This window comes from Arachis ipaensis, chromosome B9, assembly GCF_059453495.1.
Source record: "Arachis ipaensis isolate K30076 ecotype BB chromosome B9, ASM5945349v1, whole genome shotgun sequence".
In the NCBI taxonomy this organism is placed as follows: Eukaryota; Viridiplantae; Streptophyta; class Magnoliopsida; order Fabales; family Fabaceae; genus Arachis; species Arachis ipaensis.
The window spans coordinates 125,218,897-125,282,674 of NC_142444.1; the positions used below are offsets into that span (position 1 = coordinate 125,218,897).

The following is a 63,778-nucleotide window of genomic DNA, read 5'->3' on the forward strand; positions in this document are numbered from 1 at the left end:
CTGAATTAAACTATCAAAAGATAGAAAAGTTTGCCTATGCCTTTATACTCACTTCCCGATGCCTCCGACCATACTTTCAAGCTCACACCATCAGAGTATGGACCAACCAACCCATAAAGGGGATCTAACAGAAAACAGAATTAGCTGGAAGAATCCTACAATGGGCAGTCGAGATGTCCGAATTCGACATCAAATATGAAGCTCAGACAACTATTAAATCCCAGTACCTGGCCGACTTTATCGTAGAGTATACTGACACCCCGGGTACCCCCCCAAATTGGAGCCTTTATGTAGATGGCTCCTCAAACAAAACCAGGAGTGGCGCAGGCGTCATTTTAGAAAGCGATCAGGGAACCCAAATCGATCTCTCCTTAAAGTTTGAGTTTTCTGCCTCGAATAATCAAGCTGAATATGAAGCACTACTGGCTAGTTTAAGGCTAGCTAGGGATGTGGGAGCTCAAAGACTTACCATCTTTAGCGACTCCCAAGTAGTCACTTCACAAATAGAAGGGAGCTATCAAGCTAAGGATCCCACAATGAGAAAATACCTTGACAAAACCAAAGAATAGCTCGGACAATTTAAAGGATATGAGGTCTGACACAAACCCCGGAAACAAAATGCCTGAGCTGATGCCCTTTCAAAACTAGCTAGCACCAAACCAGGGGGCAACAATAGAAGCCTCATCCAAGAAACTCTCCAAAATCCATCAACCTTGGAGGAAGAAAAAATCCTAGCCATATCAAGACAGGATCAAGGTTGGGTGACTGCCAAAATCAACTACCTCAAGTCAGAAACACTCCCAGCAGACAAAAAGGAGCCAAAGAGGCTAGTACGAGAAGCTCAATACTACACCATAATACAAGACGTCCTATATAAGAGAGGATTCTCTACACCTCTCTTAAAATGCATCCCGACCTCCGCTACAAAGGAAGTTCTCGAAGAAGTTCATAGTGGCATGTGCGGCAATCACCTCGGGGCACGAGCCCTTGCTAAAAAGGTACTCCGAGTTGGTTTCTACTGGCCGACCTTGCAAAGGGAAGCAACAGAGTTTCTCAAAACATGCCCACCATGCCAGAAGCACACCAACTTCCATATAGCCCCGCCTGAGGAGCTCATCTGCGTTACTTCACCCTGGCCATTTGCAAAGTGGGGGCTCGACCTCCTTGGACCTTTTTCCCAGGGGTCTAGACAAGTCAAGTTTCTCATTGTAGGCATAGACTACTTCACAAAGTGGATTGAGGCAGAGCCATTAGCTAATGCCACAGTCCAAAGAAGTCAGAAATTTCTATGCAGAAACATTATCACAAGGTTTGGGGTCCCATACTCCATCACCACAGATAATGGTACTCAATTCACTGACACAGGCTTCAGAAATCTGGTAGCTGATCTAAAAATCAAGCACCAGTTCACCTCTGTAGAGAACCCACAAGCCAATGGACAAGCGAAAGCTGCCAACAAAGTCATACTGACCGGGTTAAAATGGAGGTTACAGGACGCCAAGGGAGCTTGGGCTGAAGAGCTCCCGCAAGTCCTATGGGCATATCGGACAACACCACACTCAACTACTGAAGAATCACCATACCAACTTGCTTACGGAATGGAGGCAATGATTCCCTAGAGATAGAAGAACGATCTCCTAGAATGATCCTCTATAATGAAGATACCAACTCCCAGGCTCAAAGAGAAGAGCTCGACCTACTTCCAAAAATCCGAGAAAGAGTTTGGATTAAAGAAGAAGCCTTAAAGCGTCGAATGGCTCTAAGGTATAATCGAAAGGTAATCCAGCGAAGCTTCACCACCAATGATCTCATCTTAATCTTAAATGATATCGGAGCAGGTCGGTTAGGAGAAGGGAAGCTAGCAGCTAACTGGAAAGGACCATACCGAGTAACAGAAGTACTGGGAAAAGGTTACTACAAGGTATCTGACCTCGAGGGACGAGAGCTACCCAGGTCATGGCATGCTTGTAACCTAAGAAGGTACTATAGTTAGAAAACAATAAGAGATCTTAGGTCAAGGTGTACTCTTTTTCCTGAAAAGGTTTTTTAATGAGGCACCAGGCCGAGATCTAAAAGGGTAAGCACTCATATGTATATATTCTTGTTCATATTTCTATTTTTTATTATCATTTGAATAAAATTTTTAGATTCCCTAAAAAGTTTCCTACCAAGACGCATTAATCTAAAATGCAAAAATTCATCGTCCGACTACAAAGAGGTCGGCAAGGTGAAAACCAAATTCATCGTCCGATTACGAAGAAGTCGGCAAGGTGATAACCAAATTCATCGTCTGATTACAAAGAGGTCGGCAAGGTGAGAACAAATTCATCTACCGATTACACAAAGTCGGCAAGGTGAAAGCGATAGAAGCGGATTAATGCAAGAAATTATAAAATGTAACCCATAAAAAGTGAACTGGCGAGGTCTGACTAAAAATAGATTTCTAAAATTAACTTAATAAGGCCCGACCGAGAAGTCGGACCAACGAAAGGATCACTAAAAAGGGACAAAGGCACCTTCAAAAGGTTCGAGCTGCTTAGCTATAAAGGTACAAAGTCTTGCAAAAAGACATTACCTAAAAAGCAAAAGCACAAGTCAAGACGGCGCTAAAAAGTTATCCAAACAAACTATAAAAAAAAAGGTTCCTTATCGGAACACTACCTAAAAAGTTGTTGGAATGTGACTAAAAAGCCCGGGTATCAAAGTCCTACAGGTCGACGTCAGCTAAAAAGGTTCTATAAAGGTCGATGACTAAAAAGGTTCTATAAGAACACTAGAAAGTCATCGGACAAGTTAGCCTGGACACCAAGAGATCACTTCGCCTCAACAGAAAACAGACAAAATAAAGAGGTCGGACAGAAAAGTATCCACCATCCATAAAAATCCAAAGGTTGCAAAGGTATGATCAACATATCAGCAAAACATATTCATCACAATAAAACTTTAAAGACTCAAAGGCTACTTAAAAAGGCAGCCCAGGAGTTTAAAGCATTTTTTTTTTGCAAAATAAAAGTTGCCAAGAAGCAACCAAAGTATCAGAAAAATCACCCACATGAAGAGATACAAAAAATAAAAGTTTAAAAGTCCACAAGCCGGACTATGCAAATATATAGAAATCATAAGGGGTCCAAATTCTCCCCAGTAGTAGCATCCTTGGCTGAAGGTGGAGGAACAGTTGAGATTGGAGTAGCATCCACAGTCCCATCCTTCCGATTCAGGATTTGGACATCAGGCTCAAGCTCGGGGTGGTCGACCTCAGCTGAAGGAGTTGAAGAAGTCGAGGCTGCAGAAGCTTTGGCTGGTGGCACAGAAGGAGGACCTTCATCTTCATCATCAGGGGCTGGCACAATCTTGCCATCCACCACTATATTGTCCATACTGAACAAGGAAAAGTCGGCCTCAGGAGCAATAACTCGAACCTGAGCCTTCAGGATCTCGAACATGTCAGTCATGCTAGTCACCATGTGACCCTGAAGCTCGGCATAATCATCATAGGCCGATTGAAGCCTCTCCTTGGTTTCCAGCAGCTCGCCATAGGTCCGAGTATAGCTCTCCTTATACTACTTGGCAGCTTCATCAGACAAGTTGGCAGCAGCCTCCGCCCTAGTAGCCCGCTTCTTTTCCTTCTCCACATCAATCTCCAGCTTTGCAACCTGGCCATCAAGCTCATCCTTCAAGCCCATAACCTTGTCATATTCAGACTTCGCCTCCTCTATAAAAGCCCTGGTGGCATGAATAGAAGACTCTTTAATGATTCGGAAAAGGGCCGCACCGATGTTAGCAACCCGGATACTACTACCGACAATAAAGTCTACATGGTGGAGAAGGGACACATCGTCCAGAGGAATTTGACCGTGAGGGGCAATCAGCTCATCAGTAAACCCCACAGCGTCAAAATCTTTACTATTCAGATCAAAAGAACCCACAGTTTTTCGTCTTTTTGGGAGAGGACCAGCGGCAGTAGGAGAGGAGGCAGCACCAGAAGATGGTTGAACTGGGTCAGAAGGAACAGTCCAAACTTGAGGAGTCGGAATGATCTTCATCGGCCCAGAAGCATCTGAGGTCAGCATCTTCGGAGGCAGTTAGGAAGACCCCTCCCCAGAAGTCTTCGCTGCAGATTCTGTGCAGCGGTCGCCTTCTTTGCCCTATAGAAGGCCTTCATGGAGTCCGTAGACTTCACCATTTCTGAAAAAGAAACCAACAAAATCCAGTTACAGGTAAGAAAGGCATAAATCAGCAAACAAATAAAAAAAGGAAAGCTAGAAAGAAGTTGGCCACTACCCAGCTCTGCACGAAGGAAGGAAGGATTTCCCAGAAACTTTTTTGTATCTAGGTGAGGAGGCTCCCCCCAGTTCTCCTCTAAAATGCCAACAACATCTTGTTCTAACTCACTCAAGCTCTCCCAAGAATACTTAACGACTATTGGATCTTTTTGCCATGACAACGGAAAGGTGGGTTCATTATTTTCATCTAAAAAGAAGGGCCAAGCTCCCTCAATAGCTCGGACCTTGAAGTAATAATTCTTGAAGTCGCGAAAGGACTCATCATACATAGAAAAAACTTTCTTCCCTTGAATAGCTCAGAAAGAAATCCAAGAGGCTTTCTTCTTAGCTATCCCAGGCTTTGTCAACACAAAAAGATAAAGAGAGAGTTTGGGTAGGTCGGACACCCAATTCCTAACACAACAGTTGGAAATTTTTTATGAAACCCCATGAGTTCGGATGGAGATGAGAAGGGGCTACATTGCAAGACCACAACATGTCGGTCTCGAAGGTGGTAAAAGGGATGGTGATATTCAACTGACTAAAAAAGTACTCATAAGCATAGAAGAATGGTCGTTCCCCCTGAGTCAAGGGAGGTAAACTAACCCTCTCCTCAGGGTCAGGCGACACCAACTCATAATTCTTCTCCTCGTCCCTATCACTACAAATCCTATGGAACCTCCTAAGTCTCACACAGTACTCGGGGTCAGCCACGGTAACACACATTAAGACTATGGAGTCCAGCCAGTCAGACATGTCGTCAGGGATCTTAGTAGACATCTCAACAATATTTTTTCGGGAAGACATAGGCCAACTATCCCTACAGAAAGAAAAAGAAGAAATGGATTACTACCAAACAACTCGGGCAAATAAGGAAACAACTTTGACAATAAAAATTAATCAGCAAGTGTCAGATATGGCAGTAAAAGAGAAACCCCAGGACTCATGCTAAAGTCCAGGGGCACCCTTTGGAGGCAAAAACAAGGCAAGAATTCAAAAAATGGAAAGTCGACAGTCTATGCCCTAACACCTCTCAATAGAAAATACAAAGAGATCAATTCTTTTCTGGTAACGTCACTCCATACAAACAGCAAGAAAGCTATCATCATCAACAGACCACGCAAAAATCATCAAAAGCTACAACCTTTTTCTACCAACGGTTCATTATCAAAGCTACAACCTTTCTCTACCAACAGTTCAAACAAAAGCTTTGCACAAAGATAGGGTTATGCAACCATGAAAAGAAACAGAAGCGGCAACGAGCAAAAAAGCTCCGCAAAAGCAAAACTACCAGAAAACGGGGATCACCACAATAAACAGGCACAAAGATGCAATCTTTTGCAGGAAAGACTCAAACTTTTCAAAATCAAACTCAAGCAAAAATCAAAACTTTGCAAAAATGCACGACAATGAAAGCATGCAAGAAGAACGACTGACGAAAGTAAAAAGAGGAAAAACCAACCTGTAGAGGAGAAAAACGGTAACTGCTCAAAAGAACGACGAAATCCGCGCCAAATAATTGCTTTCACGCAAAAAAAAAAGTGGAAGGCTTGAGAACGCGAAGACAGAGGAAGCAGACGAATGGAGCACCTCAGCAAATAACCAGCAAGGAACAAAGAGAAAGGAGAAGAGAAACTGAAAAGTGATTCTTTAAAATTCAAAATGAAAGGCGAAAGAGGGAGAGAAGGAAACGGCAAAGGGGAATTAATGAGCTTTTAAACCCTCGCCATTCCCAAGAAAGCACAACACGTGCCATAATTAAAAAGAAAAAATGGAAAGCATTCAAGGAGTCCCAGCAAAATGCTTGAGCTCGACTTCTTCAAAGGGGTCGAAGTCTGAAGACACAACCTTAAGAGTAAAGATCGAGCTCAAGCAGGGGCACTGTTCATACCCCGGGTCGAGCTATGCAACCCAGGTCGACTGAAGACAAGAGCGACCGACCTCTTCAGGTTGAGTCGCACCCGACCTCTCCTTAAAAGAGTTCGGCCAAATCGCCATAGAGGAAAAACCTATTCTGAAGGTGGCAAAACCTAGAAAGATAAGGCGGTCTCCCCAACAGCAGATCTCCTCCAAGATCGACCTTCAGTTTCAGGTAACCCTCGGAACACTTTTGCTTTGGCAAAGTTATCCTTGCGGCTTGGGGTCTGAGAGTTTAGTGACTTATCCGATAACTTTTTAGTGTTCTTCACATAGAACCTTTTTAGTTTTGAATGACCTTTGTAGCCCTGTTTTGAAATCGTGCCTTCTCTGGGCTGAGTTGTTCCCTTTTTAGCTTAGCATTTTTTACCCTTAAGTTGTTTTCAATCTTTTTGGCTTTCGACTTATTCTTTTCTCAAGGTCGTGTTTGCGCTTCTTCTTAGCTGGCGTCGACCCGTACGATTTTGTTTACCCGGGCTTTTTAGTCATGTTCCATCAACTTTTTAGGTAGTGTTCCGATGAGGAACCTTTTCTTTATAGTTTGTTTGGATGACTTTTTAGCGCTGTTTCAAATTGTGATTTTAGCTTTTTAAGTAGCATCTTTTTTGCAAGACTTGTACCTTTCAGCGAAGCATTTCTGGCCTTGATTTTTTAACCCTTCTTTGGCCTTTGCAAAGTGTTTTTTGTTCCTTTTTAGTGATCCTTTCACTGGTCTGACTTCTCTGTCAAGCCTTTCCAAGTTATTTTTAATAATTCCATTTTAGTTAGACTCGTCAGGCCACTTTTTCTGGGTTACTTTTTATAACTTCTTGCATTCTCTTGCTTCTATCGCTTCACCTTGCCGACCTTTTTTTTAATCGGGCGATGACTTTTGTGTTTTATGAGCTTAGAGTAATACGTCTTGGTAGGAAAATTTTTAGGGATTTGACGACTTTCATTCAAATAATAATGAGATAAAAACATAAATAAGAATGTACATGAGAGTGCTTACCCTTCTAGGTCGGGCAGCTTCTTAGATCTTGGCCTGGCGCCTCATTAAAAAACATTTTTAGGAAAAAGAGTGCGCCTTGACCTAAGATCTTTACTATATTCTAGCTATAGTACCTTCTTAGGTTACAGGCATGCCATGACCTTAGTAGCTCTCACCCTTCGAAGTCGGACACCTTGTAGTAACCTTTCCCCAATACTTCTGTAACTCGGTATGATTCTTTCTAGTTGGCTGTTAGCTTCCCTTCTCCTGACCGACTTACTCCGATATCATTTCGGATTAAGATGAGATCGTTGGTGGTGAAGCTTCACTGAATTACCTCATACTAGCCTTTTCGCCTCCTATCTGTCTGCGGGAAGTATTTCTGACTTGAGATAGCTGACTATAGGAGTCATCCACCATTGGTCCTGGTCTGATATGTGATGAGCGGATAATTTATACGCTTTTTGGCATTGTTTTTAGTATGTTTTTAGTAGGATCTAGTTACTTTTAGGGATGTTTTCATTAGTTTTTATGTTAAATTCACATTTCTGGACTTTACTATGAGTTTGTGTGTTTTTCTGTGATTTCAGGTATTTTCTAGCTGAAATTGAGGGACTTGAGCAGAAATCAGATTCAGAGGTTGAAAAAGGACTGCTGATGCTGTTGGATTCTGACCTCCCTGCACTCAAAGTAGCTTTTCTAGAGCTACAGAACTCGAAATGGCGCGCTTCCAATTGCGTTGGAAAGTAGACATCTAGGGCTTTCCAGAAATATATAATAGTTCATACTTTGGTCAAGAATTGACGACGTAAACTGGCGTTCAAAGCCAGCCTTCTGCCCAAATCTGGCGTCCAGCGCCAGAAAAGGATCCAAAACCAGAGTTGAACGCCCAAACTGGCACAGAAACTGGCGTTCAACTCCACAAATGGCCTCTGCACGTGGAACACTTAAGCTCAGCCCAAACACACACCAAGTGGGCCCCGGAAGTGGATTTATACATCAAATACTTACTCATGTAAACCCTAGTAGCTAGTTTATTATAAATAGGACCTCTTACTATTGTATGAGGCATCTTTGGTCTCAGTTTTATTCCATTGTTCATCTTTGGATTACCTTATGATCCTTTGATCACGTTTTAGGGGGCTGGCCATCTCGGCCATGCCTGGACCTTCACTTATGTATTTTTTACGGTAGAGTTTCTACACTCCATAGATTAAGGTGTGGAGCTCTGCTGTTCCTCAAAGATTAATGCAAAGTACTATTGTTTTCTATTCAATTCTTCTTATTTCGCTTCTAAGATATCCATTCGCACCCAAGAACGTGATGAAGGTGATGATTATGTGTGACGCTCATCATCCTTCTCCCTTATGAACGCGTGCCTGACAAACACTTCTGTTCTACATGAAATAAGCTAGAATGAGTATCTCTTAGATCTCCTAACCAGAATCTTCGTGGCGTAAGCTAGAATGATGGCGGCATTCAAGAGAATCCGGAAGGTCTAAACCTTGTCTGTGGTATTCTGAGTAGGATTCAATGATTGAATGACTGTGACGAGCTTCAAACTCGCGAGTGCTGGGCGTTAGTGACAGACGCAAAAGGAGGGTGAATCCTATTCCAGCATGATCGAGAACCGACAGATGAATAGCCGTGCCGTGACAGGGTGCGTGAGCATATTATTCACTGAGAGGAGGGGATGTAGCCACTGACAACGGTGATGCCCTTGCATAAAGCCAGCCATGGAAAGGAGTAAGATTGATTGGATGAAGATAGCAGGAAAGCAGAGGTTCAGAGGAACAAAAAGCATCTCCATTCGCTTATCTGAAATTCCTACCAATGAATTACATAAGTATCTCTATCCCTATTTTAATATTAATTTCGAAAACTCCATAACTGTTTTATATCTGCCTGACTGAGATTTACAAGGTGACCATAGCTTGCTTCATACCAACAATCTCCGTGGGATTCGACCCTTACTCACGTAAGGTATTACTTGGACGACCCAGTGCACTTGCTGGTTAGTTGTATCGAAGTTGTGACAATTATGAATTAAGATCAGAGCACCAAGCTTTGGAGCCATTACCAGGATTTGTTCGAGCCTGGAGATCACAATTTCGTGCACCAAGTTTTTGGCGCCGTTGCCGGGGATTGTTTGAGTTTTCGGCAAGCTTTTGGTCCGGTAACATCAGTGCCAAGTTTAATCCGGCAACAGCACCAAGTTTTTGGCGCCGTTGCCGGGGATTGTTTGAGTTTGGACAACTGACGGCTCATCTTGTTGCTCAGATTAGGTAATTTTCTTTTTGTTTTCTTTTCAAAAATTTTTCAAAAATATTTCTAAAATTTTCTCATCTGTTTTCGAAAAAATTAAAAATGTTTTCAAAAATAAATTATTCTATGGCTTCAGAATTTTTAAGAATGAATTCTAGTGTTTCATGAAGCATGCCAAAGCCTGGCTGGCTGTAAAGCCATGTCTAAATTCTTTTGGACTAAGGTTTTGGATTAAAATTGAATGAATTACATTCATATGTTTGCTGAAGCTTGGCTGGCCATTGGCCATGTCTAGTGTTTTGGACTGGAGCTTTCTTTGAAAGCTTGGCTGGCTAGTGAGCCATGTCTAATTCCTGGACTGAAGCTTTAGACTAACAATGCAAGATTCCTGGAATTCATATTAAAAATTTTAGAATCCTTATTTTTCTTTTTCATATTAATTTTCGAAAAAAAAAAAGAATCCAAAAAAAAATTAGAAAATCATAAAAATCAAAAATATTTTTGTGTTCTTGTTTGAGTCTTGAGTCATATCATAAGTTTGGTGTCACTTGCATATGCATCTTGCATTTTTCGAAAATATCATGCATTCATAGTGTTCTTCATGATCTTCAAGTTGTTCTTGGTAAGTCTTCTTGTTTGATCTTGATGATTTTTTGTTTTGTGTCTTTTCATGTTTATCATATGCATTCTTGAATTCTTAGTGCCTAAGCATTAAAGAATTCTAAGTTTGGTGTCTTGCATGTTTTCTTTGCATTAAAAATTTTTCAAAAATATGTTCTTGATGTTCATCATGACATTCATAGTGTTCTTGGTGTTCATCTTGACATTCATAGCATTCTTGCATGCATTCATTGTTTTGATCTAAAAATTTCATGCATTGCATAATTTTCATGTTTTTCATAAAAATTCAAAAATCAAAAAAATATCTTTCCCTTTTTCTCTCATCAAATTCGAAAATTTGGATTGACTTTTTCAAAAATTTTTAAAATCAAGTTGTTTCTTATGAGTCAAATCAAATTTTCAATTTGAAAATCTTATCTTTTTCAAAATCTTTTTCAAAAATCAAATCTTTTTCAAAATTCTTAGTTATTTTCGAAAATTCAAAAAAATATTTTTCAAAAATCTTTTTCTTAATTTTTTTCATAAATTTTCGAAAATAACATAACAATTAATGTTTTGATTCAAAAATTTGAAGTTTGTTACTTGCTTGTTAAGAAAGATTCAAACTTTAAGTTCTAGAATCATATCTTGGGATTTCTTATGAATCAAGTCATTAATTGTGATTTTAAAATTCAAATCTTTTTCAAAACTAATTTCAATCATATCTTTTCAAAAATATCTTCTCATCTTATCTTTTTCAAAAATATCTTTTCAAAATATCTTTTCTAACTTCCTAACTTCTTATCTTTTTCAAAATTTGTTTGAACTAACTAACTAACTTTTTGTTTGTTTCTTAACTTTTTCAAAACTACCTAACTAACTCTCTCTCCCTAATTTTCGAAAATATCTCCCCCTTTTTCAAAAATTTCTTTTTAATTAACTAATTATTTTTATTTTTAATTTCAAAAATTTTCGAAAAAGAAAATTTCGAAAAAAATACTAAACTTTTTCAAAAACTATTTTCAAAAATCACTAACTCTTTTTCAAAATAATTTTCGAAAATTATTCCTCCCCCATCTCATTCTAATTATTCATTCATATCCTAACATCTCATCTCACATCTCTTCCATTCGTACAGTTGTGTTTCTTCCTTTACATCACATTCTTTGTCTCCCCCTCTTTTCTTCCACTCACAAAGGGATCCCTATACTGTGGTATAAAGGATCTCTATTATTATTATTATTATTTTTCTGTGCCTTCTTCTTTGTCATATGAGCAGGAGCAAGGATAAGAACATTCTTGTGGAAGCAGATCCAGAACCTGAAAGGACTCTGAAGAGAAAATTAAGAGAAGCTAAAATACAACAATCCAGGGATAACCTTTCAGAAATTTTCGAACAGGCAGAGGAGATGGCAGCCAAAAATAATGATAATACAAGGAAGATGCTTGGTGACTTTACTGCACCTAATTCCAATTTACATGGAAGAAGCATCTCCATTCCTGCCATTGGAGCAAACAACTTTGAGCTGAAACCTCAATTAGTTTCTCTGATGCAGCAGAACTGCAAGTTTCATGGACTTCCATCTGAAGATCCTTTTCAGTTCTTAACTAAATTCTTGCAGATATGTGATACTGTTAAGACTAATGGAGTAGATCCTGAAGTCTACAGGCTCATGCTTTTCCCTTTTGCTGTAAGAGACAGAGCTAGATTATGGTTGGATTCTCAACCTAAAGACAGCCTGAACTATTGGGATAAGCTGGTCACGGCTTTCTTAGCCAAGTACTTTCCTCCTCAAAAGCTGAGCAAGCTTAGAGCTGATGTTCAAACCTTCAGACAGAAAGAAGGTGAATCTCTCTATGAAGCTTGGGAAAGATACAAACAGTTGACCAAAAAGTGTCCTTCTGACATGCTTTCAGAATGGACCATCCTGGATATATTCTATGATGGTTTATCTGAGCTATCAAAGATGTCACTGGACACTTCTACAGGTGGATCCATTCACCTAAAGAAAACGCCTGCAGAAGCTCAAGAACTCATTGACATGGTTGCTAATAACCAGTTCATGTACACTTCTGAAAGGAATCCTGTGAGTAATGGGACGCCTATAAAGAAGGGAGTTCTTGAGGTTGATACTCTGAATGCCATATTGGCTCAGAACAAAATATTGACTCAGCAAGTCAATATGATTTCTCAGAGTCTGCATGGAATGCAAGCTGCATCCAACAGTACTCAAGAGGCATCTTCTGAAGAAGAAGCTTATGATCCTGAGAACCCTGCAATAGCAGAGGTAAATTACTTAGGTGAACCTTATGGAAACACCTATAACTCAACATGGAGAAATCATCCAAATTTCTCATGGAAGGATCAAAAGCCCCAACAAGGCTTTAATAATGGTGGAAGAAACAGGTTTAGCAATAGCAAGCCTTTTCCATCATCAACTCAGCAACAGACAGAGAACTCTAAACAAAATGCTTCTAATTTAGCAAATCTAGTCTCTGATCTATCTAAGGCCACTGTAAGTTTCATGAATGAAACAAGGTCTTCCATTAGAAATCTGGAAGCACAAGTGGGCCAGCTGAGTAAAAGGATCACTGAAATCCCTCCTAGTACTCTCCCAAGCAATACAGAAGAGAACCCAAAAGGAGAGTGCAAGGCCATTGACATAAGCGCCATGGCCGAACCTGTAAGGGAAGGAGAGGACGTGAATCCCAAGGAGGAAGACCTCCTGGGACGTCCAGTGATCAATAAGGGGCTTCCCTCTGAGGAACCAAAGGACTCTGAGGCTCATCTAGAGACCATAGAGATTCCATTGAACCTCCTTATGCCCTTCATGAGCTCTGATGAATATTCCTCTTCTGAAGAGAACGAGGATGTTACTGAAGAGCAAACTGCCAAGTTTCTTGGTGCAATCATGAAGCTAAATGCCAAATTATTTGGCATTGATACTTGGGAAGTTGAACCTCCCTTGTTCATCAATGAACTAAGTGATCTGGATCAACTGACATTGCCTCAGAAGAGACAGGATCCTGGAAAGTTCATAATACCCTGTACCATAGGCACCATGATCTTTAAGGCTCTGTGTGACCTTGGTTCAGGAATAAACCTCATGCCCCTCTCTGTAATAGAGAAACTGGGAATCTATGGGGTGCAAGCTGCTAAAATCTCATTAGAGATGGCAGACAGCTCTAGAAAACAGGCTTATGGACAAGTAGAGGACGTATTAGTAAAGGTTGAAGGCCTTTACATCCCTGCTGATCTCATAGTCCTGGATACTGGAAAGGAAGAGGATGAATCCATCATCCTAGGAAGACCTTTCCTGGCCACAGCAAGAGCTGTGATTGATGTTGACAGAGGTGAAATAGTCCTTCAATGGAATGAGAACTCCCTTGTATTCAAAACTCAAGGATCTCCCTCTGCAACCATGGAGAGGAAGCTTGAAAAGCTTCTCTCAAAGCAGAGTCAACCATAGCCCCCACAGTCAAACTCTAAGTTTGGTGTTGGGAGGCCACAACCAAACTCTAAGTTTGGTGTTGAACTCCCATATCCAAACTCTAAGTTTGGTGTTGGAGAGTCTCAACAAAGCTCTGCACATCTGTAAGGCTCCATGAGAGCCCACTGTCAAGCTATTGACATTAAAGAAGCGCTTGTTGGGAGGCAACCCAATGTTTATCTAACTTTTATTTTCATTGTTTTTCATGTTTTCTTAGGTTCATGATCATGTGGAGTCACAAAATAAATAGAAAAATTGAAAACGGAATCAAAAACAGCAGAAGAAAAATCACACCCTGGAGGAGCATCTGTCTGGCGTTCAAACGCCAGAACAGAGCATAGTTCTGGCGCTGAATGCCCAGAATGGGAGCATCCTGGCGCTGAACGCCCAGAACAAGCATGGTTCTGGCGTTCAATGCCAGAAATGGCAGCAAAGGGGCGTTGAACGCCCAAAATGGGCACCAACCTGGCGCTGAACGCCCAGAGTTGTGTGCAAGGGCATTTTACATGCCTAAATTGGTGCAGGGATGTGAATGCCTTGACACCTCAGGATCTGTGGACCCCACAGGATCCCCACCTACCTCATCATCTCTCTTTCCATTCATGATCATCCCTTCTGTTTTCCATTTATCACTCACATCCATACAACCACTACCTTCAAAATTCAACATCTCTCTCCCACCCAATCCCACCCATATGGCCGAATACACACCTCCATCCATCTCCTCCATATCCTCTTCTCCTTCTTCTATTCTTTCTTCTTTTGCTCGAGGGCGAGCAACATTCTAAGTTTGGTGTGGTAAAAGCATAGCTTTTTTGTTTTTTCCATAACCATTGATGGCACCTAATGCCAGAGAAACCTCTAGAAAGAGGAAAGGGAAGACAAAAGCTTCCATCAAGGGTCTATAGCTCAGTGGTAGAACATTTGACTGCAAATCAAGAGATCCCTGAGATACCTCAGGGGATACATTTTCTTCCACACAATTATTGGAAGCAACTAAGGGTGGAACATCAAGAGCACTCCATCATCCTTCATGAAATCAGAGAAGATCTAAAAGCAATGAAGGAGGAGCAGCCAAGGCAAGGAAGAGACATAGAAGAGCTCAAGGATATCACTAAGGTGGACTCATTCCTTGTTCTTACTTTCTCTGTTTTTCATTTTCTATGTTATGTACTTATCTATGTTTGTGTCTTCATTACATGATCATTAGTAGTTAGTAACTCTGTCTTAAAGTTATAAATGTCCTATGAATCCATCACCTCTCTTAAAATAAAAACTGTTTTAATTCAAAAGAACAAGAAGTACATGAGTTTTGAATTTATCCTTGAACTTAGTTTAATTATATTGATGTGGTGACAATGCTTCTTGTTTTCTGAATGTATGCTTGAACAGTGCATATGTCTTTTGAAGTTGCTGTTTAAGAATGTTAAATATGTTGGCTCTTGAAAGAATGATGACTAGGAGACATGTTATTTGATAATCTGAAAAATCATAAAAATGATTCTTGAAGCAAGAAAAAGCAGCAAATAACAAAGCTTGCAGAAAAAAAAAAAGAAAAAAAAAGTAGGCGAAAAAAAAAATATATAGAAAAAAAAAGAAGAAAAAGAAAAAGCAAGCAGAAAAAGCCAATAACCTTTAAAACCAAAAAGCAAGGGCAAATAAAAAGGATCCCAAGGCTTTGAGCATCAGTGGATAGGAGGGCCTAAAGGAATAAAATCCTGGTCTAAGCGGCTAAACCAAGCTGTCCCTAACCATGTGCTTGTGGCGTGTAGGTGTCAAGTGAAAGCTTGAGACTGAGCGGTTAAAGTCAAGGTCCAAAGCAAAAAAAAAAGAGTGTGCTTAAGAACCCTGGACACCTCTAATTGGGGACTTTAGCAAAGCTGAGTCACAATCTGAAAAGGTTCACCCAATTATGTGTCTGTGGCATTTATGTATCCGGTGGTAATACTGGAAAACAAAGTGCTTAGGGCCACGGCCAAGACTCATAAAGAAGTTGTGTTCAAGAATCATCATACTGAACTAGGAGAGTCAATAACACTATTCGAAATCTGAAGTTCCTATAGATGCCAATCATTCTGAACCTCAATGGATAAAGTGAGATGCCAAAACTATTCAAGAGGCAAAAAGCTATAAGTCCCGCTCATATGATTGAAGCTCTGTTTCATTGATAGTTTGGAATTTATAGTATATTCTCGTCTTTTTATCCTATTTGATTTTCAGTTGCTTGGGGACAAGCAACAATTTAAGTTTGGTGTTGTGATGAGCGGATAATTTATACGCTTTTTGGCATTGTTTTTAGTATGTTTTTAGTAGGATCTAGTTACTTTTAGGGATGTTTTCATTAGTTTTTATGTTAAATTCACATTTCTGGACTTTACTATGAGTTTGTGTGTTTTTCTGTGATTTTAGGTATTTTCTGGCTGAAATTGAGGGACTTGAGCAGAAATCAGATTCAGAGGTTGAAAAAGGACTGCTGATGCTGTTGGATTCTGACCTTTCTGCACTCAAAGTGGATTTTCTGGAGCTACAGAACTCGAAATGGTGCGCTTCCAATTGCGTTGGAAAGTAGACATCCAGGGCTTTCCAGAAATATATAATCGTCCATACTTTGGCCAAGAATTGACGACGTAAACTGGCGTTCAACGCCAGCCTTCTGCCCAAATCTGGCGTCCAGCGCCAGAAAAGGATCCAAAACCAGAGTTGAACGCCCAAACTGGCACAGAAACTGGCGTTCAACTCCACAAATGGCCTCTGCACGTGGAACACTTAAGCTCAGCCCAAACACACACCAAGTGGGCCCCGGAAGTGGATTTATACATCAAATACTTACTCATGTAAACCCTAGTAGCTAGTTTATTATAAATAGGACCTCTTACTATTGTATGAGGCATCTTTGGTCTCAGTTTTATTCCATTGTTCATCTTTGGATTACCTTATGATCCTTTGATCACGTTTTAGGGGGCTGGCCATCTCGGCCATGCCTGGACCTTCACTTATGTATTTTTTACGGTAGAGTTTCTACACTCCATAGATTAAGGTGTGGAGCTCTGCTGTTCCTCAAAGATTAATGCAAAGTACTACTGTTTTCTATTCAATTCTTCTTATTTCGCTTCTAAGATATCCATTCGCACCCAAGAACGTGATGAAGGTGATGATTATGTGTGACGCTCATCATCCTTCTCCCTTATGAACGCGTGCCTGACAAACACTTCTGTTCTACATGAAATAAGCTAGAATGAGTATCTCTTAGATCTCCTAACCAGAATCTTCGTGGCGTAAGCTAGAATGATGGCGGCATTCAAGAGAATCCGGAAGGTCTAAACCTTGTCTGTGGTATTCTGAGTAGGATTCAATGATTGAATGACTGTGACGAGCTTCAAACTCGCGAGTGCTGGGCGTTAGTGACAGACGCAAAAGGAGGGTGAATCCTATTCCAGCATGATCGAGAACTGACAGATGAATAGCCGTGCCGTGACAGGGTGCGTGAGCATATTATTCACTGAGAGGAGGGGATGTAGCCACTGACAACAGTGATGCCCTTGCATAAAGCCAGCCATGGAAAGGAGTAAGATTGATTGGATGAAGATAGCAGGAAAGCAGAGGTTCAGAGGAACAAAAAGCATCTCCATTCGCTTATCTGAAATTCCTACCAATGAATTACATAAGTATCTCTATCCCTATTTTAATATTAATTTCGAAAACTCCATAACTGTTTTATATCTGCCTGACTGAGATTTACAAGGTGACCATAGCTTGCTTCATACCAACAATCTCCGTGGGATTCGACCCTTACTCACGTAAGGTATTACTTGGACGACCCAGTGCACTTGCTGGTTAGTTGTATCGAAGTTGTGACAATTATGAATTAAGATCAGAGCACCAAGCTTTAGAGCCATTACCAGGAATTGTTCGAGCCTGGAGATCACAATTTCGTGCACCAATATGCTTAGGACCTTTTTCTCTTTCGTGGTTGACGGATTTTACAGTGTTTCTTGGAAGAGGCTTCTATTATTGCCCCCTGGTTTGGTGTTGGCTAGTTTCGAAAGTGCATCAGCTCGGACATTTTATTCTCTGGGTATATGTCGGATCTCATATCCCATGAATTGTCCGAGTTATTCTCTGGTCTTGTCTAAGTACTTCCTCATAGTGGGATCCTTGGCCTGGTAGCTCCCTTCTATTTGCGAGGTGACTATTTGTGTGTTGCTAAAGATGGTAAGCCTTTGAGCTCCCACTTCCCTAGCCAGTTTCAAACTAGCCAACAGAGCTTCGTACTCGGCTTAGTTATTTGAAGTAGGGAATTCGAACTTTAAGGAGAGTTCGAGTTGAGTTCCTTGATCACTTTCTAAGATCACACCTGCTCCACTCCCGGCTTTGTTTGAGGAGTCGTCAACGTAAAGGTTCCACTCTATGGGGGTACCCGGGGAGTCAGTATATTCTATGATGAAGTCGGATAGATACTATGACTTAATAGCTGTCCGAGCTTCATATTTGAGGTCGAATTCTGATAACTCGACTGCCCATTGTAGGATTCTTCTAGCTAAATCTGTTTTCTATAAAATACCTTCTATGGGCTGATTAGTCCATACTCTGATGGTGTGTACTTGGAAGTATGAGTGAAGTCGTCGAGAAGTGAATATGAGGGCGTAGGCGAACTTTTCTATCTTTTGATAGTTTAGTTCAGCCCCTTGTAGAGCCTTACTGATGAAGTAGATGGGTTGTTGCCCACTTTTGGCTTCTCTGACTAGTGCTGAAGCTATTGCCCGACTTCCTACGGCGATGTATAGCATGAGTTCTTCGCCTTCCCGAGGACGAGTAAGGATGGATGGTTGCCCCAGAAATTTCTTGAAATCTTAGAAGGCTTGTTTGCATTTTGAGGTCCACTCAAACCTCTTTCCTTTCCTTAATGTTGCATAGAAGGGGAGAGATCTTAAGGCTGATCCAGCAAGGAACCTAGACAGAGCCGCTAGTCTTCCATTGAGCTGTTGGACCTCTTTGACATAGGTCGGACTTTTCATGCGAAGTATGGCCTAGCACTTATCTGGGTTTGCTTCGATTCCTCTTTGGGTGAGCATGAAGCCCAAGAATTTGCCAGCTTCTACCACAAAAGTGCATTTTGCGGGATTAAGTCTCATCCCATGCTTTCTTATGGTATTGAACACTTCAGTGAGGTTGGATAGCAACGTTTCCTCCCTTTGCGTCTTTACCAACATGTCATTGACATAAACTTCCATTAGCTTCCCAATGTGCTTGGCGAAGACTTTGTTCATCAGTCTTTGGTATGTAGCCCCTGCGTTCTTGAGTCCGAAGGGCATGACTATGTAGCAATAGTTTGCTTTTGGGGTTAAGAATGATGTTTTGTCTTGTGTGTCTCCAATTTGAAGTTCTTGTCTCACCTTCCGGTTGAGGGCAGAGTTCCTCGTGAGCTCGGATTGCCCCGAGTTCTATAGTATTAGTTTCCTTTCCTCTAGGGTCGCCTTTAAAGTTAAGGCTTTCGTTGTAATAGCGTCGCGCGAGTTTTTGGTTCCCCTTTATGGTAGCAATCCCTTCTGTAGTTGGGAACTTCATACATAGGTGTGGAGTGGAGACCATCGCGGCGAGCTGATTTAATGTCGTCCGACCTATAAGGGCATTGTATGCTGAGTTCACGTCGACTATAATGTAGTCTATGCTTAACATTCTAGACCGTGTTCCTTTTCCAAATATTGTGTGCAGTGGGATGTACCCAAGTGGCTGGATTGGAGCATCTCCGAGCTCGAATGAACTATTTGAATATGCTCTGAGCTCTTTTTCTTGTAGGCCGAGCTTGTCGAAGGCGGATTTGAACAGAATATCTGTGGAGCTTCCTTGGTCTACCAATGTTCGGTGGAGATTAGCATTGGCTAGTATGATGGTAATGACTACGGGGTCATCATGCCCTAGGATGATGCCTGCAGCATCTTCTTGAGTGAAGGTAATAGTGGGGAGGTCGGGTGATGTAACGACCCAATTTTCAATATGTCTAGATCATACCGGAAACTGAGCACTACCAATTTGTCTTCCTAATTATTATCTATTATTTATCATATGAGCCTGATTCGTTGTTAAACGCGTAGTTAATTTGTGAGGTGTATTTTTTTTGAAAACATTTGGATTAATAGACGGAATCACTCAAAATCAATTCACAAGTAATAACAGATAAAACAGCTATAAACAACCACACATAAATACATCACGAGTAGCTAGCAACATTCAGTTATCTAGCTTTTATTAGAGTATAGACCTTTAGTTAGAACACCCCTAGATATAGCTAGATAATAACTTTATACATATACATACATACAACATCCCAGGTCCTGACCTGTTCAAAGGTCTCTAAGCTGGCACCTAGGCTAGCCTAGACTCTATACTCACCTAGTCCCTCTAAACTACTAAAGCGAGGGAAAGTACGTTCTAGGTCTTCAAAACTCAAGTCAGGTGGAACGTCATCAGAAGATAGAACATCATCTGCTACTCCTCTGCATGATCAGACTTTTCCACAGGACGTCTCTCTGGTACCTCATAAAGTAGCTACACAATAGGAATCTCGTACACCGGATTTAGGTTAAAGTGCACATACGAACGGGGGTGCAGACGTTGGCTGGTCTCACAGTTATACATATAATCAGAGAACGATATTCACCCTAGACTCAGAAGACTGCCTAGAGCGGAATCCCTTTTTGCGTACAATCGTCAGCGAACTACGGAAAGGAACTCTTACTTCCATCTGAAGGGGAAAGAGAGAGAGAAGGGGTAAGAACTGGGGAGTCCTTAGTAGGGTCGGGGTTATTAGTTACGTTCATTTATTTGGGGTCGATTAGCAGACGAATAATAGAATATAGCGAAGCAGTAAACAAAAGATAAAGACAGAAAGAGAAAGTAGAGACAATAGAAAGCAGAACACAAACAAAAGAATACAAGAAAATAAAACATAAAAATAGCATACAAGCAGACAAACACAAAGAAATAGATCACACACAGAAAGGAATGCAACAGAGAATGATGCGCAGACAAGAATGATGCATGTCTAGCCCTAGCGCAGGCCATGAGCTCATGTGTCGGTTGGCTACCCGCAATCCCGACATTTATCCGGTCACGAGTAATCCCGATTTCCCGAATACGATTTTCCGTTCCTAAATAAATGCGCATATAATAATAGCCGCTCATTTGAGACAGCCTCTGCTTACTGCAGGAAAATATATATACTCTGCTCTGCTCTGGGGAAGCGGAAAATAGCTGTAGGTAACTTAGTTTCCCTACAGAAGCTCTGGGTTGCATTAAGCAACTAATATATATTAAATATAGCTCTGGGTTGCATCAAGCAACTAATATATATATAAATATAGCTCTGGGTTGCATCAAGCAACTAATATATATATATATATATATATATATATATATATATATATATATAAATATAGCTCTTTATATTATATTACTCTTCTCTTTATATCTCTTTACTCTGTTCTGGTTTCTCTTTTCTCTGTATCTCTTTACTCTGTTTTAATTACTCTGTTCTCTGTATCTCTTTTCTCTTCTCTGATTACTTTGCTTAACGTATGTATTTAAAGTTTATGTAAATTTCGGTATGAATAGTTCGCCTGTCCCAAGTATAGGTTCATTAAGTCTATACTGAAACAGTTTAACTTTTCATATAATACCTAACCCTAGTCGTAACTCAAGGACTAACTATGTTGCCCTAGTTCGTTCACTAATTTCTGTCTGTTTTTCTGTTATTAAAACCTTACAGACTTTTCTTTAGTTTTTATCTTTTCTTCAACTTTTTATCTTTCTTTTATCTTTGCCTCACTAATATGTTCTTACCACTCCCTAAGTATTTTATGAGGGTAATTATGAGATTCTGCGCTTAAAGTTGTCTTTCTAAAACTTTTACAGAAAACTGCCTTTTCCGCATTATTTTATTATTTTTATTAAAATATTATTTTAAATTAAATATTATTATTTAATATTTTATTATTATTTATTATTTTATTATTAAATTTTCGAAAATTACCTTGCCTTTACCTTTTAACCTTTAAAATTAACTTTTTACCCCGGTAACTTTTAATATTTCTACTTTAACCACCCTAACTTTCAGAAATTACAAAATAACCCCTCAAACACCAAAATATTTACTTCCTTGCCCTTTCTAAGATCTAAAAGGTGTTCTTCGATGTTCTTCACCACACTCAAAGTGTTCTTCGTGTTCTTCGTATATTCTTCAGATTCTTTCTCTGTTTTTACCCGTTTTTCAGTCTTTTCAGCAACCGATTTTTACCATAATTCAAAATAAATTTCCAGCCACTAAAACCCCATATTTTCTACATGATTTTAACACAAATTGAACCTCAATTTAAGCTCTAGGGTTTCGTTTTCCAGCAGCCACAAGAACACACATTCATAGCTTGAATTTCATCAAATTTCATCAAATTTTCACCAAAATTTCAACAAGAATTACTCATACAAACAATCAATTTCAAGCACAGCCAAACCATATCATAATCACACAACTCAAACACAATCAATCAAGATTAAATTCGTCAATCCCTACCTGGTTTTGCTGCTCCTAATTCGGTTAAACTTTCAGGTGGTCCTTAAGCACTTTTTCCTCTTAAATCACATCAAGAACAACTTTAAACCCAAAAACTCTCAACTGACCAAATCTCACTCAGTATGTTAGGAAGAGATATCTCACCTTAGACTTGCTGGAAATTCACGTTTCTTGGCCCTCAAGTCAAGTTAAGCATGATTCCTAAGGAAGAACAACAAGAAAACACATGTTTTGCATGATTTTCCTTGAAAACCGAATTGAAATGGGAGGGAGACAGCCATCTCACCTTATTTCCAGCCTTGATATGTTATATGGTTATGTAGAGGAAGAAGAGAGGATCATTTTGGTGAAATCGGAGTTTTGATTTGAGTTTTAGTTAAGAAGAAATCAAGCTTTGAAGATTAAGTGTTCATGAAAGTTTCTCTCTTTTCTCTCTTGTTATTTTCGGCCAAAATGATGAAATGAGACAGCCTTTGAGGTCTTGGGGGTGTAAGGTGAGTTGTGATTGGTTGGCTTGGAGGTGGATTAAAATAATATTAAAATATCTCTGGTGTACAACTACTAAAACTAGGTGTATCGGAACACTCGTAAAAACATCTCTAAAAATTATTTTCTGAGCTACTAGCATAAATGACACTAGTAACATATTTATTATGAGAATAGAACATGTATAATGAGGCCTTAGCATTGCTAAAGTCATCAGAGAGTGCTGGTGCTAAGCTATACCAGTAAACCGTAAACCCGGTTAAACCGATTTTCTGTTTTTAACAAAAACAGACCAGGTAACCTTATAATATCATTCAAGCATTTTCTAATACTAATATAATGATAATATTATACTATTATCTCTCTCCTCTCATGAATCGAGTCCGGTTTGTCAAACAGAGACTATTTACGAAAATCAGAATCAAAACTGCCAACCGATACGGTTCAAAAACTAGGTTCTTCGCGATTGCATTATCGAGCTTGCCTCAGAGGAGGTTCTAGCTTAAGGATGATATAATGATAATGAGGATTGAGATACTTGATGATATAGCAGAGGTGTTCCCTTTACTGATCTTCCGGAGAAATCCGTACTTTCAGAAAAGATCTCATGTACTCGAAAATCAGGGTTGTTACAGGTGACCTGTCCCCTTCTCCGACATGGTACACCTCTTTAAGGTGTCTTTTGCAGGATGACTTAGAGATCCCTCCTCCTACGAATCCACCATTTATCATGTAGATATGTCTCTCAGGGGTGTGAGGGGGACGTTCAGGTCGTTCGACCTTTTCATCCCTTCTTCTTTTTTTTGTTTCATCAGCTCTGTTGGCTAAGAATCGATCTAATCTCCCTTCTCGTGCCAATTTCTCTATGACATTCTTTAGGTCATAGCACTCATTGGTAGAATGCCCATAAACTCGGTGGTATTCGCAATACTCGGTCTGACTTCCTCCTCTCTTGTGTTTAATTGGGCGAGGTGGTGAAATCTTCTCAGTGTTGCATATCTCTCGGTAAACGTCCACAAGAGACACCCGAAGAGGGGTGTAGTTGTGGTATTTTCTAGGTTTCTCAGTGGGTTGGTCTTCCTTTTTTCTGGAATCTTTATCCTTGCCCCGAGATGGGTAGGAGAATCTAGTCTTTGAGGCTTCTCCTAATCGGGAGTTCTCCTCCATATTGATGTATTTTTCCACCCGTTCTTGTACTTCATTCAGAGATGTCGGGTGTTTTTTGGATATGGAGTGGCTAAAGGGTCCTTCTCGCAGACCATTGATAAGTCCCTTAATTGTTGCTTCTGTTGGGAGATTTTGTATGTCCAGGCATGCTTTATTGAATCTCTCCATGTAACTAGGGAGGCTTTCCCGATCTCTTTGCTTATTTCCCAATAGGCTTGGAGCATGCTTGGCTTTATTCTTCTGGATGGAGAACCTAGCCAGGAACTTCTTGGCAAGGTCATCAAAGCTTGCAATCGATCTTGGCAGCAAGCTGTCGAACCACTTTATTGCTGTTTTGGTCAAGGTAGTCGGGAAGGCTTTACAACGAATTGCATCTGAGGCATCCGTAAGATACCTCCAACTTCTAAGGTTGCTGAGATGATGACTTGGGTCGGACGTACCATCTTTGGAAGTCGTATCAGGGGCTTTGAAGTCTTTTGGGACTTTAGCTTTCATGATTTCCTTTGTGAATGGATCTTGGTCCTTGCTATCTTTGCGATTAGGCCGAGTAGCTTTTGTTTTGAAGTCGGCCTCGAGTTTGAGGAGCTTATCTTCTAGCTCTCGAAGCCTCTTGGTTTCTCTTCATAAATCTCGCTCAACCTCCCTCTGCCGGTCGGCTTCTTGTTCTAGCTGTTTAAGGCGATTCTGTTGTTCACGGATGGCCTCCAAAATTTCAGTATTTGGGGGTTTTTTGTCTCCTTTGTTTTGAGGTGTATCCTTCGGTGTGGTATTTGATGAGTGGACTATTGTCGATCTAGAATTAATCAAAATACATATTGATGAGCGGAGAATTTATACGCTTTTTGGCACTGTTTTTAGTATGTTTTTAGTAGAATCTGGTTACTTTTAGGGATGTTTTCATTAGTTTTTATGTTAAATTTATATTTCTGGACTTTACTATGAGTTTGTGTGTTTTTCTGTGATTTCAGGTATTTTCTGGCTGAAATTGAGGGACTTGAGCAAAAATCAGATTCAGAGGTTGAAGAAGGACTGCTGATGCTGTTGGATTCTGATCTCCCTGCACTCAAAGTGGATTTTCTGGAGCTACATAACTCAAAATGGTGCGCTTCCAATTGCGTTGGAAAGTAGACATCCAGGACTTTCCAGAAATATATAATAGTCCATACTTTGGCCGAGTTTAGACGACGTAAAAGGGCGTTGAACACCAGTTCTACGCTGCTGTCTGTAGTTAAACGCCAGAAACACGTCACAAGCCAGAGTTGAACGCCAGAAATATGTTACAAACTGGCGTTCAACTCCAAGATTGACCTCTACACGTGTAACATTCAAGCTCAGCCCAAGCACACACCAAGTGGGCCCCAGAAGTGGATTTATGCATCAATTACTTACTTCTGTAAACCCTAGTAACTAGTTTATTATAAATAGGACTTTTTACTATTGTATTAGACATCTTTGATCAGTTTTATGCTATCTTAGACTTTCATGGGGGCTGGCCATTCGGCCATGCCTGAACCATTATCACTTATGTATTTTCATATGGTAGAGTTTCTGCACTCCATAGATTAAGGTGTGGAGCTCTGCTATTCCTCAAAGATTAATGCAAAGTACTACTGTTTTTCTATTCAATTCAACTTATTCCGCTTCTAAGATATTCATTCGCACTTCAACCTGAATGTGATGAACGTGACAATCATCATCATTCCCCCACGAACGCGTGCCTGACAACCACTTCCGTTCCACCATAGATTGAATGAGTATCTCTTGGATCTCTTAATCAGAATCTTTGTGGTATAAGCTAGATTGATGGCGGCATTCATGAGAGTCTGAAAAGTCTAAACCTTGTCTGTGGTATTCCGAGTAGGACTCTGGGATTGAATGACTATGACGAACTTCAAACTCGCAAGTGCTGGGCGTAGTGACAGACGCAAAAGGAGGGTGAATCCTATTCCAGTATGATCGAGAACCTCAGATGATTAGCCGTGCTGTGACAGAGCATTTGGACCATTTTCACAAGAGGATGGGATGTAGCCATTGACAAGGGTGATGCCTCCAGACGATTAGCCATGCAGTGATAGCGCATCGGACCATTTTCCAGAGAGGATAAAAAGTAGCCATTGACAACGGTGATGTCCTTACATAAAGCCAGCCATGGAAAGGAGTAAGACTGATTGGATGAAGACAGCAGGAAAGCAAAGGTTCAGAGGAACAAAAGCATCTCTATACACTTATCTGAAATTCTCACCAATGATATACATAAGTGTTTCTATCCTTATTTTCCATCTATTTATTATTTATGTTCGAAAACTCCATAACTATTTTATATCCGCCTGACTGAGATTTACAAGGTGACCATAGCTTGCTTCATACCAACAATCTCCGTGGGATCGACCCTTACTCATGTAAGGTTTATTACTTGGACGACCCAGTGCACTTGCTGGTTAGTTGTATCGAAGTTGTGAATGAAAAATGATTTATTAAGATGTGCGTACAGAGTTTTTGGCGCCGTTGCCTGAGATCACAATTTCGTGCACCAAGTTTTTGGCACCGTTGCCGGGAATTGTTCGAGTTTGAACAACTGACGGTTCATCTTGTTGCTCAGATTAGGTAATTTTCTTTTTGTTTTATTTTCAAAAATTTTTCAAAAACCTTTCAAAAATTTCTCATCTGTTTTCGAAAAAAAAAATAAATCTTTTCAAAAATATATTTTTCTTCAGAATTTTTAAGAATGAATTCTAGAGTTTCATGAAGCATGTTGAAGCCTGGCTGGCTGTAAAGCCATGTCTAATTCTTTTGGATAGGGGCTTCCAACCATCAGCATAGAGGCAAGTTAATTGGAATGTCAGCCGTGGCATGTCTGAGTTACATACTAAAGCTTGGCTGGCTATTAAGCCATGCCTAACCCTCGGATTGGAGCTTTAGACTAAGAATACAAGATTCCTGGAATTCATATTAAAAAAATTTTGAAATCCTTATTTTCTTTTTCCTATATGTTTTTTCGAAAAAAAATATACAAAAATCCAAAAAAATAAAAAAATCATAAAAATAAAAAATATTTCATATTTCTTGTTTGAGTCTTGAGTCAAGTTGAAAGTTTGGTGTCAATTGCATATTCATCTTGCATTTTTCAAAAAATTCATGCATTCATAGTGTTCTTCATGATCTTCAAGTTGTTCTTGGTAAGTCTTCTTGTTTGATCTTGATGTCTTCATGTTTTGTGTCTTTTCTTGTTTTTCATATGCATTCTTGCATTCATAGTGTCTATACATGAAAAATTTTTAAGTTTGGTGTCTTGCATGTTTTCTTTGCATTAAAAATTTTTCAAAAATATGTTCTTGATGTTCATCTTGACATTCAAAGTGTTCTTGGTGTTCATCTTGACATTCATAGTGTTCTTGCATTCATCACATACTTTGATCCAAAATTTTCATGCATTGAGTCTTTTTCATGTTTTTCCCTCTCATCATTAAAAATTCAAAAATAAAAAAAATATATCTTTCCCTTTTTCACTCATAAATTTCGAAAATTTGAGTTGACTTTTTCAAAACTTTTTAAAATCTAGTTGTTTTTATGAGTCAAATCAAATTTTCAATTTAAAAATCTTATCTTTTTCAAAATCTTTTTCAAAAATCAAATCTTTTTCATTTTTCTTATTTATTTTCGAAAATTTTAAAAATATTTTTCAAAAATATTTTTCTTATCTTTATCTCCTAATTTTCGAAAATAACATCATCAATTAATGTTTTGATTCAAAAATTTCAAGTTTGTTACTTACTTGTTAAGAAAGATTCAAACTTTAAGTTCTAGAATCATATTTTGTGATTTCTTGTGAATCAAGTCATTAATTGTGATTTTAAAAATCAAATCTTTTTCAAAACTAATTTCAATCATATCTTTTCAAAAATATCTTTCTATCTTATCTTTTTCAAAATCATATCTTTTTCAAAAATTTGATTTTAAAATATCTTTTCTAACTTCTTATCTTCTTATCTTTTCAAAATTGATTTTCAAATTTGTTTCAACTAACTAACTAACTTTTTGTTTGTTTCTTATCTTTTTCAAAACTACCTAACTAACTCCCTCTCTCTCTAATTTTCGAAAATATCTTCCCTCTTTTTCAAAATTTCTTTTTAATTAACTAATTATTTTAATTTTTGATTTTAATTCTCGAAAATTACTAACCTTTTTCAAAAACTATTTTCGAAAATCACTAACTCTTTTTCAAAAATTATTTTCGAAAATTCTCTCTCTCTTTTATCTCCTTCTATTTATTTATTCATCTACTAACACTTCATCTCACCCAAATTCGAACCCCCTCTTCCATCTGTGTTCGAATTTTTTCTTCTTCTTTTCTTCTACTCACACAGGGACCTCAATACTGTGGTAAAAAGGGCCCCTATTATTATTATTTTTCTATCCCTCTTTTTTATATGAGCAGGAGCAAGGACAAGAATATTCTTGTTGAAGCAGATCCAGAACCTGAAAGGACTCTAAAGAGGAAACTAAGAAGCTAAATTACAACAATCCAGCAAGCACCTTTCAGAAATTTTCGAACAAGAAGAGGAGATGGCAACCGAAAATAATAATAATGCAAGGAGGATGCTTGGTGACTTTACTGCACCTAATTCCAATATACATGGAAGAAGCATCTCTATTCCTGCCATTGGAGCAAACAATTTTGAGCTTAAACCTCAATTAGTTTCTCTGATGCAGCAGAACTGCAAGTTTCATGGACTTCCATCTGAAGATCCTTTTCAGTTCTTAACTGAATTCTTGCAGATATGTGATACTGTTAAGACTAATGGAGTAGATCCTGAAGTCTACAGGCTCATGCTTTTCCCTTTTGCTGTAAGAGACAGAGCTAGAGTATGGTTGGACTCTCAACCTAAGGATAGCCTGAACTCTTGGGATAAGCTGGTCAAGGCTTTCTTAGCCAAGTTCTTTCCTCCTCAAAAGCTGAGTAAGCTTAGAGTGGATGTTCAGACCTTCAGATAGAAAGAAGGTGAATCCCTCTATGAAGCTTGGGAGAGATACAAAGGACTGACCAAAAAGTGTCCTTCTGACATGCTTTCAGAATGGACCATCCTGGATATATTCTATGATGGTCTGTCTGAATTAGCTAAGATGTCATTGGATACTTCTGTAGGTGGATCCATTCACCTAAAGAAAATGCCTGCAGAAGCTCAAGAACTCATTGACATGGTTGCTAATAACCAGTTCATGTACACTTCTGAGAGGAATCCTGTGAGCAATGGGACGCCTCAGAAGAAGGGAGTTCTTGAAATTAATACTTTGAATGCCATACTGGCTCAGAATAAAATATTGACTCAGCAAGTCAATATGATTTCTCAGAGTCTGAATGGAATGCAAGCTGCATCCAACAGTACTCAAGAGGCATCTTCTGAAGAAGAAGCTTATGATCCTGAAAACCCTGCAATAGCAGAGGTGAATTACATGGGTGAACCATATGGAAATACCTATAACCCCTCATGGAGAAATCACCCAAATCTCTCATGGAAGGATCAACAAAAGCCTCAACAAGGCTTTAATAATGGTGGAAGAAACAGGTTTAGCAATAGCAAGCCTTTTCCATCATCCACTTAGCAACAGACAGAGAACTCTGAACAAAATACCTCTAATTTAGCAAACTTAGTCTCTGATCTATCTAAGGCCACTGTGAGTTTCATGAATGAAACAAGGTCTTCCATTAGAAATTTGGGAGCACAAGTGGGCCAGTTGAGTAAAAGGATCACTGAAATCCCTCCTAGTACTCTCCCAAGCAATACAGAAGAAAATCCAAAAGGAGAGTGCAATGCCATTGATATAACCATCATGGCCGAATCCAAAGAGGAAGGGGAGGACGTGAATCCCAAGGAGGAAGACCTCTTGAGACGTCCAATGATCAATAAGGAGTTTTCCTCTGAGGAACCAAAGGACTCTGAGGCTCATCTAGAGGCCGTAGAGATTCCATTGAACCTCCTTACGCCCTTCATGAGCTCTGATGAGTATTCTTCTTCTGAAGAGAATGAGGATGCTACTGAAGAGCAAGTTGCCAAGTTCTTTGGTGCAATTATGAAGCTGAATGCCAATTTATTTGGTAATGAGACTTGGGGAGATGAACCTCCCCTGTTCACCAATGAACTAAATGCATTGGATCAACTGAGATTGCCTCAGAAGAAACAGGATCCTAGAAAGTTCCTAATACCTTGTACCATAGGCACCATAACCTTTGAGAAGGCTCTATGTGATCTTGGGTCAGGAATAAACCTCATGCCACTATCTGTAATGGAGAAACTAGGAATCTTTGAGGTATAAGCTGCTAAAATCTCATTAGAGATGGCAGACAATTCCAGAAAACAGGCTTATGGACAAGTAGAGAACATGTTAGTAAAGGTTGAAGGCCTTTACATCCCTGCTGATTTCATAATCCTAGATACTGGGAAGGATGAGGATGAATCCATCATCCTTGGAAGACCCTTCCTAGCCACAGCAAGAGCTGTGATTGATGTTGACAGAGGTGAACTAGTCCTTCAATTGAATGAGGACTCCCTTGAGTTTAAAACTCAAGGACATCCTTCTGTAAACATGGAAAAGAGGCACAGTAAGCTTCTCCCACTACAGAGTCAACCAGAGCCCCCATAGTCAAACTCTAAGTTTGGTGTTGGGAGGCCACAACCAAACTCTAAGTTTGGTGTTGAACTCCCATATCCAAACTCTAAGTTTGGTGTTGGGGAGCCTCAATAATGCTCTGAACATCTGTGAGGCTCCATGAGAGCCCACTGTCAAGCTATTGACATTAAAGAAGCGCTTGTTGGGAGGCAACCCAATTTTTATTTATCTAATTTTAATTTATTTTAATTGTTCTTTCATGTTTTATTAGGTTCATGATCATGTGGAGTCACAAAATAAATATAAAAATTAAAAACGGAATAAAAAACAGCAAAAGAAAAATCACACCCTGGAGGAAGACCTTACTGGCGTTTAAACGCCAGTAAGAAGCATTTGGCTGGCGTTCAACACCAGAACAGAGCATGGTTTTGGCGCTGAACGCCCAAAATGGGCAGCATCTGGGCGTTTGAACGCCAGAATTGCACCCTGGAGAAGAGCTGGTGCTGAACACCCAGAACAAGCATGGTTCTGGCGTTCAACGCCAGAAATGGGCAACAAATGGGCGTTCAACGCCCTTTACAAGCACCAATCTGGCGCTGAACGCCCAGAGTTGTGTGCAAGGGCATTTTGCATGCCTAATTTGGTGCAAGGTTGTAAATCCTTGAACACCTCAGGATCTGTAGACCCCACAGGATCACTTCAGGATCTGTGGACCCCACAGGATCCCCACCTACCTCCACTCACTTCTTCTCACCCCTCTTTCACATAATCCCATAAACACTCTTCCCCAAAACTCTTCACCAATCACCTCAATCTCTCTTCCCTATAACCACTTCACCACTCACATCCATCCACTCTTCCCCATAAACCTACCTCATAAACCCCACCTACCTTTAAAATTCAAAATCAATTTTCCATCCAAAACCCACCCTTATGGCCGAACCTTACCCCCCCTCCCTTCCCTATATAAAGCCCTCCATTCTTCTTCATTTTCACACAACACAACCCTCTCTTCCCTTTCTTGGCCGAATACACCCCTCCCCCCTCTCCTCCATATTTTCTTCTTCTTCTTCATCTATTCTTTCTTCTCTTGCTCAAGGGCGAGCAATATTCTAAGTTTGGTGTGGTAAAAGCATAAGCTTTTTGTTTTTCCATTACCATTGATGGCACCCAAGACCGGAGAATCCTCTAGAAAAGGGAAAGGGAAGACAAAAGCTTCCACCTCCGAGTCATGGGAGATGGAAAGATTCATCTCCAAAGCTCATCAAGACCACTTCTATGATGTTATGGCCAAGAAGAAGGTGATCCCCGAGGTCCCTTTCAAGCTCAAGAAGAATGAGTATCCGGAGATCCGACATGAAATCCAAAGAAGAGGTTGGGAAGTTCTAACAAACCCCATCCAACAAGTCGGCATCCTAATGGTTCAAGAGTTCTATGCCAATGCATGGATCACTAGGAACCATGATCAAAGTAAGAACCCAAACCCAAAGAATTATATTACAATGGTTCGGGGGAAATACTTAGATTTTAGTCTGGAAAATGTGAGGTTGGCGTTTAACTTGCCTATGATGTAAGGAGATACACGCCCCTACACTAGAAGGGTCAACTTTAATCAAAGGTTGGACCAAGTCCTCATGGACATATGTGTGGAAGAAGCTCAATGGAAGATTGACTCCAAAGGCAAGCCGGTTCAATTAAGAAGACTGGACCTCAAGCCTGTGGCTAGAGGATGGTTGGAGTTCATCCAATACTCCATCATCCCCACTAGCAACCGATCTGAAGTTACTGTGGATCGGGCCATCATGATTCATAGCATCATGATTGGAGAGGAAGTAGAAGTTCATGAAGTCATCTCCCTTGAATTCTACAAAATAGCCGAAAAGCCCTCTCCTGGGGCAAGGCTAGCTTTTCCTCATCTTATTTGCCATCTATGTTACTCAGCTGGAGCTTTCATAGAAGGAGACATTCCCATTGAGGAAGAGAAGCCCATCACTAAGAAAAGGATGGAGCAAGCAAGAGAGCCCATTCATGGATCTCAAGAGACGCATGAAACTCATCACCATGAGATCCCGGAGATGCCTCAAATGCATTTTCCTCCACAAAACTATTGGGAGCAAATCAACACCTCCCTAGGAGAATTAAGTTCCAACATGGGATAATTAAGGGTGGAACATCAAGAGCACTCCATCATCCTTCATGAAATAAGAGAAGATCAAAAAGCAATGAGGGAGGAGCAACAAAGACAAGGAAGAGACATAGAAGAGCTCAAGGACATCATTGGTTTCTCAAGAAGGAAACGCCACCATCACTAAGGTGGACTCATTCCTTATTCTTACATTCTCTATTTTCCATTTTCTCTATGTTAAGTGCTTATCCATGTTTGTGTCTTCATTACATGATCATTAGTATTTAGTAACTTTGTCTTAAAGTTATGAATGTCCTATGAATCCATCACCTCTCTTAAATGAAAACTGTTTTAATTCAAAAGAACAAGAAGTACATGAGTTTCGAATTTATCCTTGAACTTAGTTTAATTATATTGATGTGGTGACAATGCTTCTTGTTTTCTGAATGAATACTTGAACAGTGCATATGTCTTTTGAAGTTGTTGTTTAAGAATGTTAAATATGTTGGCTCTTGAAAGAATGATGATAAGGAGACATGTTATTTGATAATCTGAAAAATCATAACAATGACTCTTGAAGCAAGAAAAAGCAGCAAAGAACAAAGCTTGCAGAAAAAAAAATATGGGCAAAAAAAAAAAAAGAAAAAGCAAGCAGAAAAAGCCAAAAGCTCTTAAAACCAAGAGGCAAGAGCAAAAAGCCAATAACCGTTAAAACCAAAAGGCAAGGGTAAATAAAAAGGATCCCAAGGCTTTGAGCATCAGTGGATAGGAGGGCCTAAAGGAATAAAATCCTGGCCTAAGCGGCTAAACCAAGCTGTCCCTAACCATGTGCTTGTGGCGTGAAGGTGTCAAGTGAAAACTGGAGACTGAGCGGTTAAAGTCAAGGTCCAAAGCAAAAGAAGAGTGTGCTTAAGAACCCTAGACACCTCTAATTGGGGACTTTAGCAAAGCTGAGTCACAATCTGAAAAGGTTCACCCAATTATGTGTCTGTGGCATTTATGTATCCGGTGGTAATACTGGAAAACAAAGTGCTTAGGGCCACGACCAAGACTCATAAAATAGCTGTGTTCAAGAATCATCATACTGAACTAGGAGAATCAATAACACTATCTGAACTCTGAGTTCCTATAGATGCCAATCATTTTGAACTTCAATGGATAAAGTGAGATGCCAAAACTATTCAAGAGGCAAAAAGCTACAAGTCCCGCTCATTTAATTGGAGCTATGTTTCATTGATAGTTTGGAATTTATAGTATATTCTCTTCTTTTTATCCTATTTGATTTTCAGTTGCTTGGGGACAAACAACAATTTAAGTTTGGTGTTGTGATGAGCGGATAATTTATACGCTTTTTGGCACTGTTTTTAGTATGTTTTTAGTAGAATCTGGTTACTTTTAGGGATGTTTTCATTAGTTTTTATGTTAAATTCACATTTATGGACTTTACTATGAGTTTGTGTATTTTTCTGTGATTTCAGGTATTTTCTGGCTGAAATTGAGGGACTTGAGCAAAAATCAGATTCAGAGGTTGAAGAAGGACTGCTGATGCTGTTGGATTCTGACCTCCCTACACTCAAAGTGGATTTTTTGGAGCTACAAAACTCAAAATGGCGCGCTTCAAATTGCGTTAGAAAGTAGACATCCAGGGCTTTTCAGAATTATAAAATAGTCCATACTTCAGCCGAGTTTAGACGACATAAAAGGGCGTTGAACACCAGTTCTACGCTGCTGTCTGGAGTTAAACGCCAGAAACACGTCACAAGCCAGAGTTGAACGCCAGAAATACGTTACAAACTGGCGTTCAACTCCAAGATTGACCTCTACACGTGTAACATTCAAGCTCAGCCCAAGCACACACTAAGTGGGCCCCGGAAGTGGATTTATGCATCAATTACTTACTTCTGTAAACCCTAGTAACTAGTTTATTATAAATAGGACTTTTTACTATTGTATTAGACATCTTTGATTAGTTTTATGCTATCTTAGACTTTCATGGGGGCTGGCCAATCGGCCATGCCTGAACCATTATCACTTATATATTTTCATACGGTAGAGTTTCTGCACTCCATAGATTAAGGTGTGGAGCTCTGCTATTCCTCAAAGATTAATGCAAAGTACTACTGTTTTTATATTCAATTCAACTTACTCCGCTTCTAAGATATTCATTCGCACTTCAACCTGAATGTAATGAACGTGACAATCATCATCATTCCCCCACAAACGCGTGCCTGACAACCACTTCTGTTCCACCATAGATTGAATGAGTATCTCTTGGATCTCTTAATCAGAATCTTTGTGGTATAAGCTAGATTGATGGCGGCATTCATGAGAGTCCGAAAAGTCTAAACCTTGTCTGTGGTATTCCGAGTAGGACTCTGGGATTGAATGACTATGACGAACTTCAAACTCGCAAGTGCTGGGCGTAGTGACAGACGCAAAAGGAGGGTGAATCCTATTCCAGTATGATCGAGAACCTCAGATGATTAGCCGTGCTGTGACAGAGCATTTGGACCATTTTCACAAGAGGATGGGATGCAGCCATTGACAAGGGTGATGCCTCCAGACGATTAGCCATGCAGTGACAGCGCATCGGACTATTTTCCAGAGAGGATAAAAAGTAGCCATTGACAACGGTGATGTCCTTACATAAAGCCAGCCATGGAAAGGAGTAAGACTGATTGGATGAAGACAGCAGGAAAGCAGAGGTTCAGAGGAACGAAAGCATCTCTATACACTTATCTGAAATTCTCACCAATGATATACATAAGTGTTTCTATCCTTATTTTCCATCTATTTATTATTTATGTTCGAAAACTCCATAACTATTTTATATCCGCCTGACTGAGATTTACAAGGGGACCATAGCTTGCTTCATACTAACAATCTCTGTGGGATCGACCCTTACTCACGTAAGGTTTATTACTTGGATGACCCAGTGCACTTGCTGGTTAGTTGTATCGAAGTTGTGAATGAAAAATGATTTATTAAGACGGGCGTGCAGAGTTTTTGGCGCCGTTGCCTGAGATCACAATTTCGTGCACCACATATATATAGGTTCGTTACAAGTATAGCCTAGACCAACAAATAATTCTCTCAATCAATGTTTAGTATTTTCACATTTAAAACATATAAACTGAGAGTAGTTAAACCTCAGGTCGTTCTCCCTTGGATGCAATTGGAAGTGTTACGCTTTCGGTTGTAGAGGCAAAAAGGGCTTTGCAATCAAAGAATAAAAGATTAAAAGAACTAAAAAATTAAAGAACTAAGCAATGATCAAAATTGGGAATTGATGCAAGTAAAGAGAAAACAAGATCAAAACTAGTGAAAATGCTATAAATGCAATGAAAGCCTTGATTTGGGAATGAGAGTCTAAGAATCCTATCATTGCCATAACCACAACTATGGTAATTATGATGAGTCAATCTCACCTAGTTAACCCCAAACATCGAGGAGTAAGTCAAGCAAGCATAATTGACCTTAATCCATAAGTCCTAGCCAACTTACCAAACTAGTTGATAAAAGGCTAGCGTCAATGGAAACAAGAGTCAACTAACTACCCAAGAATTACCACTAAATGTCGGACATTATGACACTAGTATCCTAGAAACTCAAATCCCAAGCCAAGGTGTGGAAATCTACTTAAAATCTAAAGTTGACATTTTCACAAACACCTTGTGTGCATAAAAGTAAAACATGGAAAATTACAAAGTAAAATGGAAAACTACAACCAACTATCAACAAAACCAAACATAAACAAGCAATCAAACATAAAGGAAGCATGAAACATAAAATTCATCAACCAAAACTTCAAGAAACTCAAAATTGCAAATATGAACACAGTAACTTGAACCAAAGGAAATTGAAAATAAAGACAATGTAATTAAAAAGGAATTAAAGAGTACTTACAATTAAAGAAGCAAAATCCAAAATCAAAGCTTGCTATAAAATACTACATTGAAGATGAAGTAAACCCTAAGAGAGAATTCTACTATCTACACTACTCTTACTCCTAATTACTATGCTAAAAAATTGTAAAAATGTGACCTCTACTCTAATGCCTTCATATGGCTTCAATCCCCCTTGATATAGCATTCCAATTCAGCATTCAAGCCTTCCAAAATGGGCCAAGAGGCCTCAGAATTCGAGAAACACGTGCTTCATTATTGAAATCACGTGCAGGGACCTGTGCGGACGCATAGATGTATGCGTCCGTACACTTGGCTGAATGTTGACCTGTGTGTAAGCACAAGTACTTGTGCACACGCACACTTCGCTGTGTGTGCTTTTCCTTATTTTTTTTCATGTTTTCTCTCTTGTACATGCTTTTTTCTACTTTTGGCTATCCATTCTTGCCTACAAAGTCTGAAATCACTCAGCAAACATGTCATGGCATCAAATGGGATAAAGTGGAATTAAGTTGCTCATTTCAAGCACAAAATTGCATGTTTTTACATTTAGGATCAATTTGAGGACAAAACACAAAAGTATGCTATTTTGGTGCTTAAGTGTGAGTTCATGTGCTAGAATCTATCCAAATTGAGTCAAAATATACCATCAAATATGGACTCATCAATTCTTCCACACTTAAACAATAGCATGTCCTCATGCTAAACCAACAAGGAGAATAATCAAAAAGGGGTAATCAACTTATTAAAAACTACCTATATGTATGCAAGTATGTATATACTATCTATACCTATATATCTATCTATAGTATCTATATGAAATTGGTGAAAACAAAAAATCAAATTCTCAAGCAAATATATACAAATAGGGCTAAGCAAGGAAATGATCCAATGCAACCAAAATCTAAAGAATTGATTCAAGACATCAAAATGAAGCAACTCACAAGAATACATGGTAAGAGATATGGAAACATAGAGTTGAGTAATTGAACCCTCACTAGGTGTGTATACACTCTAATCACTCCGTGTCTAGGGTCAATTCACTCAAATTTCCTCTAATCATGTTTTCACGGATTTGCTTTTCATCTAACAATCAACAACAAGTGATGCATGAATGCAATTATCATGAGGACTTCATATGGTTGTAATGGGGTTAGGGTCAAGGTGGAGTAGATATGGCCAGGTGGACTAAAATGATTGAATCTTTGATTAGTTTAAGTATCCAACTCAACCTATATCAACCAAATAAAAACAAAATGCAATCCTAACCTTCCATCACTTCTTTTTCACAAACACTCATGTATGCCTTTTTCAATCATAGCACATATGCATCTCTTATTCATTTTTCTTAGGGGTAACTTTCATCCCCTTTTTATGATGATGATGTATTTTGTGTTTTTTTTTTTAGAGTAAAATGCATATGGTTTTGGTAGTTCATACATGATTGTTCCCATTTTCCAAAATTTTCAACGAAATACCCAAATTAAATATTTTCATTCACTACCAATGTTTCCCAAGATTTTCCCCACACTTAAACGACACACACACCTCATCCTAAGCTAATCAAAGATGAAATTCAAGGTCATTCTATGGTTTTACGCTTAGGCTTTTGATGTGGTTATAATTTGAACAAAGGGGATTAAAAAGCTCAAAGGGGTTAACAAAGGTAGATGCAAAGGTAAGGCTATATGGGTGAGTAAGTTTAATTCAAAGATGGCCTCAATCATGCTAAATGCATTCAAACATCAAATATTGGAAATAAAGAACCAAGCAAAACCAAGATCACAATCATAGAAGGAGCATAGCACACAATGAACAAAAATAGTGGTTAAAAATTGTAACCACTCAATATAAGCTTAACAACTCACAAGGTATTTGTTCTTTCTCTCTTCTATGTTCCACAAAAATCATTCAAGCAAGTTTAAAAACAATTTTTCAAATCAATTCAATAGAACGCCCTAAAAACAAAATTCTTGAAAATTTCTATTGTTTTTCACCAAAATTATTTCCTATATGTATGTATGATGTTGTGATGGATGCAAAATTCAAAATTTCCTAGTTCTTTCCTAATTTTCAAGAAGAAAAAATTAACATGAACAATTAGGACAAAATTGAACTAGGTGATATACTATTCATATCACCCAATCACAACTTCTATCTATAAAATATATACTAAGAAAAAGATGCAAAAATGCAACATGCAATAACTAGAAATAAAGTATGCATAAGCTAAGATATATATACGAGAAGAAAATGCAATGCAACAATCAAAAGCACTCTAAATATCTACAAGAAACATAATAAAAAGAAACAAAAATAAAGTGCGAAGTGTTCAGAAAAGAAAGTTTACGCCCCAAAATGACGAATTCTCCCCTACACTTAAGCGTTGCACGGTCCTCCGTGCACGAACACGATCCGGGGAGGGTGTCTCTAAGTTCCTCCACCTGGTTGGCGGATGCGGGGGTTTGGGTTGTGTGGAAATTGCCAAGTCCAATGTATGCTCGACAGCTCCATCCAAGGTTTCTTCCTCCTCTCCCGGCTCCTTGCCTCAGGTCTCATCTTCAAAAAGAATGAATAAAGTATAATTAGGAAGCATAGGGCAAGTAGCACATAAAGGTAAAGGGTTATGTAAATAAGCATCTAATTGAGGAAGTTTACATAGTGGTGTGGTATGATGAAAATGGATTATCCATGTGTATTTTCCAATTATGTGCGCGGTTAGAATACACGCAACGGCCGGTTAAAATGGCATCCACACAATCACAAGTAATAATGAGTTCCTTAGTTAAATGGTCTAAGATGAAACTAAGAGATTAGCATCAATTAAACACAAGCAAGCTTAGGCAATTACAACAAGAGTGAATTGAATTTAGGAAATATTGGATATTGAAGGTATACAAGTGAAAGAGCAAAATTTATATAAAATTGCACAACAAACAATAACCAATGCAATGATGAAGAGAAACTACTTATTCATCCTTAAGAATAAGGCAATAATCACATGGGAAGGTGCTTGCTACAAAAAGTGACAAGTCTTGATAAAAAATCAAGTCAAGTCAACTCAAACAAATGCAAAGCATTAACAAGGAGCAAATACCTTATGATGTGATTGTATTGACTTAAAAACCATGATGAACAAGCAATTCCATTCAATTCACTAAATTCAATATGTACTTGTTAAAAATTGCACCAAAAAAGAAGTCAAATGTCACTTTTCATATCAATTTGGTGCTAGCAACTCAAAGCAAGAAACATGTACATTATTGAAATTTCAATCCCAAATAACATCATCATCATTCAAAAGTGCACAATTCTTGATTAGAACGCCAAACAAGGATATGGTCTAACACATATGGTCATGACAACATATGAATTAAACAAAAAGTTCATTCAGGCATTTAAACAAACACATGGTATGCGGTGCACATATTCATCAATTCAAGCCAAAATTTCAAGCATGAACAACCCATAAGTCAAAAATTAGAACACTTGCAATTCAACAAACAAACAATTAAGCAAAAGTAAAGCTAAATTACCAAAGTTAACTAAAGAAAACATAAATTAAGGAAGCAACTAAACATAACAAAGAAGATTAAATCAAGAAAATTAAAAAGATGAAAAATGGAAAAGAAAGGGATATGCAACAGTGGCACTTGTGTTAGCCACTACGAGGCTCACGACGGTGGAGTTTCACCGGAAAAAGAGAGGAAGGAAAGAAGAAAAAGAAGAAGAAAGAAGAAGAAAGAAGCAGCAACAGCAAGGAGAAGAGAGAGAGGAAGAGTGCTGGCTGAACAGGGCACCCTTTCTTATTAACGCTTAGAATGCAACCCGTGCATACGCACAGCAAAGTGTGCATACACACACCAACGAAAATTGGGGGCGTTCATACGTACAAGATGTGCGAGCGCTGCTGGCAGAGAGGGTGTCAAGAAGTGTGCGTGCGCACAGGGTTGTGCGCACGCATAGAAAATGATTTTTTTAACATAGTAAAATGACCATGTGTGCGTACACACAGACGAGCGTGCGCGCGCACAGAATGAAAATGGGTGGGGTGCGCGTGCATAGAGGGTGCGAGCGCTGCGAATAGAGCGTGTTACAACGGGTGTGCATACGCACACTACTGTGTGCATGCACAGATTGTGAAAAATAGGGGGACTGTGCGTACGCACGAGGCTGTGCGCACGTACAGAACTATTTCTGCAAAATTTTTAAAGCCTCTAAGGCACCAACCATGATATCAATCAAAGTTTTTCAAGCCCAAAACATATCATTCATTAAAAACACATGATCAAACATAAAATTCAACTAAATTCAACATAGAATCTAATCAAACTAAGCTAAGTAAAGTGACAAAATTCAATAACTAAAAAGTAAAAGAAAGAAGGATTGAAAGGATATTACCATGGTGGAGTGTCTCCTACCTAGCACTTTGGTTTAAAGTCCTCAACTTGGACTCTTGGTTGAAGCTCACATAAAGGAGGCTTGTGCTTCCATCCATCCTTGAGTTGCTAACCATGCTTGCTCTTTAGAAATCCTCCGGGATCCCATACAAAGTACATCAAGCTCTCAAGCAACCTCAAGCAAATGATTGGGAACCAAAATTCTTGGTTGTAGAATTGTATGCTCGGATCCCACACTTTGGTTTCTTTATCATCCTCTTGTTGACTTTCACTTGTACCCTTAGATGAACAACCTCTTGAATCACCATTGACGCGCCCAATGAAACCTTGTGATCCTCCCAATTGGACCTTGTACCTATTGTGCTTTAAATTCCATTGGCAACTAACACCCAATCTTTCACCATTTAACACTCCAAGAAGCACCTTTAGTTGATAATCCGTTTCCAAGGGAGCAAATTGATGCGGGCCTATGAAGCTCATTGAGGTTATTGTTACCCACTCAATTTGTCCTTGGGGTGGAGTTATCCTATCAAGCCCTTGCATGGAAGCTTCCACTTCTTAGGTGATTACCTCTTGCTCACCACTCTCTTCTAGCTCTTCCCTTTCTCTCTCAAACACAAGAGTGGAAGGTTCCTCAAGATCATTGAGGAGGTTGACCAAGGTGGACAAAAAATCATTGTTGATGCAATCCACTTCTTGATCAAATTTCCTCAACTCTCCATTTACCTCTTCCGGTACACTATCTCTACCTTCCTCCTGATGTTGCAATTTTTGTCCTAGCTCTTCTTCTTTCTCTTGAGGCTCCACGTTTTCCTCCTCTCTACACTTCTTCGTTGCTCCTTCACATTCCACAAGGGCAATGTCTTGATTGTTTGAGCGCAGTGAGGCTAAGCGGTTCACCGCTTCGGCTATGATAGCCATGAATTCCCCTTGTGTCCTTCGGAACCCTTTTTGCTCTTGGAAGAATGCTTGAAGGTCTTGTTGTTCTTGGGGCAAGGGTTAGAAAATATCACATTTTGATGGAAAAGAAGGTTCAAAGAGTGGGAGAAAGATTGTATAGTGGGAAGGTGTATCATGTAGGTGAGGGTATTGAGGTCCTGTATAAGGGAGTGATGGTTCATATGGTTGGTAACAAGGTGTATAAATATTTTGATTCCATGGAGGTGTATAGGGTAGTGCTTGAAGGTTTGGCGGTTGAGGATTGTGTATGGGGTATCTCTCATATCCATGGGTTTGATATTCACATAGGGGAGGGCTTGGCTCGTTGTAGTACAAAGGAGGTGTTAGCCATGAGTGTTGCTCATACGCAATTGGTTCCTCCCTAAATTGATTCTCTCACTCCATGAAGCAATCCCAATTGGAATTCATCATACCCTACAAAACACTTACAACCAAGTTCCAAACAACAAGGGTGATAGCTCATAGAGAAAGTAGGAAATAAAAGCAAAAGACATGAGTAAACAAGAAAAAAAAGAATTTAAATATTAACAAAAACAAACAAACAACCAAAGAAGTAAGATATTTATACTATCAACATATTTACAACAACCAAAAGATAGCACTCAATTGCATCCCCGGCAACGGCGCTGATGAGCGGATAATATATACGCTTTTTGGCATTATTTTTAGGTAGTTTTCAGTATGTTTTAGTTACTTTATATTATATTTTTATTAGTTTTTAAATAAAAATCACATTTCTGGACTTTACTATGAGTTTGTGTATTTTTCTGTGATTATAGGTATCTTCTGGCTGAAATTGAGGGACCTGAGCAAAAACCTGATTCAGAGGCTGAAAAAGGACTGCATATGCTGTTGGATTCTGACCTCCCTGCACTCGAAATGGATTTTCTGGAGCTACAGAAGCCCAATTGGTGCACTCTCAATTTCTTTGGAAAGTAGACATCCTGGGCTTTCCAGCAATATATAGGAGTCTATACTTTTCCCGAGATTTGATAACGCAAACTGGCGTTTAAACGCCAACTTTCTACCCTATTCTGGCGTTAAACGCCAGAACTGGCATAAAAGCTGGAGTTAAATGCCCAAACTGGCACCAAAGCTGGCGTTTAATTCCAAGAAAAGTCTCTACATGTGAAAGCTTCAATGCTCAGCCCAAGCACACACCAAGTGGGCCCGGAAGTGGATTTCTGCATTAATTACTTATTTCTGTAAACCCTAGGTTACTAGTTTATTATAAATAGGACCTTTTCACTATTGTATTTTCATCTTCAGATCATCTCTGGAACACATTGTGTAGTTTTTATGTTCTGAGACCTCCATGGAAGGCTGGCCACTCGGCCATGTCTACCCTATTTTCACTTATGTATTTTCAATGGTGGAGTTTCTACACCCCATAGATTAAGGTGTGGAGCTCTGCTGTTCTTCATGAATTAATGCAATTACTATTATTTTTCTATTCAACTCATGCCTACTTCTTCTCTAAGATATCCATTCTCACTTTAACATGATGAATGTGATGAACTAGTGACACTCATCACCATTTTCACCTATGAACGCGTGCCTGACAACCACTTCCGTTCTACCTGAAAACGAGCTTGAATGCATATCTCTTGGGTTTCTAATCTAAGATTAGAACCTTCATGGTATAGGCTAGAATTATTGTCGGCCATTCCCGAGATCTGGAAAGTCTAAACCTTGTCTGTGGTATTCTGAGTAAGATCTGGGAAGGGATGACTGTGACGAGCTTCAAACTCGCGAGTGTTGGGTGTAGTGACAGACGCAAAAGGATCAATGGATCTTATTCCAACATGAGTGAAAACCGACAGATGATTAGCCATGCGATGACAGCGCATTTAGACCATTTTCACTGAGAGGACGGACGGTAGCCATTGACAACGGTGATCCCCCAACATACAGCTTGCCATGGAAGGGAGTATGAATGATTAGATGAAGGCAATAGGAAAGCAGAGGTTCAGAAGGAACAAAGCATCTTCATACGCTTATCTGAAATCCCACCAATGAATTACATAAGTGCTTCTATCTTATTTTCTGTTTTAATTATATTTCAATTATCAAAATTCCATAACCATTTGAATCTGCCTGACTGAGATTTACAAGGATGACCATAGCTTGCTTCAAGCCAATATTCTCCGTGGGATCGACCCTTACTCACGTAAGGTATTACTTGGACGACCCAGTGCACTTGCTGGTCAGCTGCACGGAGTTGTGTGAAAAGTGTGCGATCACGATTCCGTGTACCAAGTTTTTGGCGCTGTTGCCGGGGATTGTTCAAGTTTGGACAACTGACGGTTCATCTTGTTGCTCAGATTAGGTAATTTTATTTTAATTTTAAGCTTTTTGTTTTTATTATTTTTATTTTCGAAAAATTTTCAAAAAAATAAATTATTCTATGACTTCGGAATTTTAAGAAGGAATTCTAGAGTTTCATGATGATCTGTTGAAGTCTGGCTGGCTGTGAAGCCATGTCTAATCTTTTGGACCGAGGTTTCAACTTATCATCACAAGAGCTTGTTGATTTCTATCAATCTTGCTGTTGAACGTAATGATCTGCTAAAGCTTGGCTGGCCATTGGCTGTGTCTAGTGTTTTGGACCGGAGCTTTCACTGAAAGCTTGGCTGGCTAATAAGCCATGTCTAAATCCTGGACCGGAGTTTTAGACTAACATTGCATGATTCTTGGAATTCTCATTAAAAATTTTGAATTCCTTATCTTTCTTTTTACCAAATAATTTTTGAAAAATACAAAAAAAAATGTTTTTAATAAAATCACAAAAATAAAAAAAATTAATTTATGTTTCTTGTTTAAGTCTAGTGTCACATTTTAAGTTTGGTGTCTTGCATGTTTTTAATTTTTTAATGTTCCTGTATTTTTTGAATATATGCATTAGGTTCTTCAATGATCTTCAAGTCGTTCTTGGTGATTTTATTGGGTCTGATCTTTAAATTCTCTTGTTTTGTGTCTTTTGTTATTTTTCATATACATTTTCAAATTGTTATTGTCCCTAGTATACAAACTTCTAAGTTTGGTGTCTTGCATGTCCTTGTTTTCCTGAAAAATTTTCAAAAACGTGTTCTTGCATGCATTGTTTATTTAACCTTAGTTTTTCATGTTTAATTTCATTCTGTTGTTTTTCTCTCTCATCATTAAAAATTAAAAAATATATCTTTTCAAGTCAATAGCACAGAGAATTGAAGATTCAGAACATGCAGCAGAGGAATTACAGAGAAAAAGCTGGGCGTTCAAAACGCCCAGTGAGGAAGGAAAACTGGCGTTTAAACGCCAGCCAGGGTACCTGGCTGGGCGTTAAACACCCAAAAGGGTAGCATTTTGGGTGTTAAACACCCAGAATGGATACCATTCTGGGCGTTTAACGCCAGGATAGCAGCAAGGAGGTAATTTGTTTTCAATTCAAATCTTTTTCAATTTTGAAAGTTTTAAAACTAATTTTTCAAAATCTTATCTTTTTCATATCCTCTCTTAACAATAATGTCTTTTTCAAAATCAAATCTTTTAAATTTTTTTCAATATTTTTGAAAATCCTTGCTACAATTAATGATTTGATTCAAAAATTTCAAGTTTGTTACTTCTTTGTTAAGAAAGGTTCAATATTTGAATTTTAGAATCATATCTTTTAAATTTCTTGTTAGCCAAGTCATTAATTTTAAAAATCAAATCTTTTTAAATTATTTTTCAATCATATCTTCTCAATCATATCCTCTCAATCATATCTTTTTCAAAATAATTTTCAATCATATCTTTTTTATTGCTGATTTCAAAATCTTCTTCAAAATTACTTAACCACTTTCTCACTTTTAATTTTCGAAAAACCATCAACCACTTTTTTCAAAATTCTTTTTAATTATTTTAAAATTTTTAATTTTATTTAAAAATTTGTTTTCGAAAATTTCCTCTCTCACCTCCTTCTATTTAAGGACTAACACTCCTCCTCAATTAGCAATTCAGACGCTCTCCTTCTTTATATGTTCGAATTCTTCTCTATCTACCTCATCCTTCTATTCTTATTTTCCTCTGACACCTTAAGGAATCTCTATACTGTGACATAGAGGATTCTATACTTTCTTGTTCTCTTCTCTTTCATATGAGCAGGAACAAGGACAAAGGCATTCTTGTTGAAGCTGATCCTGAACCTGAAAGGACCTTGAAGAGAAAGCTAAGAGAAGCTAAAGCACAACTCTCTAGAGAGGACCTAACAGAAATTTTTGAAAAGGAAGCAGACAAAACAAACATGGCCAAACCCAACAACAATGGTGGAGATGCAAGGAAGATGCTTGGTGACTTCACTGCACCCTCTTCTTACTTCTGTGGAAGGAGCATCTCAATTCCTGCAATTGGAGCAAACAACTTTGAGCTTAAGCCTCAATTAGTTTCTTTGATGCAGCAGAATTGCAAGTATCATGGACTTCCATTGGAAGATCCTTATCAGTTTCTAGCTGAATTCTTGCAAATCTGTGACACTGTCAAGACCAATGGGGTTGACCCTGAGGTCTACAGACTCAAGCTTTTCCCCTTTGCAGTAAGAGACAGAGCTAGGACATGGTTGGACTTACAACCTAAAGAAAGCCTAAACTCTTGGAAAAAGCTGGTCAATGCCTTCTTGGCAAAGTTCTTTCCACCTCAAAAATTGAGTAAGCTTAGAGTGGAAGTCCCCACCTTCAGACAGAAGGAAGGCGAATCCCTCTATGAAGCTTGGGAAAGATACAAGCAATTGATCAGAAGGTGTCCTTCTGGCATGCTTTCAGAATGGAGCATCATATGCATATTCTATGATGGTCTGTCTGAACTGTCCAAGATGTCATTGGACAACTCTGCTGGTGGATCTCTTCATCTGAAGAAGACGCCTGGAGAAGCCCAGGAACTCATTAAAATGATTGCAAATAACCAATTCACGTACACTTTTGAAAGAAATCATGTGAACAATGGGACAACTCAGAAGAAAGGAGTTCTTGAGATTGATACTCTGAATGCCTTATTGGCTCAGAACAAAATATTGACTCAGCAAGTCAATATGATTTCTCAGAGTCTGTCTGAAATGCAAGCTGCATCAGGTAGTACTAAGGAGGCTTCCTCTGAAGAGGAAGCTTATGATCCTGTGAATCTTGCAATGGCAGAGGTGAATTACATGGGAGAACCCTATGGAAACACCTATAATCCTTCATGGAGAAATCATCTAAATCTCTCATGGAAGAACCAACAGAAGCCTCAACAAGGCTTCAACAACAATAATGGTGGAAGAAATAGGTTTAGCAATAGCAAGCCTTTTCCATCATCTTCTCAGCAACAGACAGAGAATTCTAAGCAGAGTCTCTCTAGCTTAGCAGCCATAGTCTCTCAACAAATTTCCTTCGGCAAGTGTACCGAATTTGTTGTCAAGTAAAAACTCACAATAGAGTAAGGTCGAATCCCATAGGGATTGATTGATCAAGCAACTTTAATTAGAAGAATCTTCTAGTTGAGCGAATCCAGAATTTGGGTTGAGAGTTGCAGAAAATAAAATGGCGGGAATGTAAATAACAGAAAAGTAAATGCTAGAATTAAAGGACTGGAAGTAAATGACTGAAAATAAATTGCAGAATTGTAAATGGGAATGGGGGATTTGCTTATAAAAGTAAATGGCAGAAATTAAAGAGAATGGGAAAGATCAGAGATGGGGAGTTCATTGGGCTTAGGAGATGTTGCGATTCTCCGGATCAAGTTCATTTTCATCTCTTCCTCAATCAATGCACTCATTGATCTCCTTGGCAATCTTAATTGATTGAATTACAATTTCTTGCAATTCAATCTCTCAAATCTTGATCAATAGCCAATTCCTTGGTCAATTGCTCATGAGAAGAGATGAAGTATGGTCACTGATTATACCACATGCATTTCCCAAATCAAGTATTGAGAGGGTTATAGTCACATACCCATCCAAACCCAATTTGGTCCAGCATGAGAAAGCATTTCTAGCTTGATCTCTTCATTCCTCTTTCAAGGTTCAAAAGAGATCCAAGTTTGAATAGCTTCTTTTCCAAGATAACTACTCAATTGGATGAAGATCGAAAGCTTTCAAGTAAAATCAAGAGAAAAGATAGAAGAAGAATAATGAAAATTAGTATTGATCCATCAAATTACAACAGAGCTCCCTAACCCAATGAAAGGGGTTTAGTTGTTCATAGCTCTAGAAAATGAAAACAAAGATGGAGAATACATGATAGAACTAGAAATTACAGAGAATACAGAGAGTAGTTCTCTTTTTTCCCCTCTTTTTCAGAACTCCTCAACAATTCAAAGCTACTCCTATATATACTGCTTCTCTCAGCTTCTAGTTGGCTCTTCAAGTCTTGGGCCTTTGGATCTTGAGTTTGAAGCAGTTCTCTTCTTCATTTGGGCTTGGCTTTACTTGCAGAGAGAAAATGTGAAGTGGGCAGAGACTTTAGCTCAGGACGTTAGAGGTGTTAACGTTTAGTGAAAATATAAGTTCGAGAACGTTAGTGACAATCAACTTTCTCACTAACGTTACTAAGTAAAAGCCACGTTAACTTCAACGTTAGTGGCATAAACATTGCCACTAACGTTGCCTCTAAGTCCTTCGCACACGTTATTAAGACTTAACATTTCCAATAACTTTGAAAAGCCCCTTTTGTTCCCATGTTAGAGCCCACGTTAACGTGGCTCTTTAACGTGGGCTTGCCATCCTTCGAGAACGTTAGTGACACTCAACATTATCACTAACGTTCCAAGGTGCCCCTATGCCTCACATTAGAGTCCACATTAACTAGGTTAACGTGTCTTCTAACCTGGCCATGCTTAGCCATCCCCAACGTTAGTGACAATGTTGAGTGTCACTAATGTTGGCCATTCTTTCACTCATCAACGTTAGCTTCCACGTTAACTAAGTTAACGTGGAAGTTAACGTGGCTCCTTGGGGGGTTGTGTGGTTGCTTACAACGTTAGTGACAATGTTGGGTGTCACTAACGTTGTCGACCATGCTTGCTTCTTACGTTAGCTCCCACGTTAACCAAGTTAACGTGGGAGTTAACGTGGTATGTTGCTCCTTAGGCCAACGTTAGTGACAATGTTGAATGTCACTAACGTTGGCATTTCTCCCCCTTTCTAACGTTAGAGGCCACGTTAACTAAGTTAACGTGGACTCTAACGTGGCCACTTATGAGCATTTGCCAACGTTAGTGACAATGTTAAGTGTCACTAACGTTGGCTCAACTTCCCCTCTCCATGTTAGAGTTCACATTAACTTAGTTAACGTGACTCTTAACGTGGTCAATGTGGCTTTGAGAGCGTTATTGGCAATCACTTTTCTCATTAACTTTGCAAGTTGCCTCCCATTCCTTGCTTCCTTTGGTCCTGAAATCAAGCAATAGAGCGCATCAAAGTTCTAGTCCAAGTCATGGGCAATGCAACATACAATTTTGTCACTAAACTTATGCAAAATCCTCATGAAATAATGTAAAATGCACAATGTATGCTTGAATCAAGGTGTAAGTGAATATCTACCCAAAACTAGCTTATTTCCTAAGGAAATGCATGAAACTAACCTAAAAACAGTAAAGAAAAGGTCAGTGAAACTGGCCAAGATGTCCTGGCATCACAACACCAAACTTAAAGCTTGCTTGTCCCTAAGCAAGTACTAGAACAAGAGAATGATGAATGGAATGCCAAGAGCAATGAGTCATTCTTGTGGAAGTCATGTCACTGATTTTATGGTGGTTTCATGCATAGCAACTTAGGTTCATTCCTGGCTTTCAGACCTTTATCATGTCTTAAAACACTCACTTTTCTTACATCCCATGAGACTTTTATTCATTGATCCCTTTATTGTCATTTCAGAGTTTATTGGTGTTCTTAGGCTAAGTGCTCTGTAAGGGGACAACTCTTTAAGATAAGCTTTCAGCCAACACTCCCGAACCAGTTGGTTCAAGGTGCTAGGTGTTGAAGCACCCCTAAGGACTTACTCCCTCAAGTCTCTCCCCCATACATACACACCACAGGCATATAGTTCATTTATTTTCCTTCTTGAGACCTTGGTGTCCAGCACCTCTTTGGGTTACTAAATGCTCTGTGGTGAGGGTTACTCTTGATAATGGACTTTCAGCTGATAATCCCGGGTTAGTTAACTCAAGTTACCAGGTGATAAAGCACCCCTAAGAGCTTATTCATCCAAGTAGATCCTTCACACAGGAACACCACAGACACATATCTTAAGATCAAAACCATTGGTGCCTAGCCTTATTGCTTACTCTTTTTCTTTAGTTTTTCCACTTTCATTATTCTTTTCTCTTTCTCTTATTAGGATCTTGTCATATACTTAGTCTCATGAGTATATTCAAAGCAAAGTATTCAGGCCAGATAGTTGTCATCCCACCTTATGGTTGAACCAACTTAGCTAACTTATGATCATACCACAAACTCATGAATGTACTCCATAGTGTGAACTCCACTCTGGTCTTTTGAAACATAAACATTCTCTCTTCATTTGATTAAAAGGGACAAGCATACAAGTAAGTAAAGTAAGGATGCAGTGACATAAAGACTAGCACACAGAGACTTTCTTCAATACCAAAAACTTAAAAGACATAATTGAAAAAGGTTTAAACATAACATGGAAGCAAGTTCTATTTCATACAAGATCTTCCTTATTTAAAGCATAGAAAACATGGACCAAAAAGAACTCCACCACCTGTCATTCATGTGGATGCCCATGCTCCCATCCTTACTTGTCCTCATTGTGTCTCTCTTGAGTGCTTGTACTTCCACTTCCCTTGCCTTTTCCAAGCAGCTTCTTCCAGAAACCACCATCTTCCATCTTCTTCTTGAGTGTCTCCTTTTGCTGTTTCACTTTCCTCTCTTCTTGTTCTACAAAATCTTTTTGGACCTCATGATATGTAGGGATGGCATAGTGTAGCTGATGCATATTACTGGTCATGTAGTTCAACTTGGCTTGAGTGTTCACATAGAACTCCTCCTTATGTAGTTGCCTTCCTTCATTGAGTACACTGAACTCATTGAAAGTTTTCATTTGGGCTATCTGCCGCTGGTTGAGTTCTTGCAAGTGCTTCTCTTGAAGCTCTTGCCTCTCATTCACTTGGTTGATGGCTTGAGTGAGCCGGGAGTAGTGTTCCTGCTGCTGCTCCTTTTGTTGTTTTTGCCATGCTTCCTGTTGGCTCAGCCAGTTGGTTTGAAGGTTCAGTATTTGCTCTTGTCCTTCCATATGTCTCATCCCCAGATCCTCAATGGCTCTTAGAAGGTGATTCATGTTCAGGTTAGCTGGATCATAATACTCTCCTTGTTGATATTCCTCCTGATGAGGTTCCTCTTGGTGAACTCTTTCTTTTGCTTTTGGTTTCCCTATTTGTGGCCTTCTTTGTTGCTGAGCAGGTGTAGTATAAACCAATCGCTCGAGTGTAACTGGCCTCCCTGGGTTCACCCAGTCTGGGTTGCTGTCCTCAAATACTACCTTGGCCTTGTTGCATAAGCGGAGAATGGTGCTGGGGTACCAAAGCCTGGCACCTGAATCAACCTTCTCAGCCGAATCTTGAATCCCCTCGGCGATGAGCTCATTCACATTGATTTCCCCACCTTGTATTAAGCAATGCACCATAGTAGCTCGATTGATGTTTACCTCTGAATTATTTGCAGCTGGTAGAATGGACCTCCTTACGAGTTCAAACCACCCCTTGGCTTCAGGGCTCAGGTCTCCCCTCTTGATGAACTTGGGTCTCCCATCTGTGTACCTCTCCCAGTCAGCTGCTATAACACAGATGTCTGACACTATCTCTGAGAGCTCATCATTATCAGGGCTTCTATTTATCCTTGCCTGATAACTGTCCTCATCAAAATGAGGTGATTTCAGGTGAAGAACTCTTGTTATGGCATTTGGGCTGAAGTCTACCTCCTTTCCTCTCACGTAACTTTTGAAGATTGGGGCCTTGGTTTTATCTTCTCTTACTACATTTGCATAAAATTCTTTGATGAGGTTTCCATTGATCTTCCCCTCTGGACTTGTGAGCAATTGCCACCCCCTCTGTTCGATTTTCTCCAGAATTTGTGGTGACTCATTTGCATTGATTTGGAAGATTAACTCTGGCAATATCTTTCTGGCCCTTATCCGTTCGAATTCACGTTCATGAAAGGCAGTTTTGAATTTCTTCTCATCGAAAGGAACACTCTCCATGGGTTCCTTCCTCTTTTGCCTCTTTGAGCTTGATGATGCCATAAATTGAGTTGCTGTTTTGAGGGGGGGTTGGAGGATACAGATAGATGAGGAATAGGTTGGCTAGGACAGAGTGTGATGAAGGGGGTTGAGCAAGCTGAAAGTATGAAGTGTGGAGAGTGGGAGTTTGAGTGTGAGGAATGATCATGCACTAAGGTTCACTTATATAGGGAGATCATGAGTGGATGGAAGGTGTGGATTGCAAGGATTTTTGCTTGATGGACGGTCGGTGTTGTGTATGAAGGAAGGACAAGGATCATCACTTAATGAGAGTGTTTGGTTCGGTCTTCAAGGATCTTCCTTCTCCAATGTTGCATGGCAACGTTTCCCCATGCGTTCCCTCTTGAGACATGTGTGTAGTGCTCTTCATTAAGTGGCGGAATCTCCCCCCATTTAATTGTCCAATCAATCCCTTTTTATGCTTCTTTTCTTTTCCTATAAAGATTTAAAATAAGGAAATTAATATCATAAAAATCAAACTCTACGGCTAGAATAATAAAGAGAAGAAAAAGAGTTTGTTTATTTATGAATTTCAACTAACTAACTACTTGTGTATCCTTATGCATTTTGGTGGCACCATGGGGTGACACCAAACTTAGTTTGAAGCAATGTGATGAAAAGTTTTGTTCAAAGCTCCCAAGACTAGCATGCATCTTGGTTTGCTTTGAACACCAAACTTGTTCTTCACTGTATACTGCATGATAAAGATTTCACCAAGTGTTTGTCAAGTTTGGGTTGAAATTCATAAACATTGATTTATTCATTATTTTAAAAACATATAAAACATAGGTTGCCTCCCATGAAGCGCTTCTTTAGCATTACTAGCTTGACGTTTTTCCCTCATCAGGGTGGTTGGTAGTGCTTAAAGTCCTCCCCTCTTGCTGTGGACTTATATCCATTGATTGGATCAATGATCTCCACATGTTCCAGGGAAAGAACTCTGTTCATAGTGAAGACCTTGGGTAACTGAGATGGTACAGTAGGGAGATTAGGGGGAATATCTGGGAAGTAAGCTGAGACAACTCTATCCCCTGGAGAGAAGTCTTCCGTAGGAATCTTCTTGTTCCTCCACCTCCTTGGTACCTTCTTCTTTGTTTCTTTTGAGGTTGCCTTCCCCTTGGTGACCTCTTTTTCTAAAGGGGTTGTGATGCTCTCTTTACCTGCCTCTAGAGGTTTAGGTTCCTCCAATTTTTCCTTGAGCTGTGGCAATTGCTGTTTTTCTTGTTTATCAATTAAGGGAATCTCAGAATGAACTGGCTGTGCTTCAGTGCTTGTCTCCTCCTTCAGTGTCTCATTATCATTTGTACTTAGTTCCTTGTCCTCTTGATCTGTTTCTTGTGATAGTTTGAAAACATTGAAGCTGAGTCGTTCATCATGGATTCTCAATATTAGCTTCCCTTTCTCTACATCGATAAGTGCTCTGGCCGTAGCTAGGAATGGTCTTCCCAATATGATTGGGTGAGTGTGACTCTCTTCCATGTCCAGGATGACAAAGTCTGTTGGGAGGAAGTATTTCCCAACCTTTAGCAACACATTTTCCACCACTCCTATTGCTTGCTTTTGAGTTTTGTCAGCCAGTCTGATGATTACATCTGTGGGCATTATCTCATTGATCTGCAGCCTCTTAACCAGGGATAAGGGCAGTAAGTTGATGCTGACCCCCAAATCACATAGTGCTCTATCGAACATAGTTTCACCTATGGCACAAGGGATGTGAAAACTCCCTGGGTCTCTTCTTTTTGTAGGCAACTCAGGTTGAATAAGGGCACTACATTCCTTGTTCATCACTATAGTCTGGCCTCCTTTGAGTGAGCTTTTCCTGGGAAGAAGTTCCTTCATATACTTGATGAATGCAGGCATTTGTTGAATTGCCTTGATGAATGGTATGTTTACATGCAGAGATGCAAACAAGTCTAGGAACCTTGAGTATATTCTCTTTCCCACAGCACCATTGAGCAGTTGAGGGAAGGGTGCATAGAGCTTCAGCAGCTCTTGTTGTGAGATTTCTGGTTCTTGGTGATCTCTATCCTCCTCCTTTGTTGAGTTATCTTCAGGTTGTTCGAAAAGTTTACCTTGCTTGTCTTCAGTCTCTTGATCACTTGTAGTGACCATTTTGCAATCTTCCCATCTTACTTTCTTTGCTTCTCCTTTGGGGTTTTTCTCCGTGTCACTTGGGAAGCTGTCAGTAGGTTTGGGAATCTTCTCAGATAAATATCCCACCTGGAATTCCAGCTTCCTAATGGTCTCTCCTTGGTTCTTAATATTGGCTCGCACCTCCTCTTTGAACACCTTATTTTCTTGAATCTCTTGGCATATTCCTTCAAGTAAGGCTTCAATCTTAGAGAGCTTGTCATCAATTGATGGGTGATTCGGAGCAGATGTGCTGTTTTGGTTTTGATAAGCGTGTGGAAAAGTGTTGTTGTGGGGGTGTTGAGATGTCCTCTGTGTGAATTGCTAGTGAGCTGCATTATTGTTGGAGTTGTAATGTCTCTGGTCTTGGTTTTGATCTTGCTCACTTCCCCCACCCAAAGTTTGGGTGGTTTCTCCACCCAGGGTTGTAGGTCTTGGAGTATGGATCATAGTTTTTCCTTGGTGAATTCCCAATGTAGTTGGCTTGCTCCTGACTACCCTCTGCTTCTTCATTCACTCCTTCTTGGGTTGTTGATGAAGTTGAGATTGCTGCTACTTAGTTCATCTCCATCTTCTTGGTGAGGTCAGCCAGCTGCTGGGTAATGAGCTTGTTTTGGGCCAACAGAGCATCTACATTGTTTAGCTCCATTACTCCTCTTGTGTTCCCTCTTTCGGAAGCATAGAAGTAGTCGTTCTCTACTACTGTTTCAATAACATCTATGGCTTCCTCAATAGTCTTCTTCTTGTTCAAAGATCCTCCGGATGAATGGTCTACGGCCTTCTTTGACTTATAAGAGAGCCCTTCATAGAAAATGTGCAGCTGCACCCATTCGTTGAACATATCTGGTGGGCACCTCCTTGTTGGGTCTTTAAACCTCTCCCGTGCTTCATATAGAGTCTCACCATCTTGTTGCCTGAAAGTTTGGACCTCAGCTCTCAGCCTATTGATTCGTTGAGGAAGGTAGAATCTTGCTAAGAATTTGTTCACCACGTCTTCCCAAGTTGTCAAGCTTTCCCTTGGGAAAGATTCCAGCCACTTGGCTGTTTTGTCCCTAAGTGAGAATGGAAACAAGAGCAGTCTATAGGTGTCAGGATGAACACCATTAGACTTCACTGTGTCACATATTCTCAGGAAGGTGGTCAAATGTTGATTGGGGTCTTCTTGAACACCTCCTCCAAACGAACAGTTGTTCTGAACAAGGGTGATGAGCTGTGGTTTAAGTTCAAAGTTGTTGGCATGGATTGTTGGCTTTTGGATGCTACTTCCACAATTGCCTGGGTTTGGATTGATGTAAGAGCCCAAAATGCTTCTATCCTCCCCAGCATGATTTGCTCTACCTCCTCCCCCATGGTTGTGATCCTCTTCTTCATGATGGTTTTCCATGTTGTCTTCCATGTTTGGTTCAAAGAATTCCTCTTCTTCCTCAGCACCAACCACTTTCTTTCCTCTTGCCTCCCTCCTTAATCTAAGGAAGGTCCTCTCAGGTTCAGAATCGAAGGAAGTTGAAGCCCCGCTTCTTCTCCCTGTCATACAACCATCAAGTGCAAGCAAGAAAAGATAGGTGCAGAAAGTATTTGTGTCAGAATTACTGTTAGTTGTGGGTGATGCAATATATCAAACAGTTAGTGGGTTAGCAAACAAAATTGAAAATAACAAAGAAAAACAAAAGAGTAGACGGGGAAGGGAAGAAGTTTAGCTAAAACAGAAAGTAAATCACTCAAACTAAAAATGAAATTCACAAAATAAAAATGCTCAATCTAGTGATCTTCCAATTTGATCATTGTTGATGCACAATAAATCCCCGGCAACGGTGCCATAAACTTGATGCGGGTGGAAACTGTCTCTCAACAAATTTCCTTCGGCAAGTGTACCGATTTTGTCGTCAAGTAAAAACTCACAATAGAGTGAGGTCGAATCCCATAGGGATTGATTGATCAAACAACTTTAATTAGAAGAATGTTTTAGTTGAGCGAATCCAGAATTTGGGTTGAAAATTGCAGAAAATAAAATAGCGGGAATGTAAATAACAGAAAAGTAAATGCTAGAATTAAAGGACTGGAAGTAAATGACTGAAAATAAATTGCAGAATTGTAAATGGGAATGGGGGATTTGCTCATAAAAGTAAATGGCAGAAATTAAAGAGAATGGGAAAGATCAGAGATGGGGAGTTCATTGGGCTTAGGAGATGTTGCAATTCTCCGGATCAAGTTCATTTTCATCTCTTCCTCAATCAATGCACTTATTGATCTCCTTGGCAATCTTAATTGATTGAATTACAATTTCTTGCAATTCAATCTCTCAAATCTTGATCAATAGCCAATTCCTTGTTCAATTGCTCATGAGAAGAGATGAAGTATGGTCACTGATTATACCACATGCATTTCCCAAATCAAGTATTGAAAGGGTTATAGTCACATACCCATCCAAACCCAATTTGGTCCAGCATGAGAAAGCATTTCTAGCTTGATCTCTTCATTCCTCTTTCAAGGTTCAGAAGAGATCCAAGTTTGAATAGCTTCTTTTCCAAGATAACTACTCAATTGGATGAAGATCGAAAGCTTTCAAGTAAAATCAAGAGAAAAGATAGAAGAAGAATAATGAAAATTAGTATTGATCCATCAAATTACAACAGAGCTCCCTAACCCAATGAAAGGGGTTTAGTTGTTCATAGCTCTAGAAAATGAAAACAAAGATGGAGAATACATCATAGAACTAGAAATTACAGAGAATACAGAGAGTAGTTCTCTTTTTCCCCCTCTTTTTCAGAACTCCTCAACAATTCAAAGCTACTCCTATATATACTACTTCTCTCAGCTTCTAGTTGGCTCTTCAAGTCTTGGGCCTTTGGATCTTGAGTTTGAAGCAGTTCTCTTCTTCATTTGGGCTTGGCTTTACTTGCAGAGAGAAAATGTGAAGTGGGCAGAGACTTTAGCTCAGGACGTTAGGGGTGTTAACGTTTAGTGAAAATATAAGTTCGAGAACGTTAGTGACAATCAACTTTCTCACTAACGTTACTAAGTAAAAGCCACGTTAACTTCAACATTAGTGGCATAAACGTTGCCACTAACGTTGCCTCTAAGTCCTTCGAGAACGTTAGTGACACTCAACATTGTCACTAACGTTCCAAGGTGCCCCTATGCCTCACGTTAGAGTCCACGTTAACTAGGTTAACGTGGCTTCTAACGTGGCCATGCTTAGCCATCCCCAACGTTAGTGACAATGTTGAGTGTCACTAACGTTGGCCATTCTTTCACTCATCAACATTAGCTTCCACGTTAACTAAGTTAACGTGGAAGTTAACGTGGCTCCTTGGGGGGTTGTGTGGTTGCTTACAACGTTAGTGACAATGTTGGGTGTCACTAACGTTGTCGACCATGCTTGCTTCTTACGTTAGCTCCCACGTTAACCAAGTTAACGTGGGAGTTAACGTGGTATGTTGCTCCTTAGGCCAACGTTAGTGACAATGTTGAATGTCACTAACGCTGGCGTTTCTCCCCCTTTCTAACGTTAGAGGCCACGTTAACTAGTTAACGTGGACTCTAACGTGGCCACTTATGAGCATTTGCCAACGTTAGTGACAATGTTAAGCGTCACTAACGTTGGCTCAACTTCCCCTCTCCACGTTAGAGTTCATATTAACTTAGTTAACGTGACTCTTAACGTGGTCAATGATGGCTTTGAGAGCGTTATTGGCAATCACTTTTCTCATTAACTTTGCAAGTTACCTCCAATTCCTTGCTTCCTTTGGTCCTGAAATCAAGCAATAGAGCGCATCAAAGTTCTAGTCCAAGTCATGGGCAATGCAACATACAATTTTGTCACTAAACTTATGCAAAATCCTCATGAAATAATGTAAAATGCATAATGTATGCTTGAATCAAGGTGTAAGTGAATATCTACCCAAAACTAGCTTATTTCCTAAGGAAATGCATGAAACTAACCTAAAAACAGTAAAGAAAAGGTCAGTGAAACTGGCCAAGATGCCCTGGCATCACCACAGCAAAAGCTGTGCTTGATGTTGACAGAGGAGAGTTGGTCTTTCAAGTGAATGAGGACTACCTTGTGTTTAATGCTCAAGGATCTCCCTCTGTAACCATGGAGAGGAAGCATGAAAAGCTTCTCTCAAAGCAGAGTCAAATAGAGCCCCCACATTCAAACTCTAAGTTTGGTGTTGGGAGCCCATCATCATGCTCTGAGTATCTGTGAGGCTCCATGAGAGCCCACTGTCAAGCTATTGACATTAAAGAAGCGCTTATTGGGAGGCAACCCAATTTTATTCAATTATATCTATTTATTTTGCATTGTTATTTTATATTTTCTTTAGGTTGATGATCATATGAAGTTACAAAAACAACTGAAAAAGTAAAAATATAATGAAAAATAGCATTAAAAATAGCACACCCTGTAGGAGGAGCTTACTGGCGTTTAAACGCCAGTAAGGGTAGCAGAATGGGCGTTAAACGCCCAGTCTGGCACCATTCTGGGCGTTTAATGCCAGAAAAGGGCACCAGACTGGCGTTTAATGCCAGAGAAGGGCAACAAGTTGGCGTTTAACGCCAGAAAGGGAAGAAAAGCTGGCGTTAAACGCCAGAAATGGGCAGCAACGTGGCATTTAACGCCAGGATTGGCACTCAAAGGGGCGTTTACACGCCAACATGGTGCAGGGATGAGAAATTCTTGACACCTCAGGATCTGTAGACCCCACAGGATCTCCACCTACCTCAACTCTCTCCATCTCTTCTTCAAACCTTTCCATAACACCCTTTTTCAAATATCCGTCACCAATCACCTCCACCCACTCTTCCCCAAAAAAAAAAAAAAAACCCACCAACCTCATAATTCAAATTCAAATACTTTCCCCGCCCACCACCTTCATTTTCACACATCATACACACTTCTCTCCAACTTGGCCAAACCTACACCAATCCTCCATCTCCTCCATTTTCTTCTTCTTCTACTCAATTCTTTCCTCTTTTGCTCGAGGACGAGCAAACCTTTTAAGTTTGGTGTGGTAAAAGTGTCGCTTTTTGTTTTTCCATAACCATTTATGGCACATAAGGCCAGAGAAACCTCTAGAAAGAGGAAAGAGAAGGCAAAAGCTTCCACCTCTGAGTCATGGAAGATGGAGAGATTCATCTCAAAGGTCCATCAAGACCACTTCTATGAAGTTGTGGTCAAGAAGGTGATCCCTGAAGTCCCTTTCAAGCTCAAAAAGAGTGAATATCTGGAGATCCGACATGAGATTCGAAGAAGAGGTTGGGAAATTCTCACCAACCCCTTTCAACAAGTCGGGATCTTAATGGTTCAAGAGTTCTATGCTAATGCATGGATCACCAAAAACCATGATCAAAGAGTGAACCCAGATCCAAAGAATTGGCTTACAATGGTCCAGGGGAAATACTTGGATTTCAGTATGGAAAATGTAAGATTGGCATTCAACTTGCCAATGATGCAAGGAGATGCACGGCCCTACACTAGAAGGGTCAACTTTGATCAGAGGTTGGACCAAGTCCTTATGGACATTTGTGTGGAAGGCGCTCATTGGAAGAGAGATTCAAGAGGGAAGCCGGTTCAACTAAGAAGGCTTGACCTCAAGCCAGTGGCTAGGGGATGGTTGGAGTTCATCCAACGTTCAATCATTCCCACTAGCAACCGGTCTGAAGTTACTATAGACCGGGCTATCATGATCCATAGCATCATGAATGGAGATGAAGTAGAAGTTCATGAGGTTATATCCCTAGAACACTACAAGGTGGCGGACAAGTCCTCTACTTTGGCAAGGTTAGCCTTCCCTCATCTAATTTGTCACCTCTGCAATTCAGCTGGAATTGACATAGAGGAAGACATCCTCATTGATGAGGACAAGCCCATCACTAAGAAAAAGATGGAGCAAGCAAGAGAGCCCACTCATGGACCTCAACAAGAGCATGAGGAAATTCTTCATCATGAAATCCCTAAGATGCCTCAAGGGATGCACTCTCCTCCACAAAACTATTGGGAGCAAATCAATACCTTCCTAGGAGAATTGAGTTCCAACATGGGACAACTAAGGATGGAAGACCAAGAGCATTCCATCCTCCTTCATGAAATTAGAGAAGACCAAAGAGCCATGAGGAAGGAGCAACAAAGGCAAGGAAGAGACATAGAGGAGCTCAAGTGTTCCATTGGATCTTCAAGAGGAAGAACTAGCTGCCATCACTAAGGTGGACCCGTTCTTTAATCTCCTTGCTCTTATTTTTCTATTTTTCGAAAATTATGCTTTATGTTCTATCTATGTTTGTGTCTTTATTACATGATCATTAGTGTCTAGTGTCTATGCCTTAAAGCTATGAATGTCTAATGAATCCATCACCTTTCTTAAACGAAAAATGTTTTTAATTGCAAAAGAAAAAGAAGTACATGAATTTCGAATTTTAAAATAGTTTAATTATTTTGATGTGGTGGCAATACTTTTTGTTTTTCTGAATGAATGCTTGAACAATGCATATTTTTGATATTGTTGTTTATGAATGTTAAAATTGTTGGCTCTTGAAAGAATGATGGAAAAGGAGAAATGTTATTGATAATCTGAAAAATCATAAAATTGATTCTTGAAGCAAGAAAAAGCAGTGAAAAGCTTGTGAAAAAAATGGCGAAAAATAAAAGAAAAAGAAAGAAAAAGAAAAAGCAAGCAGAAAAAGCCAATAGCCCTTTAAACCAAAAGGCAAGGGTAAAATAAAAAGGATCCAAGGCTTTGAGCATCAGTGGATAGGAGGGCCCAAAGAAATAAAAATCTGGCCTAAGCGGCTAAACCAAGTTGTCCCTAACCATGTGCTTGTGGCGTGAAGGTGTCAAGTGAAAAGCTTGAGACTGAGCGGTTAAAGTCATGGTCCAAAGCAAAAGAGTGTGCTTAAGAGCTCTAGACACCTCTAATTGGGGACTCTAGCAAATTTGAGTCACAATCTGAAAAGGTTCACCCAGTTATGTGTCTGTGGCATTTATGTATCCGGTGGTAATACTGGAAAACAAAATGCTTAGGGTCACGGCCAAGACTCATAATGTAACTGTGTTCAAGAATCAACATACTGAACTAGGAGAATCAATAACACTATCTGAATTCTGAGTTCCTATAGAAGCCAATCATTCTGAACTTCAAAGGATAAAGTGAGATGCCAAAACTATTCAGAAGCAAAAAGCTAAGAGCCCCACTCATCTAATTAAGACTGATCTTCAGAGATGTTTTCGGAATTTATTATATATTCTCTTCTTTTTATCCTACTTTGTTTTTAGTTCCTTGGGGACAAGCAACAATTTAAGTTTGGTGTTGTGATGAGCGGATAATTTATACGCTTTTTGGCATTGTTTTTAGGTAGTTTTCAGTATGTTTTAGTTACTTTTTATTATATTTTTATTAGTTTTTAAATAAAAATCACATTTCTGGACTTTACTATGAGTTTGTGTGTTTTTCTATGATTATAGGTATTTTCTGGCTAAAATTGAGGGACCTGAGCAAAAATCTGATTCAGAGGCTGAAAAAGGACTGCAGATGCTGTTGGATTCTGACTTCCCTACACTCGAAGTGGATTTTCTGGAGCTACAGAAGCCCAATTGGCACGCTCTCAATTGCGTTGGAAAGTAGACATCCTGGGCTTTCCAGAAATATATAATAGTCCATACTTTGCCCGAGATTTGATAACGCAAACTGGCGTTTAAACGCCAACTTTCTACCCTATTCTGGCATTAAACGCCAGAACTGGCATAAAAGCTGGAGTTAAACGCCCAAACTGGCACCAAAGCTGGTGTTTAACTCCAAGAAAAGTCTCTACATGTCAAAGCTTCAATGCTCAGCCCAAGCACATACCAAGTGGGCCCGGAAGTGGATTTTTGCATTAATTACTTATTTCTGTAAACCCTAGGTTACTAGTTTATTATAAATAGGACCTATTCACTATTGAATTTTCATCTTCGAATTATCTCTGGAACACGTTATGTAGTTTTTATGTTCTGAGACCTCCATGGGAGGCTGGCCACTCGGCTATGTCTACCCTATTTTCACTTATGTATTTTCAACGGTGGAGTTTCTATACCCCATAGATTAAGGTGTGGAGCTCTGCTGTTCTTCATGAATTAATGCAATTACTATTGTTTTTCTATTCAATTCATGCCTACTTCTTCTCTAAGATATCCATTCGCACTTCAACATGATGAATGTGATGAACTAGTGACACTTATTACCATTCTCACCTATGAACGCGTGCCTGACAATCACTTCCGTTCTACCTAAAAATGAGCTTGAATGCATATCTCTTGGGTTTCTAATCTAAGATTAAAACCTTCGTGGTATAGGCTAGAATTATTGGCGGCCATTCCTAAGATCCGGAAAGTCTAAACCTTGTCTGTGGTATTCTAAGTAGGATTTGGAAAGGGATGACTATGACGAGCTTCAAACTCGCGAGTGTTGGGTGTAGTGACAGACGCAAAAGGATCAATGGATCTTATTCCAATATGAGTGAGAACCGACAGATGATTAGTCGTGCGGTGACAGTGCATTTGGACTATCTTCACTGAGAGGACGGACGGTAGCCATTGACAACGGTGATCCCCCAACATACAACTTGCCATGGAAGGGAGTATGAATGATTAGATGAAGGCAAAAGGAAAGCAGAGGTTCAGAAGGAACAAAGCATCTTCATACGCTTATCTGAAATCCCACCAATGAATTACATAAGTGCTTCTATCTTATTTTCTGTTTTAATTATATTTCAATTATCAAAATCCCATAACCATTTGAATATGCCTGACTGAGATTTACAAGGATGACCATAGCTTGCTTCAAGCCGACAATCTCCGTGGGATCGACCCTTACTCACTTAAGGTTTTACTTGGACGACCCAGTGCACTTGCTAGTCAGCTGCACGGAGTTGTGTGAAAAGTGTGCGATCACGATTCCATGTACCAGGCACCAAAAACTTAATGAGTGGACTATTGTCGATCTAGAATTAATCAATATATATATATATATATATATATATATATATATATATATATATATATATATATATATATATATATATAGGTTCGTTGCAAGTATAGCCTAGACCAACAAAGAATCCTCTCAATCAAAGTTTAGTATTTTCACATTCAAAGCATATAAACCGAGAGTAGTTAAACCTCGGGTCGTTCTCCCTAGGATGCAATTGGAAGTGTTACGCTTTCGGTTGTGGAGGAAAAAAGGGTTTTGCAATCAAAGAACAAAAGATTAAAAGAACTAAGAAATCAAAGAACTAAGCAATGATCAAAATTGGGAATTAATGCAAGTAAAGAGAAAACAAGATCAAAACTAGTGAAAATGCTATAAATGCAATGAAATCCTTGACTTGGGAATGAGAGTCTAAGAATCCTATCATTGCCATAACCACAACTATGGTAATTATGATGAGTCAATCTCGCCTGGTTAACCCCAAACATCGAGGAGTAAGTCAAGCAAGCATAATTGACCTTAATCCATAAGTCCTAGCCAACTTACCAAACTAGTTGATAAAAGGCTAGCGTCAATGGAAACAAGAGTCAATTTACTACCCAAGAATTACCACTAAATGTCAAACATTATGACTCTAGTATCCTAGGAACTCAAATCCCAAGCCAAGGTGTGAAAATCTACTTAAAATCTAAAGTTGGCATTTTCACAAACACCTTGTGTG

General features: G+C 39.4%; 3 non-coding genes across 3 annotated transcripts; all 3 read right to left on the reverse strand.

The window, feature by feature from the left end:
• Positions 1–11,819: 11,819 nt before the first annotated feature.
• On the reverse strand, positions 11,820–11,927 carry LOC148546215 (small nucleolar RNA R71). Its single transcript, XR_015901626.1, has one exon. It is a non-coding gene; the product is annotated as a small nucleolar RNA R71 (small nucleolar RNA).
• Positions 11,928–28,683: 16,756 nt separating this feature from the next.
• Positions 28,684–28,791, reverse strand: LOC148546216 (small nucleolar RNA R71). Its single transcript, XR_015900518.1, has one exon. It is a non-coding gene; the product is annotated as a small nucleolar RNA R71 (small nucleolar RNA).
• A 17,595-nt stretch (positions 28,792–46,386) lies between these two features.
• On the reverse strand, positions 46,387–46,490 carry LOC148546217 (small nucleolar RNA R71). The gene has a single exon (XR_015900291.1). It is a non-coding gene; the product is annotated as a small nucleolar RNA R71 (small nucleolar RNA).
• Positions 46,491–63,778: the final 17,288 nt, after the last annotated feature.